Source organism: Mustelus asterias, chromosome 16 (assembly GCF_964213995.1).
Source record: "Mustelus asterias chromosome 16, sMusAst1.hap1.1, whole genome shotgun sequence".
NCBI lineage: Eukaryota > Metazoa > Chordata > Chondrichthyes > Carcharhiniformes > Triakidae > Mustelus > Mustelus asterias.
This window is the reverse complement of record NC_135816.1, coordinates 28,323,596-28,388,737: the sequence shown is the minus strand read 5'-3', so window position 1 is coordinate 28,388,737 and position 65,142 is coordinate 28,323,596. Positions and strand designations below refer to the sequence as shown.

Sequence of the window (65,142 nt, the reverse complement as noted above, 5' to 3'; positions counted from 1 at the left end):
GGTGTCACCAGATTTTTCCATTTTGTCAAGTCCCGTAACCTGCCCTTCTCCCTTGAGGAAGTCCGGACGATTACCAGGCAATGCAGGGTCTGCGCTGAGTGCAAACCGCAGTTCTACCGGCCAGGTAGGGCGCACCTTGTAAAGGCCACTCGCGCGTTCGAGCGCCTTAGCGTTGATTTTAAAGGCCCCCTCCCCTCCTCTAACCGCAATGTTTATTTCCTGAATATCATTGACGAATACTCACGTTTCCCTTTTGCCTTCCCCTGCTCGGACATGACCACGGCTACAGTGATTCGGACCCTGAACAAGCTCTTCACCCTGTTCGGCTTCCCAGCCTATATTCATAGCGACCGTGGGTCCTCTTTCATGAGTGACGAGCTGAGGCAGTACCTGCTCGCCAAAGGCGTTGCCTCCAGCCGCACCACTAGCTATAACCCCAGGGGCAATGGTCAAGTAGAGCGGGAGAACGCAACCATCTGGAAGGCCGTTCTATTAGCGTTACGGTCTAGGGGCCTTCCAGTCAGCCGTTGGCAAGACGTCCTTCCGGACGCATTACATTCCATTAGGTCACTCTTGTGCACAGCGACCAATACGACCCCTCACGAGCGGATGTTTTCATTTCCCAGGAAGTCCTCCTCGGGTACTTCGCTCCCGGATTGGCTGATGTCCCCGGGACCCGTCCTGCTTCGGAAGCATGTCCGGACCCATAAGGCAGATCCCTTGGTCGAGGAGGTCCAATTGCTCCACGCTAATCCCCAATATGCTTATGTAGCGTACCCTGATGGGCGGGAGGACACGGTTTCTGTCCGTGACTTGGCACCCGCGGGTGCCCCGGAGGTCACCACGTCCTTCCGCCCCACGGTCCCTGGTGTCGTCCATTCGGAGACTGCTACGCCTCTTCCTCCCTCAGTCCCTGTCCCCAATGTAGTGTGACCAGAGCCTGTTGCAGCCCCCCACCCCCCAGCTCCGGTTCCCACTGTTCCCCATACGCCACCAGGGCCACTGCTCATTCCTCTCGCCCCTATGTACAGCTCGCTTGAGTCGCCGGAGCCGTCGCCACGCAGTACCCGACGACTGGACGGGACGATGGATCGGTCCGCTTCACACCACCCAGCGCCTTCTCTCGACGCTCACTGTACGGAGCCTGGGCCGACATCGCTCCCTGCTCGGACGACTCTGCGACCTGAACTACGACGATCGCGACGACGGATCAAGCCACCGGTTCGTCTGGACTTGTGATATTGTTTCCGCTTCACCCCCGTGTTGTTTTTTTAAAAGGAAGGGGTGAATGTGGTGGACCTCAGTTGTGCCTTTGTCCTATATGGACCACCGTTGTGTGTGTTTGTCATACCTGGACACATCCCCTTCCAGTTTGGTTCCTCCCCTCAGCACCTAGTATAAAGGTGGCTGTCTCCTCCCCCTTGTTCAGTCCAGGTCGGTTAATTGTTGGGATCTGCTCCTGATTCTGTTGTGAATAAAAGCCTACACTTATATTGGCATATCGGTAGTCTTTCGCCTTATTGATAGCGCATCAGTGGTGAAGAAGGCGTTTGGCATACTTGCCTTCATGGATCAGAGCATAGAATCCCTACAGTGCAGAAGGAGGCCATTGTGGTAGGTGCATTGAGTCTGCACCTACCACAATCCCACCCAAGCCCTATCCCTGTAACCCTGCATATTTACCATGCTAATCCACTGGACACTAGGATCAATTTAACATGGCCAATCAACCTAACCCGCACATCTTTGGACTGTGGGAGGAAACCGGAGCACCCAGAGGAAACCCATGCAGACATGGGGAGAATGGTGAGCATTGAGTACAGAAGTTGGGACCCTATGTTGCAACATTGGTAAAGCCACATTTGCAGTACTGCGTACAATTCTGGTCACTCTGCGATAGAAAGGCTAGTATTAAACTGGAAAAGATGGAAAAATAGATTTACAAGGAGACTGGAAGGTTTGAATTATAAGGAGAGGTTGGGTGCATTGGAACTTTTTCTCCCTGGAGCGTAGGGGGATGATTTGATTTGATTTGATTTATTATTGTCACATGCATTTGCATACAGTGAAAAGTATTGATTCTTGCGCGCTATACAGACAAAGCATATTGTTCATAGAGAAGGTAATGAGAGTGCAGAATACAGTCATAGCTAGGGTGTCGAGAAAGATCAACTTAATGTGAGGTAAGTCCATTCAAACGTCTGACAGCAGCAGGGAAGAAGCTATTCTTGAGTTGGTTGGTACATGACCTCAGACTTTTGTATCTTTTTCCCAACGAAAGAAGGTGGAAGAGAATATGTCTGGGGTGCGTGAGGTTGTCAGTTCTGTTGGCTGCTTTGCCAAGGCAGCGGGAAGTGTAGACAGAGTCAATGGATGGGAGGCTGGTTTGCGTGATGGATTGGGCTACAATCTCAACCTTTTGTAGTTTCTTGCGATCTTGGGCAGAGCAGGAGCCATACCAAGCTGTGGTACAACCAGAAAGAATACTTTCTATGGTGCATCTGTAAAAGTTGGTGAGAATCATAGCTGACATGCCAAATTTCCTTTGTTTTCTGAGAAAGTAAAGGCGTTGTAGTAGTAGAGGTGGGTTTTCTCAACTATTGTGTCGACATGGGGGGACCAGGACCGATTGTTGGTGATCTAGACACATAAAAACTTGAAGCTTTCGACCATTTCTACTTCATCCCCATTGGTGTAGACAGGGATATGTTCTCCATTGCGCTTCTTGAAGTCGATGACAATCTCTTTCGTTTTGTTGACATTGAGGGAGAGATTATTGTTGTCGTACCAGTTCACCAGATTCTCTATCTCATTCCTGTACTTTGTCTCGTCATTGTTTGAGATCTGACCCACTACGGTGGTGCCATCAACAAACTTGAAAATCAAGTTGGAGGGGAATTTGGCCCCTCTTTGGGTGAGGGGTGACCTAATAGAGGTTTATAAAATCGTGAGGGGCATGGATAAGGCAAGTAGCCAACGTCTTTTCCCCAGGGTAGGGGAGTCCAAAACTAGAGGGCATAGGTTGAAGATGAGAGGAGAAAGGTCTAAAAGGGATCTGAGGTGCAACTTTTTCACACAGAGGGCGGTGCGTATATGGAATGAGTTGCCAGAGGAGGTATCAAGACTGATGAAAGATCATCCAAATTCGAAACATTAACTCTATGCTCACTACACAGGTGCTGTCAGACCTGTTGGGATTTTCCAGCATTTTCTGTTTTTGTTTCATATGGACTTGAAATGGTAAGTCTTTCTCTCCACAGATTCTGCCTGACCTGCTAAGTTTTTTCAACATTTTTTATTATTACCAAAGAAACAGATTATTCCTGTCTGAAAAAACAACCATTACTCTCTGTTTCTTTTCACTCAGCCAATTTTGTCACTGCGGTGCCACTTTCCCTTTTATTCCATGGGTTTTAACTTTCGTTAACGTACCACATAATGGGTCTGTCAGCAAATTCTACATAGAGCACATCTACCACATTACCCTCATCTACCCTCTCTATTACTACATCAAAATATTCCAGAAATTCACAGTGCACTTTTAAAAATTCCAAGCTGGCATTCTTAACTTAATCCACATTTTTTCAAGTTCTTTATCGCAGATTATTATTTCTGAAAGCTTTCACACCATCAAGACTAAAGTGACTGACTTATCGGATGAGTATGTCCTTACATTCTATTCTCCCCAAGGTGTGACATTTAATAATTCCATCTTCTTCTTGAAATACCCAGATAGTTCAGGAGGAATTGAAGATTGTGACAAGTACCCCTGCAACTTTCACCTTTCAGCCTTGTTCGGGATATATATTCTTATTTATCTTTGTGTCATTTGCAAATTTAGCTGCCATGCCATCTAAATCATTGCTATAAATTATACAAGTTGAGTTTCCAGCTCCTTGTGGGACTCCACTCATCACATCCTCCCCATCAGGAAACAACCCATTTATGCGTACTCTGTTTACTGCCAGCCAGTCAAACCTCTATCCATGCTAACATGCTACTCTTTGCACCATGAGCTCTTATCTTCCACAAAAACCTTTGATGTGACACCTTATCAAATGCCTTCTGGAAATGCAAATACAGTGCACCTACAGACTACCCTTTATCCACAGTACATGGTACTCCTTCAAAAGAACTCCAATAACTCCAGAACTCCAAGGGGCGGTACGGTGGCACAGTGATTAGCACTATTGCCTCACAGCACCAGGGATCTGGGTTCGATTCCCAGCGTGGGTCACTGTTTGTGTGGAGTTTGCACATTGTCTGTGTGGGTTTCCTTCGGGTGCTCTGGTTTCCTTCCACAGTCCAAGGATGTGTGGGTTACGTGGATTGGCCATGCTAAATTGCCCCTTTGTGTCTGGGGGACTAGCTAGGTAAAATGCATGGGGTTATGGGGATTGGGACTGTGGTCGGTGCAGACTCGATGGGTTGAATGGCCTCCTTCTGCACTGCAGTATTCTATGAACTGATTGAAAATGAATTCCCTTTTACAAAACAATGCTTCCCAATTACCTTGAGTTTCTCCAAGTGCCCAGCTCTTTAATAATCAATGCAAACACTTATCCCACAAGAGGAATCAAGTTTACTGCCAATAGCTTCCTGTTTTCAGCCTTTCTCCCCTCTTGAATAAAGGAGTTATATTTGCTACTTACCAATCTGATAGAACCTTTCCAGAACCTAAAGAATTTTGGAAAATTAAAACCAATGCATCTACCACCTCATTAGCCACCAATTTTAACACCTTTAAACAAAGTCCATCAGGACTCGGAGACTTGTCAACCCACAGCTCCGTCAGTTTTCTCAGTAAGGCTTCCCAAACGATTGTAATTTCACCCATGTCTCCTCTCCATTCCACCTCATGATTCTGTTGTAGGGAAATATCCCTTTACCAGTGCAGAATAGAAGTTGAGTCGCAAATCAAGGTTCAAAGCGTGTCTTTATTGTACAATTACTGGGATCCCAGGGAGACCCCCGTAGCCAGCTCAGAAACAGTGGCTTGGCCACGTTGATCTCAATCCTTTCACATCAGCTCTGGATCTTTATAGGGATCCAAATTCGAGCCGGAACATTTGATTATGCATTTTTACAATATGTATAAAGTGGTCTGTCAGTTTAAAAAGTCCCTAGGAAGTTTCATCGATTAGCATTTGTATGGTGTGTGTTCGTGTTAATGGGATTACTTGGTCCTGCCCCGGTGTCTAAATGCGTTTCCCATTATCTTCTCTATGTGTCCTCTTATCTGAATTGATCTTATTGTTTCGTGTCTGTGTTTCCTGCTTGTGAGATTGAGTGTTAATGTCATCCTGTCCTGTTGGATGTCTGGAGTATTTCATTCTAATCTTTTATTCTTATATCTTAGTTTATCAGATTTTTATGTCTGCCTTGGCCGAATTGGTAATATTTCAGTGATAGCTTGGTTTTGATAACCCACTCTATGTCTCGTTTCATAGGGATCTTGATCGTCCTTGGCCAGTTTAAAATGCAGCTGCGCGCTGTTGCTAGGCAGATTAGGGATCTTCCGTAGTCTTTGAAATTCGCGAGTCTCTCAGCTGTGCAAGGGGGGGACCCGATCGAATATCCATCCGGGGGTGCCCCTCTGCATTGTTGGCCCGTTATGAGTGGTGCCAATTAGTCCAATAAGTAAATATGTTTGATGATGCAAAATATGGTTTTCTGGAAAATTTCCTCCTTCAATTCACAGCTATTATTGGAACGTTTTTGTACCCTCAAGATGATACAAAGATGGAAGCAAAATATTTGCAGGATCTACAGGCATTTAGAGGAAGCAAAATATTTACAGGATCTACAGGCATTTAGAGATGCAAGGACTGATTAGGGACAGTCAGCATGGCCTTGTGAGTGGAAAATCATGTCTCACAAATTTGATTGAGTTTTTTGAAGGAGTAACCAAGAAGGTAGATGAGGGCAGTGCAGTTGATGTTGTCTGCATGGACTTTAGCAAGGCCTTTGACAAGGTACTGCATGGTAGGTTGATGCATAAGGTTAAATCTCACGGGATTCAGGGTGAGGTATCTAAATGGATACAAAATTGGCTTCTTGACAGAAGCCAGAGGGTGGTTGTAGAGGATTGTTTTGCAAACTGGAGGCCTGTGACCAGTGGTGTGCCTCAGGGGTCAGTGCTGGGTCCACTGTTATTTGTCATTTATATTAATGATTTGGATGAGAATATCGGAGGCATGGTTAGTAAGTTTGCAAATGACACCAAGATTGGTGGCATGGTGGACAGTGAAGGAAGTTACCTCCGATTGCAACGGGATCTTGATCAATTGGGCCAGTGGGCTGACAAATGGCAGATGGAGTTTAATTTAGATAAATGTGAGGTGATGCATTTTGGTAGATTGAACCAGGGCAGGACTTACTCAGTTAATGGTAGGACATTGGGGAGAGTTACAGAACAAAGAGATCTTGGGGTACATGAGCATAGCTCCTTGAAAGTGGAGTCACAGGTGGACAGAGTGGTGAAGAAGGCATTCGGCATGCTTGGTTTCATCGGTCAGAAGATTGAATACAGGAGTTGGGACGTCTTGTTGAAGTTGTACAAGACATTGGTAAGGCCACACTTGGAATACTGTGTACAGTTCTGGTCACCCTATTATAGAAAGGATATAGAAAGCTCAATTGTTGGCCAGCCCTGTGACCCTCGTAACCCCGGCCCTCCAACCCCCCCCCCCCACCCTCATGGCCAATTGCTGGTCTCCCGACCATTCCCGAGCCCAATCCCGACCCTCCCCCCCAACCCTGATCTCCACTTCCTCCCACCGATTCTCCCCCCTGAAAGACACCCCCCACCCCTACAGTAATGAGCCCACCCCCGCAGTATTGACCCCCCTCACAGTCCCAACCCCCCCCAGCAGGCTGAACCCTCCACCCCCTAGCCAGCCCCAATTACTGGCCTTCCATCTTCCCCCACCAATCCTGATGCAGAGTGGTAGCAGAATCCCCACCCCCACCGATCGTCCCTTTGACCCTGCCCCATCAGGCCCAGCTTCCAGACCACACCCCCATATGCCACACCCCTTGGCACTGCCCCATGAATGATGCGCAGTGCCAAGGTGCCTCCTGGGCATTGTCACTTTGCCCCTTGGGCACTGCCGGGGTGCCAATGCCCTGGAGGCACCATCCGCTGTCCTCTGGGGGCCCCCGATTGCCTCCCCTTCACCCCAGCGAGGTCAGGTCACTAGCTCCCCAAATGTGGTGAGCTACTGTAACCACCGCTGGAGTGAACCATTGTGGCAGGGGGAGATGCTAGCGAGCCCAGAGACTTCAGTCCCGGACCCGCTAATCACATTCAAATTGTATTAGAATGACCATGTTAATGGTCTTTGCACCTCCCCGCCGATTTCCAGCGTGGAGGAGACGACCCCGGAATCCTGGCACTGGGAGATGCTAGCAGGGCGCGAACACGCACGTGAACCCGATGAATCAGCCGACATGACAATCTCCTGGCCCGCTGCACTAACTGTCCAGTAACAGCAGAGAATAACTTGTTCATAGGGGCCCAGTGCTTCAGCGATGGTCTCTCCCATCAACACACAGCTCACCCCCACCTGATCCCTGGCCTGCAACCCTCTACACACATGTCTGACCACACTTACCCCTTCATCGCAGTATGACAGTCATAATCAAAGAGTGACTTGGAATAAAGGCATCCCAGCAACTTATACACGACATTCACAAACATGTTCTGCCCATGGTTTCTGAGTGCATCTCATGTGCTTTCTTCATTGGTTTCTGGGCACTCCAGAGTGGTGCTCCTTCTTTGCTGTGGTGGAGACAGGTTGTTGAGTTGGCTGCCTTGTTGCCTGGGGTGAGTTTGCCAACTGTCCTTTGGTAGCTTGAGGTCTTGAGGGCACCTGAATTCTGAGTGACTCAGGCCTGACCAATGGCAGGAGCCTCCTCAGTTGCCACGATGTCCTGAGGCACAGGTGTCCTTGGCAGCGAGGGTGGAGGAACCAGTCTCTGTGCCAGGAGCATCCTGAGAGGAACCTACAGAGAGCAACTGCTATTGTTCATTATGCCATCATGAGGCACACTTGAAAATGCTGGAAAATCTCATCTCTTTAGGGGCAGGTGCGACCTGTACAAAAAGGACGGGTTTCACTTAAATCCCAGGGGGACCAATATCCTGGCGGGAAGGTTTGCTAAGGCTACTGGGGAGTGTTTAAACTAGAATGGTTGGGGGGTGGGAATCAAAATGAGGTGACTGGGAGAGAGGAGGTTAGCTTAAAAATAAAAGGGGCTTTAGACAGTGTGAGAGGGAGGATACACAGATGACGGAGAAGGGGATCGCTCAGACCGAAGGGTTGAGATGTGTGTATTTTAATGCAAGGAGCGAAGTGAACAAAATGGATGAGCTTAGAGCGTGGATCACTACTTGGAAGTGTGACGGGGTGGCCGTTACAGAGACTTGGTTATCTCAGGGACAGGACTGGATACTTCAAGTGCCGGGTTTCAGATGTTTCAGAAGGGACAGGGAAGGAGGCAAAAGAGGTGGGGGAGTGGCACTGTTGATCAGGGATAGTGTCACGGCTGTAGAAAAGATGGATGCCACAGAGGGATTGTCTACGGAATCTCTGTGGGTGGAGGTTCGCAACAGGAAGGGGTCAATAACTTTACTGGGTGTTTTCTATAGGCCGCCCAATAGTAGCAGGGATGTGGAGGAGCAGATTGGGAAGCAGATCCTGGAGAGATGTGATAATAACAGAGTGGTCGTGATGGGAGATTTTAATTTCCCCAATATCGATTGGAATATCCCGAGGGGAAGGGGTTTAGATGGGGAGGAGTTTGTTAGGTGTGTTCAGGAGGGCTTCCTGACACAGTATGTGGATAAGCCTACAAGAGGAGAGGCTGTACTTGATTTGGTATTAGGGAATGAACCTGGGCAGGTGTCAGATCTCTCAGTGGGAGAGCTTTTTGGGGATAGTGATCATAACTCCTTTACATTAGCATTGGAGAGAGATAGGATCAGTCAAGCTAGGAAAGTGTTTATCTGGAGTAAGGGCAATTATGAGGCTATTAGGCAGGAAATTAGAGGCATAAACTGGAAGGAAGTTTTCTCAGGGAAATGTACAGAAGAAATGTGGCAAATTTTCAAGGAAAATTTGTCTGGAGCTCTGCACAGCAACGTTCCAATGAGACAGGGGAGTTATGGTAGGTCACAGGAACCATGGTGCATGAAAGCTGTAATGAATTTAGTCAAGAAGAAAAGAAAAGCCTACAAAAGGTTTAGGGAGCTAGGTAATGTTAGAAATCTAGAAGAGTATATGACTAGTAGGAAGGAACTCAAGAGGGAAATTAGAAGAGCAAGAAGGGGTCATGAGAAGGCCTTGGCAGACAGGATAAAGGAAAACCCCAAGGCATTCTACAAGTATGTTAAGAGCAAGAGGATAAGATGTGAAGGAGTAGGAGCTATCAAATGTGACGGTGGGAAAGTCTGTATAGAACCGATAGAAATGGCAGAGGTACTCAATGAATACTTTGCTTCAGTATTCACAGTGGAAAAGGATCTTGGTAGTTGCAGTGCAGACTTGCAGTGGACTGAGAAGATTGAGCATGTGGACATTAGGAAAGAGGATTTGTTGGAGCTTTTGAAAAGCATCAAGTTAGATAAATCGCCGGGATGTACCCTAGGTTACTGTGGGAGGCGAGGGAAAAGATTGCTGAGCCTCTGGCGATGGAGACGGGAGAGGTTCCGGAGGATTGGAGGATTGCGGATGTGGTTCTGTTATTCAAGAAAGGGAGAAGAGATAGCCCGGGAAATTATAGACCGGTGAGTCTAACCTCAGTGGTTGGTAAGTTGATGGAGAAGATCCTGAGAGGCAGGATTTATGAACATCTGGAGAGGAATAGTATGATCAGTAATAGCCAGCACGGCTTTGTCCAAAGCAGATCATGCCTTACGAGCCTAATTGAATTTTTTGAAGATGTAACTGGACACATAGATGAGGGAAGAGCGGTAGATGTAGTTTATATGGATTTCAGCAAGGCATTTGATGAGGTGCCCCATGCAAGGCTCATTGAGAAAGTGAAGGGGCCTGAGATACAAAGGGACATTGCTTTGTGGATTCAGAACTGGCTTGTCCACAGAAGGCAAAGAGTGGTTGTAGATGGGTCTTTTTCAGCATGGAGGTCGGTCACCAGTGGAGTGCCCCAGGGATCTGTTCTGGGACCCTTGCTCTTTGTGATTTTTATAAATGACCTGGATGAGGAAGTGGAAGGGTGGGTTGGCAAGTTTGCTGATGACACAAAGGTTGGAGGTGTTGCATCTTATCTATGTCTCGTTGCAACTGCTGACATCCCTCTAGAGACATAGATAAGATGCAAGACTGGGCGGAGAAGTGGCAGATGGACTTCAACCCAGATAAGTGTGTGGTGGTTCATTTTGGCAGGTTGAATGGGATGAAAGAATATAATATTAAGGGTAAGACGCTTGGCAGTGTGGAAGAACAGAGGGATCTTGGGGTCCGGGTTCATAGGAAGCTCAAAGCAGCGTCGCAAGTAGAGGCTGTGGTTAGGAAGGCGTATGGAATACTGGCCTTCATCAATAGCGGAATTGAGTTTAGAAATCGGGAGATAATGCTGCAGCTGTACAGGACCCTGGTCAGACCCCACCTGGAGTACTGTGCCTAGTACTGGCCGCCTCATTACAGAAAGGATGTGGAAGCCATAGAAAGGGTGCAGAGGAGATTTACAAGAATGCATCTCCTTTAAACCTTGCCCCTCTCACCTTAAACCTGTGCCCCCTAATAATTGACTCTTCCACCCTGAGAAAAAGCTTCTGACTATCCTCTCTTTCCATGCCTCTCATAATCTTGTAGACTTCTATCAGGACGTCCCTCAACCTCCGTTGTTCCAGTGGGAACAAACCAAGTTTCTCCAACCTCTCAGCATAGCTAATGCCCTCCAAACCATGCAACATCCTGGTAAATCTTTTCTGTACCCTCTTCAAAGCCTTCACATCTTTCTGGCAGTGTGGCGACTAGAATTGAACAGTATATTCCAAGTGTGTCCTAACTAAGGTTCTATAAAGCTGCAACATGACTTGCCAATTTTTAAATTCAATGCCCTGGCCAATGAAGGCAAGCATGCCGCATGCCTTCTTGACTATCTTCTCCACCTGTGTTGTCACTTTCAGTGACCTGTGTACCTGTACACCCAGATCCCTCTGCCTACCAATACTCTTAAGGGTTCTGCCATTTACTGTTTATTTCCTGTCTGTATTAGACCTTCCAAAATGCATTACCTCACATTTGTCTGGGTTAAACTCCATCTGCCATCTCTCTGCCCAAGTCTCCAACCGATCTATATTCTGCTGCATCCTCTGATGGTCCTCATCACTAACCTTTGTGTCGTCCGCAAACTTACAAATCAAACCAGTTACATTTTCCTCTAATTCATTTATATATATTACAAACAGCAAAGGTCCCAGCACTGACCCCTGAGGAACGCCACTGTAACAGCCCTCTGTTCGGAAATGCACCCTTCCACTGCTACCCTCTGTCTTCTATGACCAAGCCAGTTCTGTATCCACTTTGCCAGCTTACCTATGATCCAGTGGGACTTCACCTTCTGTACCAGTCTGCCATGAGGGACTGAGAGACATTATGCTGGAAAGTGCTGAGCAATTGGCTGAATTGTCTGACAGATTTATATTGATGTATTGACATTAAATGAAATTATTTTTATACTAATGTAAGGCGGAGAATTAGATTAAGAAAATGTATAACTGTTTTGATTTTTACTGGTAACGTCAGGACTTTTTTGAGGGGTCCAGGAACTCTGGGCCCGATTTTACTGTTTTGATTCTAAATGTTGAACCTGGAAGTGTTTCAGATCCGACTTTTAGACCCGTTCTTAGGCGCACCCACATGCCTGAAAAAAAAAGCGATTCTGAATGGTGCTGCAAAGGCCTGTGGGAGGGGCTTATCGTGCCCGAAACACTGCAGCTCTGAACTGAGCCTCCAACTGCGCAGTAAAAAAAAAAATGCTCCCCTGCCACATCGCTCCCAGGTCCGGTAATACCTCCCTTCTGGACTCCACTGCACCTCTCCCATAACATAACTGTCCCCCTTATTCCCCCCACCCCATCGCTACCCAGATCGATTGCGGCCCCTGCCCTCTTCCCCCCCATCAATCGCACGCAGAGTGGCAGTGGACCCCCACTGGGCCCCCACCAGAGAGCCATCTGACCCACCACCCTCCCCCCCGCCAGAGAGGGATCTGACTTGCCTCCCTCCCCACCACCAGAGAGCCATCTGACCTACCTCCCTCCCCCCAACCTGAGAGCTATCTGACCCACATCCCTCCTCCCCCCCACCAGAGAGCCATCTGACCCGCCTCCCTCCTCCCCCTACTGGAGAGTGATCTGATCAGCCTCCCTCCTTCCCCTACTGGAGAGTGATCTGACCCGCTTCCCTCCTCCCCCTACTGGAGAGTGATCTGGCCCGCCTCCCTCCTTCCCCTATTGGAGAGTGATCTGACCTGCCTCCCTCCCCCACCCCACCAGAGAGCCATCTGACCCGCCTCCCTCCTCCCTCCTCCCCCTACTAGAGAGTGATCTGACCCGCCTCCCTCCCCCACTCCACCAGAGAGCCATCTGACCCACCTCCCTCTCCTCCCCCACCAACGATCTGAGTCAGAGAGCCGCCAGAAGCTCTGAACTTATCTCCTCAGAAGTTGGAGCGCCCCAATCGGACCTTTGTGGGCCATGTCAGTTTCGCGTCAAATCTGGATGGGTGAACGCAATGATAAAGGGGGAATTGCTGGTAAGTTTGGGCATCCAGCCCATTAAGTCAATTTAAATGCATGCAAATACATTTAAATTGCCGTTGCGCTCGTTTCGGGTGCAATTTCCTGATCGCGGCCATTTTACGCGCTTGGTAAAGGGGGAATGGGTGCGGAGGCGGTATAGGATTGCACTACTCGCCTCACGCCCAACTTTACCAAGTTTCCACGCCTAAAAACGGGCGCAACTTGATGGTAAAATTGGGCCCTCTGTGCCTGAGACCATCATTAATAATTTCCCCCAATGATCACTGGTTTTTAATCAAGTTTTACCTTTTCCTGTGACATTGGTTTCCTGAGTATATTTGTCACCTCGTTGGAAAACCCCTTTGACAAAGGGTCATCTGGACTTGAAATGTCCGTTCCTTTCTTTCCTTACAGATGCTGCCAGACCTGTTGAGATTTTCCAGCATTTCTCTCTTTGGGTTTAGGATCGCAACTCATTTATTGTAGAGACATCAGCTAGGCCTGATCTCTTAGCCTTACACAAAGGTTCCACATAGTGCCGTCACCAATTTGTGCAAACCTCTGAAGCCTGAATGTGGAACTCCACAATAAAAGAACAAAGAACATTTCATACACAGTTTATTGACAAAACACTTCCCATTCTCTGCAAGTAACTTTAAATTCCGCACCGCCATACTTTCGGTACCCCCTCACCCTGCTCTTCCCAATGCCACACTCCCAAGTCCCAGTCCCAGGATTTTCTTGATCTTTTTCGGGTTCCTGTGGCACGCACAGTTTAAAACCTGCTCCAGGCTATGGCACACTCGCAAGCTTTCCACAGCACATCGATTGCGAACGACTGCCCTAGGTAGCATTGATGATAACATTCTTGAAGTTTACATTAAGTTTGAGGGAGAGAAGGATGGGTTCAAGACTAGTATTTAGAACTTAAATATGGGCAATTATGAGGACATGAAAGCACAGCTAAAATGAACTGACATATTAGGTTAAGGGATAGGTCATACAGATTCAGTGACAGACAGTTAAGGGATATTCAGAATACACAGAAATACACATTCCAATGTGAAATTAATTTTCCAAAATTCCTTAGATTTATGGATGGTTCCATTAAACTGGAAAATAGCGAATGCACTCCTTTATTCAAATAGGGTGGGAGACAAAAAGCAGAAAACTACAGGCCAGTTCGCTTAGTATCTGTCATAGAGAAAATGTCAGGAGCTGTGATGAAAGACATTTTCGCAAGGTACTTGCGCAAGGTACCTTTCGCAAGGTAATCAGGCAGAGTCAAATGGTTTTCCGAAAGGGAAATCATGCTTAACTAGTTTATGGAATTTTTTGAAGAACTAACACATGTTGTGAATAAAAGGATGTAACTCATTTTAATTTCCAAAAGGATTTGATAAATGACATATTGAGAATAATAAAATCCCATGGTGTCGGGGGTGATATATTGCCTTGGATAGACGATTGGCAAGCTAACAGGAAACAGATGGTAAACATAAATGTGTCCCTTTCTGGTTGGTAAGATGTAATAATTAGTGCTCCAAGGGTGCCACAGGAATCAGTATCTCAATGTTTTACAATTTATATCAATGACTTGGATGGAGGGTCTAAAGGTATGGTTGCTAAATTTGCTATTGAGACAGATAGGTTATCAAGAGGACACAAGAAAGCTAAAAGGATATATGTAGGTCAATTGAATGGAAAAAGAGCTGTCAAATTGAGTACAATGTGGGAAAGTGTGGAAAAAGTCCATTTTGGCAGGAAAAACAAACACAAAAACATCTTGTCCGGGATTCTCCCAGCCTGCTGCGCTGCTTGAGCAGTGCAGTGGGCTGGGAAACAAAAGCGGGGGGCCTTTAGTGATGACTCCGAAGCATTTTTTGGAGTGCAATCAGCTCCACACTGATTATCACATGGAAATTGATGATTTTCTGGACCTGCTAGCGTCTCCCCCTCACTGCCGGGGGTGGTTCCCTCCAGCAGGGTTTGCGACTGCTCCCCACTGATGGGGAACAGGCGTACTCACCCCACTGGTGGGGAAAATAGACCATTGAGGCCATCCCAGGAGGTCAGGGGCAAGGGGGTACCCCTTGGGCAGTGCCAGCCAGACAATGCCAGCCTGGCACCCTGGCACTGCCCAAGCGTCAAACTGGCACTGCCCACCAGGCACCTTGGCATTGTCCACTGACTATTGGACATTGCCAAAAAGGCAAGGTCAAAGGGGGTGGGGCATACTTGGAGCAAGGGTCTATGGGGGGCAATTGGTGGGGGAGACCTGCTGCCACTCTGCAAGTGGGACTGGTGGGGAGGGAGGAAGGCAATTGGGGCTGGCCAGAGGGCGGGTTTGGGCCTGATCATCCCGGTGGGGGTTGTCGGGTCTGGTCATCGGGGTGGGAGGATGGGTTGGGCTGGCTGGGGTGGGGAGATCGGAGCTGTCTGAGAGGGGGGAGATCTGGGCTGAGGGGGGTGGGGACGGAGATCTGGGCTGGCCCGGGGAGGTCTGGTAGGCCAAGATTGTGAGGCTGGCAATGGGGGGGGTGGGGAGGGGTGGGGGGTGCAGAGTCCATGTGCCGATCTCTGCATTGACAGTTTGGCACATGCGCAATGGCCCACTCAGCACCATGCTGTCGGTGTCTTGGACAGGAATAGGCCTCACCCCTTACTTATCAGAGTGAATCATGCTGTGGCTCTCTGCATTGCTCAAAGTGTTGGAGATTCATTCTGGTAAGTATGCTCAAAAAACAGGCGGGAAATACTCCCGTTTTCCCATCGGTTGGGCACTTCGTTTTTTTTGGGAGAATTGGGGCCACAGTGGCAAAGCCTTCAGGGATGGGGTGTGAAGAAACTGGGTGAGAACTGGGGAAGAGTTGGAGTCAAAAGGGGGAAGGCAGCCAAGTATTGCAATGATCGTTCCTGAGGCTGCCTTCTGCTCCTGGACCATGGCCTTCTTGGAGAACCCTTACACTGGGAAACATACCTGGGTTAGTGTGGTGGGTAGGTGACGAGTCATCATGAACTGCTGGTTTCACTCGTATGTTGTAGCGGGGTGGAAGGGGGGTTCAGACGAGGAACAGGGTGGGGGGTGGGGGGAGGCAGGGGGATTGTCTGCCGACATGGACAAATCTAATGCTGAGACATGTCAGTAATGAACATTCAATTGCAGCTGAGATCTTTCAGCTACAACTCAATGGATTTTACCACGAGCTCAGTCAACATGTCCTTCACTAACTCATTCCTTTCCAGTGAGTTAACCAAATCTGTGCAGTGTATTACTACGGGAACAGAAAGAATGGTTTGTGCTACCACATGGGATTCAACAATAGTGGATTGAAAATTTCCAAAAGCATATCTGTGGATAAACAAAGAATTGGAATGAAATGAATAAGAATAGCACTTACAGAGTTACCAACACTTCAGCAATAACTTAGCACATATGAAAGAAAGATAGATACATCTCTGTGCGGTGCTTAATTTAATTTGAGTCGGATTTCATTTATTGGTAAACCATATGTATTTGAATTGAATCTATTCATACACGAGGTGAATTCACTTATGAGTAGGTAAGTTGGAGCACACTATTATGGTTGCAGGAATCAGATAATTTTGCTTTAAAATAATATATTATTAGAAACAGACCATTAAGTCTCTTGAATTCTAGCCATTCAATCATATTATGACTGATCTATAGCTTAACTCTGTTTACCTATCTCGGTTCCACACGATTTTAATATTCTTGCCTGACAAAATTATATCAATCTTCATTTTAAAAATTTTCAATTGTCCTCGCTTCGACACCATTTTATTTTCTTTGGGGGCGGAGCTGTGGTGTAGTGGAAGAAGCTTTCAGTTTTCCTCCTCTTTTGTGTGAAGACATTACCCCTGGCTCTAATTTTGAAGCTATGCTCCCTTGTTCTGGATTTCCCTAACGTAAGAATGCATTTCCCTGGATGCACTATCAAATTCTTCAGTCATTTTAAGCACCTCAATTTGATCACTGTTTCATCTTCCGTTTGTGAGGGAATACAAGCCTAGGCTATACAACCTGTCCTTATACTTTAACACTTCGCTCTGGGTTCATCAATCTGCACTGCATGCCCTCGAAAGGCAATATATACTTCCTCACCTGCCTAGAAAACATAGAACAGTACAGCACAGAACAGGCCCTTCGGCCCATGATGTTGTGCCGAGCTTTAGCTGAAACCAAGATCAAGCTATCCCACTCCTTATCATCCTGGTGTGCTCCATGTGCCTATCCAATAACCGCTTAAATGTTCCTACAGTGTCTGACTCCACTATCACTGAAGGCAGTCCATTCCACACCCCAACCACTCTCTGTGTAAAGAACCTACCTCTGATATCCTTCCTATATCTCCCACCATGAACCCTATAGTTATGCCCCCTTGTAATAGCTCCATCCACCCGAGGAAATAGTCTTTGAACGTTCACTCTATCTATCCCCTTCATCATTTTATAAACCTCTATTAAGTCTCCCCTCAGCCTCCTCCGCTCCAGAGAGAACAGCCCTAGCTCCCTCAACCTTTCCTCATAAGACCTACCCTCCAAACCAGGCAGCATCCTGGTAAATCTCCTCTGCACTCTTTCCAGCACTTCCACATCCTTCTTATAGTGAGGTGACCAGAACTGCACACAATAGGACTTTCATCTTACAGATGGGATGCAACCATAGCTTTACGTAGCCATAGCCTATGTAATTCCAGCTCCTTTGAAATAAAAGCTAATATTCTAAAGAACAAAGAAAATTACAGCACAGGAACAGGCCCTTCGGCCCTCCAAGCCTGCACCGACCATGCTGCCCAACTGAACTAAAACTCCCTACCCTTCCGGGGACCATATCCCTCTATTCCCATCCTATTCATGTATTTGTCCAGACGCCCCTTAAAACTCACTATCGTATCTGCTTCATTACCTCCCCCGGCAGTGAGTTCCAGCACCCACCACTCTCTGTGTAAAAAACTTGCCTCGTACATCTCCTAAAATACAAAGAAAATTACTATTAGTAATTAGTAATTCCTTTTGTCCTGACTTTTTTGAACCGGTTTTTGATTTTTTGTATTTAAACCCCTATAATACTCTTCCACAGTTCTCATGGTATGACTGTCACTTAGATCTTTCTTGGACGTATCGTTGTTGGCTGCACACAACTTCACACCCAATTCCATTTGCCGCATTTTTCCCAATCACTTAATCTATCAAAGTGCCTTTGCAACTTGCCGTACTATTTAACTTAGTGTTGGTCAACACTGACTTATAGCTTTTGAGCCCAAACAACCTGTTCCATCATCCAAACCTGCATTTGAACCAACCCATGAATTGTGCAAGAATATTAATTTAATAATTCCCTGAGGCTTCCCATTAATATCATTTCAATTGTCATTAGCGCCATATTGACCCATGTTAATAAAGGAAGTTAAAAACCAAATAAAATTAGAAAGTTTCCAAAAATTCCATAAACTCACATCTAAATCCTACAATTTCAATTAACCCTAATTCTCCATTACAGCCTAATTACTCATACTCATCAATCCATAATTGCAATATTCACTATCCATGTTGATCTTGGACCTCAACTGGGTGCAATGCTGCCAACAGTGACCAACTGCTGGCTTCTGACTGGCTGGAAGCACTTGACAGTGGGACTTACGCCACTGGGGACCTCAAAGTTAGGCCCCATTTGGAGTACTGTGAGCAATTTTGGGCCCCACACCTCAGGAAGGACATACTGGCACTGGAGCGGGTCCAGCGGAGATTCACACGGATGATCCCAGGAATGGTAGGCCTGACATACGATGAACGTCTGAGGATCGTGGGATTATATTCATTGGAGTTTAGGAGGTTGAGGGGAGATCTGATAGAAACTTACAAGATAATGAACGGCTTAGATAGGATGGACGTAGGGAAGTTGTTTCCATTAACAGGGGAGACTAGGACGCGGGGGCACAGCCTTAGAATAAAAGGGAGTCACTTTAGAACAGAGATGAGGAGAAATTTCTTCAGCCAGAGAGTGGTGGGTCTGTGGAATTCATTGCCACAGAGGGCTGTGGAGGCCGAGACGTTGAGCGTCTTCAAGACAGAAATTGATAAATTCTTGATTTCTCGAGGAATTAAGGGCTATGGGGAGAGAGCGGGTAAATGGAGTTGAAATCAACCATGATTGAATGGTGGAGTGGACTCGATGGGCCGAATGGCCTTACTTCCGCTCCTATGTCTTATGGTCTTATGGTCTTAAATGTGGAGAAAGCCCAACAGTAGTCAATTAAGTGCCTGAAGGGTACTTCATTCCATCGGGCCTCCCCCACAACACTGACAGTGGATTTCCAAGGGATTCCAGTGTTCAACCAGACCCCCATCAGCCTGATAAAAACCTAGCAATGACTGCATTCACAATTGATAATAAAACTATGATGGTAGACATATTTCAAGATCTTGTTCTAGAGTATGACTTATGTTCAAAAAGGCAACATAAATACATGTTCATAATTTGGACCACGTATAAAATAATTACTAATTATTAAATAGTCACCTGATAGTGCAGAACTTCAGTCTTGCTGAAGTTTTTTATCTTACACTCATCAGGACAAACACAAGAATGCTAATTTTCAAACAATTGCAACAATTTATACCTCAAGAGAAAAACGCGCTGATTAGTTGACAAGTTGATTTTAATTGGCTGAGGCATTGATGTGGAGATATCAATGGGAAACTATAGGCTCCCCAAGAAAATCAAAAAAGTGCAAGGCTTGAAAAAAATCCTTTTGTTTTCAGAGAATGGGTTCTCCAAAAATAAAAATGTGTTGCTTTAGCCACAGTTTGACCTTGACTGATTATCTTAAATTGGTTGGTAGTGTAGCTACTTGCACACTCAGGATTAGTCAGCCAGTGCTGCCCAATTGTGGAATCACATCCACATATGTTTTGTTTTGGATTATGCAAGTGCGGGTTGAAGAAACAGCAAAAGAAAGATGTTAAAAATCTTATTTATTTTTTAAGTTATCCAGGACTAGATAAGCATTTAGTTCCCAGTAGATTTTTCCAATGCAAGCCTCAGCCAAGTAGAGTTGACTTACCAACCAATCAGCAATCTTTTCTCCAGTAGTGTGCATTGTGTGGTTGTTTGAAGTTTGGCATTCTTGTGCTTGTCCTGACGAGCGAAAGATGAAAACTTCAGTTGAATTAAACTATTTCTTCTCCACCTGGTATTTCACCTACATATCTTCGGCCTCAAATGCAATCTTTTATATTTTTTATCATTTCAGTCAGAATATTTTTCCACTACTTCATTTCTTCAAGATTGTGTTATTTAAAGGATAAATTTCTCTCTCAATGCTAGCTGCTCCTCTCACTGCTGAACTTAAATCTCTTTTCCCTAACTTGATGAATTATTTTCCATACTACACCAGCAGAGAGAGCTTGGGTACAAGTTGGAGCAATGGAGCAGGAATACAGCAATGGCTCTCAGAATCAGATTGAAAGGAAAGGGCTGGCTTGATGCTACTGTTTGGTTCATGGTCTTTGGCAGAATTGCTTCTTTGGGAGAGAAACCAGAGGCAGGTGATGATCCATTTGGGGTCAATTTTCACTTCTATTGGCTGGTGCCAACAGGTTAGTGATGTACGCGAAAGAGGATTGGTATTCTTACTGCCTTGCTAGCAACAGTGAAGAGATTGGTGACATTTGGACAAGAGCCGAGTATTGGGTGCCCAAATCTTGCTCTTGTTTTAGGCAGTATGCTCCACTTATACGAAAATCGGGTTTCCTCGGACCATGATTGCCATTTTAGATTGCAACTGGCCACAGCATGTGCTGTGCACATACAGTTCAGTGCAGACCGGAACCAATGAGTTCCAGCCAAGGTAAGTCTGTTATTATTTTTGTTGGATACAGAGGAGTAGGAAAACTCCTCCCGGTTCTACAAAAATATTCTGAGCTGATGTTGCCCTGGGACCCCATACTATGTGATTGTGGCCCAACTCCCAGAATCTTGCTAGTGGACAGGGAAGCCCATTATTAACACCCTTCTGTATTCCACAACGTCGCTACCGGATGTTAATGAGGTGAACACTTCAAATCTGCGGTCTCTTCCTCACTGCTGATGTGGGTGATCAGTCATCCTGCCTGCTCCATTGATTGTTGTCCAAATGTACATCCACCCCATAATACACCTGTTGTCCAAACTGTGGCACCGTTTTCCATGAGAATATATTCCTGATTCTGAATGAAAGTGAGAAAATGTAGGAAACTAAAATAGTGCAGCATCCCATTTATCTTGCACCTGACAGCAATCCCTGAGTATCTCGGTGGCCAAGTATATTTCAATAGGACATGCTGCTCGTCTGCTACGTAAATTGGAAAGAAACTACGGCTTGTCCATTTCTCCATTGCTGCTGATCCGGGGTCAACGCTGGGTTAAATTTCCTCCTTTTTACAGACCACCATGTTCTCTTCTCTACTTGTTCCATTGACGTAAAATTGAATGTGATTTTTGTCCTTATTTCTCCATTTGAACCTGCAATCGAATCAAATCATTATTATCATTTCCTGTCATGTTTCACAGGGTGGATACATTTGTTTATTTCATACCAGATTGTTTTCATTTCCATAATTCAAAAAGGTTTGGTATGAGCTGATATGATAACAGCTTTTGCTCATGTACCAATGCAACAGATTGCTGTGTGCTGGGATGTCCCTGAAGATGGTGATGTAAACTTTGTATCTGTGGGATTGACATCTTTCAATCAAGCTCAGGTCAATCAGAAAAGGCAATCTCAACTCAGTGGACAGGGGGAACAAGCCAAACTATTTGCATTCAATAATAAATGGACAAATGAAGTGGAAAGTGGGTTAGGCAGGTAGTGTAATCATATGGTTAGTAATAATCACAGTGGTGATATTGTCAGGGGATTAGCAATCCAGAAATCCAAGGCCATGCTCTGTGGACCTGGGTTCAAATCCTACCAGCTGGTGCAATTTGAATTCAATAAATAAAATCTAGAATTAAAAAGTCTACTGATGACCATGAAACCATTGTCAATTGTCATAAAAACCCCATCTGGTTCACTCATGTCCTTTAGGGAAGGAGACCTGCCATCCTTACCCGGTTCTGGCCTACATGTGACTCCAGATCCACAGCAATGTGACTGATTGTTTAAAAAAAATGCCCTCTGAAGTGGCTTAGCAAGCCACTCAGTTCAAGGGCAATTAGGGATAGGCAATAATTGCTGGTCCAGCCATCGATACCTATGAAAGAATTTTTAAACAGTCTGTACTGGTTCTGTGAAAGAACATTCTACCTAGTGCCACTGTCCTGTCTTATCGTGTACACTCGTTCATTTCAGATAGCAAAACCTTTTGAGTATCTCAACAGAAACCACTTCCATCACCCTCACAGGAAGTTCATTCCTAACTCCAAGCGCCCTCTGGGTGAAAACATTCTTCCTCACATAATTTCTGTGTGGAGTTTGCACATTCTCCTCGTGTCTGTGTGGGTTTCCTCCGGGTGCTCCGGTTTCCTCCCACAGTCCAAAGATGTGCGGGTTAGGTTGATTGGCCATGCTAAAATTTCCCCTTAGTGTCCTGGGATATGTAGATTAGAGGGATTAGTGGGTAAAATATGTAGGGATATGGGGGTAGGGCCTGGGTTGGATTGTGGTCGGTGCAGACTCGATGGGCCGAATGGCCTCTTTCTGTACTGTAGGGTTTCTATGAATCTGTGATTCTGTTCCTTTTGCCCATTATTTTAAATCATTCAATATTCTTGCCATGACAATTTCCTGTGGTACTGGAGCAGCTGTAACACTGTCTTGTAAAGGTAGGCGGCTAAGTGATTCTACATTCACTATGTGAGTTCCAGGTTGGTGCTTGAATGTATATTCGTAGGTGGACAGAATTAATGCCCAACATTGAATTCTTGCCAATACGATTGGTGGAATAGCCTTGTCTTCTTTAAAAAGACTCAAGAGCAATTTGTGGTCAGAAACAATGGTAAAGTGCCTGCCATATAAACACCGGTGGAATTTCTTGGCACCAAAACCTATTGAAATTCCTTCTTTCTCAGTTTGTGAGTAGCCTTTTTCAGTCTCTGAGAGGGTTCTTGACATATAGCCTATTGGCCTTTCAGATCAGTCGTCCATCTCATGGGACAAAACCGCACCAATGCCACATGGAGAGGCATCGCAGGGCTACACCAGTTCCTTGGAAATGTTGAAATGTACTAATAAGTTTGAAGAATTTGACAAAAGTTTTACTCTGCTGAAAGCTTCTATCTGGGGAGTATTCCAAGATCAACATTGGTGTTCCTTTAGCAGAATATGCAAGGGGACCAATAACATTGATAAGTTTGGTAAAAAAAACACCCAAAGTAATTAATAATTCCTAAAAATGACTTGAGCTCAGACGTGTTCGAGGGAGCTGGCACCTCCTTTCTGCCCTTGACCTTGTCTTCTATTGGGATGTAATCCTTGTGCATCTACACATAAGTTACCTCAGTGGCTTGAAAAGTACATTTCTCTTTGTGGCAAATACAAGCTTCTTGAAATCTCTTCAGGGGGACACAAGCCCAAGGCCTTTTGATGCTATTTTATGTTCAATCAGGTCGAATGGGTGTCCGACCTCAGAATGTAAAATTCAGGCCCAAGTTTCAGATACTATAAACTGCCCATTATTACTGCAGGGGAACCCTTTTTACTCAAAGAGTGGTAAGAATGTGGAACTCACTACCACATGGAGTAGCTGAAGCAAACAGCACTAATGCATTCAAGAGGTTGTGAGAGAGGTACATGAAGGAGAGTGGAACAGAAGAATATGCTGAGAGGATTAGAGGAAGATGGGTGCGAGGGTTAGCAGTATAAATGCTGGCTTTAGGCTGGAAATTCTCTTTCCATGCTGTAGACTGCATTTAATTCCATACATGTTTCAACTTCCACAGCATTGCTTGCTTTCACCTATATTTCACCAATATCATCTTACCTTCGGTACATGCATCTTTTCCAATGCCCATCTCCCATAAACTTCAAATCATCTTAAGCTCTTCCATTTTCATCCAATGTTTCATTAAGTTCCAACTATCCAGCACCTCTCATCCCGGCTGAGTTCTTACCCCTCACTGAATTTAAATTAAAACTCTCATTCTCGCTACAAAATGCTTCATAACCTAATTTCACCTCACCTCTACAGCCTTCTGCAAACAACTTTCCCTAATCCCTGATCCTCTGAATCTGGCCTCATCGCCATTTCCCCTGATCTATCTTCCATGTCAGTGCCTCCAGCTACTGTAGCAGTGCTCTTTGGAAATATCCAAAGATCTCCAGCTCTCTGCCTCCCTCCCTCTATTTCAAACACACATCTTCAGTCAGGCGTTTGACAACCTCTTCTCACTCTCTCACCAAGGATTGGAGTTTGTTTTTTTTTGCCTCAGTGAAGCATTTTGGGACAAGTTCTACATTAATCATGTAAATGATGGTTTCAGTTCAGAGCAAAATTTTTTTCTGAGAAGATTTAATCGAAAAGACAATTCACATTTACCCCTTCATTGTCTGCATCTGGTCAATGGTGTCTGGGAGAGGAACGTTGATAGTTTCAGGCAGAAACAAGACCAGGATTGCTGATGACACAGCCAAACTTCCCATCAGAATAAAAGGCAGAAATTCATGATAAGAACCTGTGAAAATAATAATATGTGAAAAATAAATTGCCTGTAAGAACTTCAAAGTAAAGCCATAGACAGCACAAGGATCACAGGGCCATTGGGCAATAACCACCTGACATGACTCAATAAGTATTTATTGCATGAGCAATGACAAAACTGTGACCTTTCATTCCATGTTGCAGTCCATATTGCAATCCTGGGTCTGGTATGGTGGGTCCTGACGTGACTGATGCGGCAGGCCAGCCAAAATTCTAACATTCTCTCCAACTTTTATAGATGTACCATAGAAAGCATTATTTCCAGTTGTGTCACAGCTTGGTATGGCTCCTGCTCTGCCCAAGACCGCAAGGAACTACAAAGGATGGTGAATGAAGCCCAGTCCATCATGCAAACCAGCCTCCCATTCATTGACTCTGTCTACAATTTCCACTGCCTTGGAAAAGCAGCCAGCATAATTAAGGACCCCTTTCACCCCGGACATTCTCTCTTCCACCTTCTTCCGTCGGGAAAAAGATATAAAAATCTGAGGTCACGTGCCAACCGATTCAAGAACAGCTTCTTCCCTGCTGCCATCAGTCTTTTGAGTGGGCCTACCTTGCACTAAATTGATCTTTCTCTACACCCTAACTATGACTGTAACACGACATTCTGCACTCCCTCCTTCCTTCTCTATGAACGGTATGCTTTGTCTGTATAGCATACAAGAAACAATACTTTTCACTGTATGCTAATATACGTGACAATAACAAATCAAATCAAATCAAAAAACTCTGTTGACTTCAATAGGACCAGAAAATCTCACTGGCAAGAGGGGCTTAGTAAATCATGCCCAATGTTTCAGATATTTTACAGAATGTTCTGTACACCAGGACAATGGCAACCCAAACTCTGTTACCTGCATGTTAGCTCACAACAAGTCCCATTTTTGATTTCACTACTGGACCAGAGCGAGTATCATCCTGAGGGACAAGGTCAGTCCCACGTGTACATTGATGCCACCCTGGTTGTGAGGTAGAGTCAACAATCGGCAAAAATCCATCTGACCTTGTCCTCACCAATATACATTTCACACGTACATAGAATCCATTGAATTGCTACAGTGTAGAAGGAGGCAATTTGGCCCATCAAGCCTGCACCTACTCTTACCATCAAGCCAGGGGTCAGCCCTGTTCAGTTAGGAGTATAGGAGACCATGCTTGAGGCATCACTAGGAAAACCTAAAATGAGGTGACATGGAAATAGAGGAGACCTCCTTGGGGGATGAAGATGAGGAGGTGCAGAAAGCCCAGAGGGCAGCAGAAGGACAACATGAGTGCGCTGATGACATGGAGGAGGGGAGATGTGGGAGGTGAGCCTGTGATACTCTCATAGCTGACAGGTTCCAGGAGGAGTAAAACTGAGTCTGATCATCAGGAGACATCTCCTCTAGCCCTCCAAGCCATTTTGTGACTTCTGAGGGAATAGCTGAACTATTGCTGAGAGGGTGGGTCCTGCATTCACACTTGGGCCTTGAGAGCTCATGACTCACTAAGGTCAGATCTTAGCTACGGTCATTGATGTCCTACTAATATACTCATTCTGTCAACTTAACTTCCAGCAAGAAGAACAGCGATGGGAGTCAAGGCTCGATGATGCAAACACTCCCCAAAGGAATTGAGGACGAGTGTAGGGCTCTTTTTCTAATGCGCATGTCTTGATTTGGGATACTATCAGTTAGGAAACCCAGATGTGCAGAGAGTCACATTGCTGATGCGCCTCAGCCATTGCTATCCCTTGAGCACTATGAGTTGAGGATTCACCCATACATTGAATAAAGAATTACACACATTTCACTGACAACATACAAGGAAACAAGTTGCACTGAGGTTGACATCGAATGAATGTTTATCTTAAAAGGGAACAGTGTGTGTGGAAGGCTGAACATTGGGATAAGTGGGTTGCAAAGACTCAAACCAAAATGCTTTTATTTGATCTGATATTTTCTACAAATATATAAAACGAAAAAGAGTGGCTAAGGCAAACATTGGGTCCTTTGGAGGATGAGAAGAGGAATTTAATGACAGGAAATGAGGAAATGGTCGAGGCATTGAACAGGTATTTTGTGTCGGCCTTCACAGTAGAAGACATAAATAATATGCCAAAAATTGATGACAAGAAGAAATTTCTCCTCACCTCAGTTCTAAAGGTATCCTCAAACTATGACCCCTAGTTCTGGATTCCCCCACCATTGGGAACATTCTTTTTGAATCTACCCTGTCTAACCCTGTTAGAATTTTATATGTTTCTATGAGATCTCCTCTCACTCTTCTGAACTCATGTGAATATAATCCTAACCAACTTAATCTCTCTTCATATGACAGATCTGCCATCCGAGGGATCAGCCTGGTAACCCTTCGCTGTCCTCCCTCTATAACAAGGACATCCTTCTTCAGATAAGGATGCACATTTATCCACATTATACTGCATCTGCCATGCATATGCCCACACACTCAGCCTGTCCAAATCATGCTGAAGCATCTCTGCATCACCTCACAGCTCACCCTCCCACTCAATTTGGACATAATACATTCAGTTCCCTCTTCCAAATCATTAATATATAATATGAACAGTTGGGGTCCTAGCACAGAACCCTGCAGAACCACATTAGTCACAGACTGCCAATCAGGGAAAGATTGCCAACTGTTTGCTTCCTATTTCCTAACCAGCTTTCTATCCATCTCAAGACATTACCTGCAATCCCATGTGCTTTAACTTTACATAGTAATCTGTGATGTGAGACTTTGTCGAAAACCTTCTGAAAGACTAAATAAACCACATCCACTGGTTCTCCTTGGCCAACTCTACTAGTTACATCCTCAAAGAATTTCAATAGATTCGTCAAGCATGATTCCCCTTTTGTAAATCCATGCTGACTTTGTCTGATTATACCACTGCCTTCCAAATGCTGAGTCATGAAAAGAAAAAATACTTTTCACCGTACCCAAACACTAAATCAAATCAAATCAAAGCATGAATGGTGTGGATTTAAGAATGGTCTGTGGGTATCAGGTCAGTGCAAGAATTCTATCTCCTTGTAGAACTTAAACCAATAACTTACCAAGATAAAAAATGTAAGGTGAGAGGATGCTGCCCAGCCTGGAGGCTGTTGTGCTAATTCCGACACCCATGTTTCTTACTGTGGTCGCATACAGCTCAGCACAATAGATATAAATGATGGAGTAGGCACTTGAAATCCCAAATTTTCCAATCATCACCAGCACAGTGGAAAGTACTGAAAGGGCTAGAAAAAATACATGTACCAGTAAACATGGTGGAAGGTCCATTGGTTTACAAGTGCCTGGCTGTATAATCCTGTCACACACGCAACATCTCAGCTGATTTTTCAAATGCGTCCATCTAACAGGAACCCCCCATCAACTAGTAGTACATATTGTAAATTGATAATGATGCTCCCCATCAATCAAAATTAATGGACAGAAACACATAATCCGCATTTTCCAATGATGTATTACTCATGGATGGGATTCAACACTGAAGGCAGACATTGATTAAGCAGAATGTTGGTGTTAAAATAATTGGGCTGATACAAGTGATGTGCATTGAATACAGGCATCTCATCCATTTTGGTCACTGTTTCAAAAACAACAAAAAACAACTTACATTGATAAACACTTTCTAAGGAGAAAGCCTCAAGCTCCTTGACCGAGACATTTTTAAAAATTGACACGGAGCTGAGGAAAAAGTGATTCAGAAGCGTGACATTACAGCGGGTCAAAGATGCAGGTTTTAAGGAGGGTATTAGCAAAGGATTCAGAGAGGAATTGTCGGAATGTTAGGCCTCAGTTGCTGAATACGTAGCCATCATTGGTAGACTGAAGAGGTTGTGGTAAGGTGAAAGGTGATCTTTTGGAGCAGGGGATGGTCATAGCATTAGGGAAGGATGAACGATAGAGGGATTCAATGTCAAAGATGAAATTTTTAATTGTGAGACATTGGAGACCGCAGGCTGAGTGAGGTGATAGATGAATGAGCACTGGTTTGGAATAGCATTTAAACAGTAAAGTTCTGGATGAGCTCAAGCTCAAAGTGAGGAGGGGACTGAACAAAGAACAAAGAACAAAGAACAATACAGCACAGGAACAGGCCCTTCGGCCCTCCAAGCCCGCGCCGCTCCCCGGTCCAGGATTGAATCCTGAATCCAGGATCCCCGCCCAATTTTCCAGCCTATCTACATACCAATATCCTATCCACCGAGCTGTCCCTCACAGCTACGATGCTTTGTTCATTACAACCTATTAACTTACCCCCACCCCCCCATTCCAGACCATGTGATCTCCAGGGAGAGGCGAAAACCCAGAGTGAAAAACCCCAGGGCCAATATGGGGAAAAAAAATCTGGGAAATTCCTCTCCGACCCCCTGAGGCGATCGAAACGAGTCCAGGAGATCACAATGGCCCAGATCGGAAAATGCTTCCCAACCCTAGTCATTTCCACTTCCACGAACACCATATGAATTCCCTGCCCCCGAGACAGGTTCCCAACTATCCGCAGTCTCACTCTGTACTGGCACCAGCAAGATGATCGTAGAATGAAGCCTTGAAACGAGAAACCAGGAACAATTAGCCCGCGCCGCTCCCTGGTCCAAACTAGACCACTCTTTTGTATCCCTCCATTCCCACTCCGTTCATATAGCTGTCTAGATAAGTCTTAAACGTTCCCAGTGTGTCCGCCTCCACCACCTTGCCCGGCAACACATTCCAGGCCCCCACGACCCTCTGTGTGAAATATGTCCTTCTGATATCTGTGTTAAACCTCCCCCCCTTCACCTTGAACCTATGACCCCTCGTGAACGTCACCACCGACCCGGGGAAAAGCTTCCCACCGTTCACCCTATCTATGCCTTTCATAATTTTATACACCTCTATTAAGTCTCCCCTCATCCTCCGTCTTTCCAAGGAGAACAACCCCAATTTCCCCAATCTCTCCTCATAACCAAGCCCCTCCATACCAGGCAACATCCTGGTAAACCTCCTCTGTACTCTCTCCAAAGCCTCCACGTCCTTCTGGTAGTGTGGCGACCAGAACTGGACGCAGTATTCCAAATGCGGCCGAACCAACGTTCTATACATCTGCAACATCAGACCCCAACTTTTATACTCTATGCCCCGTCCTATAAAGGCAAGCATGCCATATGCCTTCTTCACCACCTTCTCCACCTGTGACGTCACCTTCAAAGATCTGTGGACTTGCACACCCAATGTGTGGGCTGGACTGGATAATAGTGCAGTAATCATGTTTGAATGAAGGTTTCAGCAACAAAAGAACTGAGATTGGGACAGAGATGGGCTCAGTCATCATGGTGAAAGGAACTGAACCTTTATGATGAAGAGATTATGCGAGTAGATATTCACCTCAAAGCTAAAAATAGGAAATAAAAGTGTTGAGAACCGGTTGGAAGTTTGACCAAAAAGGGTAATCTGGACTCGAAATGCCAGCTCTTTCCTCTCCTTACAGATGCTGTCAGACCTGCTGAGATTTTCCAGCATTTTCTCTTTTGGTTTCAGATTCCAGCATCTGCAGTAATTTGTTTTTCTCCCCAGAACATTCGCTGAGTTTCTGGGTTAAATGTCTAGGGATAATACCATGAGGGATCCTGTGCATGCATAGCCCTGTTTGCTTCAGTCTATGCAAAGACTTCATTTTAAGATATATCTGTCTATGCACAATTACATTTAAGTTCGGTTCAATAAAAGAAAACCATTTTAAAACTCATACTAGTGCTGTCCCCTTGTCTATTCAAACGAATGAATGGACCCAACGTGCCACTGGGTCATCGCCTCCCAGAGTTCTGTATAACTCTGGGTGAGAAGATGGTTAGACATGTCAGCTCATCTGCAAATATACGTATTGAGTGTAGTATGAGGTTACACAACTGGACTAGGCTTTCACATTCACCAGTTTCCCTCCCTCACTCTTCTCCTCCCAGCATCTCATCCTTACAACACAGCTAAGATCAGTGAAACTGCGCTGGGTTTTCACAGTGTGAAGAACAGCGTGCTAGAACGCTAAAATCTCTGAAATGCAGCATGCAGATAAAATATTCAACCAAACCAGATTATGATCATTTTAGTTGCACTGTAAAAACTTACTTGAAGGTATGAGCTGGGTGAAGAAAAGGACAATTCCAGCAAGGGAAATTGAACCTGAGAGGCTGAACCTTCGGGAAAGCCTCTGCAGGAAAAACCATGTTACTACGTAAGCTGGGACTTCAATGGCAGCAGAGAAGAAGCAGTTCAGATAATCATCGCCATAGAGGTTGGGTGTGTTCAAAGACAAGCCAAAATATACGCTTGATAGAATCATCCTGTTAACAAATAAGTAAAACCCTCTCATAAAGTGTTTTTAAACTTTCCTCCCCCAATACCTCTTCCATATAGTTCTATTCGGACTTTCTTGCTCTCTCACTTGATCTACCTAGCATTTTCCCCCAAAGGGTGTTGGGAGGTAGCGGGGGGTAGTTTGCAGACAGCAGATCTGCTTTCCATACTTTGCATTAATGCAAATGTTAAAATGTGGACATTCCCTACAACTAACTTGCCCTTTAAATGTACTGATTGAAAGACTAAATAATAGCTGGTTGGGGAGGGCATGGAGCCAACATGCTCCACGTGGACCTGCTCTGCAGCCATAAAGCACTGTGGGCAGACTAACAGGGGCCACATGGGACTTTCACCCTTCATTGGGGAGGAGATCTTGACCTCGACCAGTCCCAGAGCACCAGGAAAGCATCAGTGCCAGGACTGCAGAAGAAGAGGAAAACCAAGGCCCAATTCTCCCCAGAGCAGGTAAGTCCAGGGTCTTGGGCTGGGAGGGTTTCTCACAGTGGAGGAATTTCACAGTAACTTTATTGCAGTGTTAATGTAAGCCGTACTTGTGACGAATATATAAACTTTAAACTTTAACATTTTTATCATTGCTGAATCTGCCACTATCAACATCCTGGGGGGTGACCATTGACCAGAAATTGAACTGGACTAGCCAAATAAATATTGTGGCTACAGGAACTGGTCAAAGGCTTGCAATAATGCAGCAAGTAACTCGCCTCCTGACTCCCCAAAGCCTGTCCACCAGGCACAAGTTAGGAGTGTAATGAAACGCACTCCACTTGCCAAAATGGCTGCAGCTCCAACAACACTCAAGAAGCTTGACACCATCCAGGGCAAAGCAGCTCGCCTGAAGGAGAACATTTTTGCAGGGCACGGGGAAAGAGCAGGGGAGTGGGACTAATTGGACTGGAATTCTACCACCTCGCCAACCACAGGATTGGAGCGGACAAGGAGCAGACAACGGAGATGTCTGTTGAGCAAGGCCATAAAATCCCACCCATGGTGCAGAGTCGATGGGATGAATGGCCAACTTCTGTGATATATTATCCTATGATTCGAGGAAGTACTCACCACACTAGAAAATTTGTGATAGTGATGGCTCGGATTTTACTGGCTTTAACCAAGTGAATAATGGAATGAGATTGTTTACTTTTAGCCTTCATATCTTCAAGCTGGAAGGAAAACAGAGAGGAGTCAGTGTTATCACGGATTATTATCCATTTTATTATCGATTATAATGAGTTCAAGTTGGGGATGGTTGATGCAAAAAACCTATTTGAAAAAAATGCAGAATAAGCTCTCACATTTGAAGTAGCCTTTCTTTCCTCCCCTTGTCACCTATTATTCAGATTCTGCAAATCCTGTGGATGAGAAAAGTGGGGCTCAGTAGAAACATAATAAAACCCACATTTTATTTATTACCATTCATGATACTGGCTCAATTCTCAAAGATAATTATTATTCACATTGTATCATTCGAAATCTATATCGGATGAGATGAAATGTTTTTCTGGTTTAGAAACATAGAAACATAGAAAAACTACAGCACAATACAGGCCCTTCAGCCCACAAAGTTGTGCCGAACATGTCCCTACCTTAGCGATTACTAGGCTTACCTGTAACCCTCTATCTTACTAAGTTCCATGTACTTATCTAAAAGTCTCTTGAAAGACTCTATCGAATCCGCCTCCACCACCGTTGCTGGCAGCCCATTCCACGCACCCACCACCCTCTGAGTGAAAAGCTTACCCCTGACATCTCCTCTGTACCTACTCCCCAGCACCTCAAACCTGTGTCCTCTTGTGGCAACCATTTCAGCCCTGGGAAAAAGCCTCTGACTATCCACTTGATCAATACCTCTCAACATCTTATACACCTCCATCAGGTCACCCCTCATCCTTCGTCTCTCCAAAGAGAAAAAGCCGAGCTCACTCAACCTATCCTCATAAGGCATGCTCCCCAACCCAGGCAACATCCTTGTAAATCTCCTCTGTACCCTTTCTATGGCTTCCACATCCTTCCGGTAATGAGGCGACCAGAACTGAGCACAGTACTCCAAGTGTTAGGGTTATACCGACCTGGAAGCAGTACCAACAAGAAGGAAGTTAAGACCAGATGCAGTGTGGTCAGATGAAAGAGGCTGCAGAGGTACACGCTATAAGATTGGCCTTATCAACAATCTTGTAAATAGGGCTTGAGCCATTTGCTCACCACGCAAGCTTGGTGGTGAAATGGGGCATATCAAAGGGATTCTACGAGATAGATCATTTTTGCGCTGTACACAAGCTCATGAATGCACCTGAGGCTATCACATTTGGCTCTGAAAAGTGTTGCCATCAAGCCAAAGAATGTTCTGCCTGTTGCACAAATGAATAATGTAATATGAATTTCAGTACCAGTGTGATGCTATGTAGGTAATCTACCTATATAAATTACATATAAGCGAGCCCTCGAATGCCACACAAGTTTTCACTATCGCCCACCTTAACTATCTTTTCATCAGCATGTACATTATTCTTTTAAAGTAAAAATAAAGTTTATTTATTAGTCACAAGTAGGCCTACATTCACACTGCAGTGAATTTACTGGGAAAATCCCCGAGTCGCCACACTCCGGCGCCTGTTCAGGTACACTGAGGGAGAATTTAGCATGGCCAGTTCACCAAACCTTTGGACTGTGGGAGGAAACCGGAGCACCCGGAGGAAACCCACACAGACACAGGGAGAATGTGCAAACTCCACCCAGTCACCCAAGCCGGGAACTGAACCCGGGTCCCTGGCACTGTGAGGCAGCAGTGCTAACCATTGTGTTACCATGCCACCCTTCTGTGTGCTCTTCTGTTATCTGCCTGAATTTACAGTGGAACAATGCGAGAATCCCATGGAATTTCAGGGCCCCTACATAGAAACGTATGGAATACCACTCATCGCATTTGTCCAATACTGTTATCCCTTCCCCCTCTCTTGTTTTAGGTTTTAACCATTTCATTATTCACACGCTCAAATTCCCTTTAACTCCTTGGGCAGAATTTTCCCGTCAAGCCCACCCGCCACAGGAATCGTAGTGGGAAAGACACAGACCACGCAAAGGTCTGTTGATCTTGGGTGGGATTTTCCAACCTTTGGGTGAACACAGCCGGAAAAACCAGCCCCCATGTCCTTTTTTTGCCAGAAGCATCTCACATAGCACTTGCTACCATAATAAATATTTTTAGGAAATGACATAAGCTGCATCTGCAGTATTTCATTCAGCCAAGTATAACTGATCTTTTAGCAATCCACTCAAACTGATGATTGTGATTCCAAAAGAGGAAATGCTGGAAAATCTCAGCAGGTCTGGCAGTATCTGTAAGGAGAGAAAAGAGCTGCCGTTTCGAGTCCAGATGACCCTTTGTCAAAAGGGACCCTTTGTCAATCTAGACTCGAAATGTCAGCTCTTTTCTCTCCTTACAGATGCTGCCAGACCCGCTGAGATTATCCAGCATTTTCTCTTTTGGTTTCAGATTCCAGCATCCGCAGTAATTTGCTTTTATTGTGGTTCATCGAATGTTGTTGTGTTTTCCAGTGCTTATATTTCATCCTGCACCAGTGACTGTAGGGCCTGAGTTTTTAGAATGGAGGTGACTCATCCCCATCAGCTTCAGCAGCCCCAATGTCATATACTGCTCTAACGAGCATTGATTGACTATAGTCAGGACCTCCATCCCTCACTCAGTATAGAACAGCAACAGCAATGCAGTGGCCAGAAGAAGGGGACAAGGGAACTGGAGGACTGCAGGGGTCCCTGCAGGAAAGTTTAATTTTGATACTTATTTATAATTAGTTTATAGCGGTTGTTAGTCAAATAATCAAAGTACATCAATGAAACATGATTTTGTGCTGAATTCTGAGACACTAGCTCATCACATGACTTGGTCTGTGTCAGCATGACACTCAGACTTGGGAGGGGGAAGAAACATATGCTGATACAAAGAACAAAGAACAATACAGCACAGGAACAGGCCCTTTGGCCCTCCAAGCCCGCGCCGCTCCCTGGTCCAAACTAGACCATTCTTTTGTATCCCTCCATTCCCACTCCGTTCATGCGGCTATCTAGATAAGTCTTAAATGTTCCCAGTGTGTCCGCCTCCACCACCTTGCCCGGCAGCGCATTCCAGGCCCCCACCACCCTCTGTGTAAAATACGTCCTTCTGATATCCGTGTTAAACCTCCCCCCCCTCACCTTGAACCTATGACCCCTCGTGAACGTCACCACTGACCTGGGAAAAAGCTTCCCACAGTTCACCCTATCTATGCCTTTCATAATTTTATACACCTCTATTAGGTCACCCCTCTTCCTCCGTCTTTCCAGTGAGAACAACCCCAGTTTACCCAATCTCTCCTCATAACTAAGCCCTTCCATACCAGGCAACATCCTGGTAAACCTCCTCTGCACTCTCTCTAAAGCCTCCACGTCCTTCTGGTAGTGTGGCGACCAGAACTGGGCGCGGTATTCCAAATGCGGCCGAACCAACGTTCTATACAACTGCAACATCAGACCCCAATGATGCAAGACATCAAGGTTGAACAACTGCAGATGGAGAACCAACCACCTCCCTAGCAATTAAAATTTAGCAGCTTCATTCTCTAACTTCAAAGACCTACTGTGCAAAAAAACAAGTGTTAAAACATTCAGCCTTGTGCATTTAAGGCTGAAATGCCCAGTTTAACTCTGGGCCAGAATTTTCTGGCCATTCACACCCCACTGCCTTTTGGCTAAGATCAAGTGTATGATCAAAGCCAAGGGCTCGGATTTCGCAAGGAGCTATCGAGTTTCGATGGGGATTGTGGATTGAAGAAGCAGGCGTCAGACGACCGGCAGACGACCGTCCGCAACACTTGAGCTCTGCTGCTACTGGTGGATCTTTATGCTGGTTTCAAGCCTCTGGCTTGGACCTAACTCCAGTACAGTAAGACTCAGTGTTTTCGAGCTATGGCTGCAGCTGCTCTGAAAGCTACAGGCCAAAGGCAGCCCAACACCATCCCAAACTGTCATCCTACTGCCAGCCTAAAAATTGAGGCCCAGTGGGAAATGTCCCAGGCAATGGAAAGGGCCATGGACAAGTTTCCCAATGGAACTCTGTCTGGCCCATCAAAACATCTCTGTGATCTTGGGTTGGAGGGAACCCAGAGGGAATCTGATCCATGCAATTTTACGCGTCCCATCTCCCCCACCTCTCAGAACCCACCAGTGGGGGTGGGAATTGGAGAGGGGTGGTGGGGGTCGGGGGAGGGGGGGGCGGGGATGGGTAATGTGGTGGGGGTGGGGGGGTGGGGGGCGATCCTATGAGGCGATCAGGTAAAATTCTGGCCTATTAGTTCACTAACAACTGAACTGACTGGCCTAAAATAACCTGTATTGCCTCTGACGTCCTTTTGAAAGAGGTAACAAATTTGCAATTTTATTCTGAATTATGTAGAACTATAAAGGGTGACCTTTTAATACTCTCCACCAACAGGAATGGGAAGGGCAGATAGTTATATTTATAGAATCCCTACACTACAGAAGAGGCCATTTGGCCCATCAAGTCTACACTGACTCTCTGACAGAGTATCTTACCCAGCCCCTCTCCCCTGCCCTATCCCTGTAACCCCACATATTTACTGTGGCGAATCCACCTAACCTGCACATCTTTGGACAAAGAGGCAATTTAGCATGGCCAGTCCACCTAATCTAAACATCTGCGGGAGGAAACTGGAGCAAACCCACGCAGACACGGGGAGAATGTGCAAATTCCGCACAGACAGTGACCCAAGGCCGGAATTGAACCTGGTCCCTGGTGCTGTGAGGAAGCAGTACTATCCACACTGTGCCACCGTGCCATTCCATTAATATTGGATGTTATTTTGGGGTAGAACAATTACTCGAGACTCCCCGAAGAATAATCCTGGCCTCAACACCATCTTACTCATCTTTCTTACTGAGATAAGATTTCCTTTCTTCAGAAGGTTGTTCCTTGGAATCCCCTGTGCAGGATGACATGTCTTATTTTAGATAAGGTTGGATCTTTTGGAGCCCAGACTTTGATCTGCCTTGTTGACAATGGCAAAGTCTCCAAGATATTCAGGGTCGTCCTGACCTCATCCAATGCAGGTAAGGAGCCCGGCTTGTGGGCAATGGGTGGTGACTCAGTGCATCATTAGCTATCTGGGTTTCAAGGTGGTGTCCTAGAAGATACTCATAGGCCGTCAATAACAAGGCCCAGCTCTGGGTCTAAATGGAGGCGATAGGCGGGATCATCTTGTCTTCTTGTCAATGTAGATCTTGGCCTTGGCTCTGAATATTTTCCCAATCCTTCATGGAAATTGCCAGGATATCTGCTAACAATGTCATACAGTCCCCCCACTTCTAGCCTGAAGATCTCCAAACAGTTCAGCCGGATCTGCTGGACACAATCTCTCCCCATAAGACTTGGTCTGCAGACTCAGACAAACATGAGTGGGAGACAAACTGATTGCCGACTGTAAGTTATTGGGACCATTGCCTTTTATGCATAAAGGTTTCCCCATGTAGATGGCTAGCCTGGCCTTCGTATCTTCCAGCCTCAGGAGTTCGGTGCCAGATTGGAGATGCTCATATATTTGTTGTCAATAACAGAGGCTGCAACTCCCATGTCCACCTCCATCTTCAAGGGATAGTCATTCAGTAATTCTACCATTATTGGGGCAACTTTTATTGTAATGATATGATTCAGTTGTCATATCTCTGACTATGAAGAACAGGATACCTGTATGGTATGGAAGGTATGGCCTCAGCCTTTTTTACCAGGCAGTACGTATTTTGTCTGTTCCTGAAACGTCGCCTCGGCTGTGTCCTTTGACAGTGCTTGCAATAATCCATTACCTGGCAATTTCACATTTCAGGAGTATGTTCTCTAATATTCTTGAGGGCTACAATCCTCTCCTTGACTGACAGGTCTCTTTTAGGGCTCCTTTGTTGCCCTTTAACACCTGGTTTATACAAGCACTCTCCATTGGGGACTGATTACATGGGGTCCCTCCCCCTAGTTGGAAGACATTGCTGCCTGATTCTCCTTATAGTTCCTGAGCCCCTTTTTCTGCATTCTCAAGTGATAAATGTACTTCAATGCCTTATTTTAAATCCAAATTGGGTTCTGTCAACAGCTTCTTTTGGGTGGTTCGGTCATTTGTGCCACATACTAATCTGTTTCGCAATGTTTCATTAAGAGGTCGTCCAAAATCGCAATATTCGACCAATTTCTGCAACTTAGCCAAGAACTCAGTGACACGTTTCCCAGGAGTTCTCCCAACCATGTTGAAGCGGGATCTCTGGAGGATTAAAGGAAGCGTTGGGTCGTAGTGTTTTTTAAAATCAGATCTACCAGATCATGAAACGTTTTTGAGTCTAGGGCATTCAGATAGGTTAGACTTTTTATCACACTGAATGTTGGGCCCCTTATACTGTCAACAATATCATCTTTTGTTTTTCGTCTCCTTCAATGTTGTTAGCATGGAAGTAATGCATGCATTCAACTGGGCTCAGTCTTCACTCCGGTGTTACAGGGTTCAATTTCCCAAAAAGAGGCATAATGGTTTTTTTCTGACCGGAGAAGATCCTTGACTTATGGAGGTTCTTTTTGGAGGAGGAAGATGACAAAAAACATTTTCCTCATCGCCAATGTAATAATTCAGCTGAACATTACCAAGCACCGTTTATTGTGTATCAAGAAAGAGACCACTCCTGTGGTCAACAAAACTGGTCCAGATGAAGGATGGGAAAATTGGTAATTAAATAGCAGACCTATATTAAAGGGCTGAAAGATCACATGGGAAATAAATACAATATTGTGTGCCAGTACCTCACAATCATTGAATAGCACCGCTGGTGGAGTGACACCATTTTTCTTTGCAATGTGTCGGAGTATTGCTTCAGCCTCCTGTACCCTTCCCTTTAACATCAGCCAGCGTGGAGATTCAGGAATAAACCTGGGATTTAAAGTATTTTATTTTAAATAATGAGGACTGAAGACACAAAAAGTAACTAATAATATTTAAATACTTCTTAATGGCAAATCTTGACATCTAATTAATTCAAAGAAGTGGTTTCGGAAATGGCAATTAATGGAATAAAAATTCAGTGTGTTGTGTAAGAAATCTTTCTCTCCAGATTTTTCATTCAACTGATGCTTCATAGAGTGTGGTGATGAAGACAAAGATCTATCCCAATTTATTACTTTTCTTTAGGTCTCCATTCACTAAACACCATAGGTGGGATTTTATGGCCTTGCTCTCCTGAAACTGTAAAATCCCGCCCAAGGTCAACGGACCTTTCCATGGTCTGCCCCTTGCCTGCTACAATTCCCGTGGCAGTTGGGATGGTAAAATTCCAGCCTATATCAGGGTAAGTCCAAAATGGAGTCCAAAATGAGTCCATTTACTGATGGCAAGACGGTGCAGGCATTTCTGTCAAATTCCATTAGTTTAGTGGAAGGAAAATTAGGTACATTCTGTTACAAACATGCAACCCTCCCTGGCAGATTTCCCTTTCTGCACCCTGTATAGGCAATGTCCAATATCCATGCAGTAATGATGAAAATCTATCCCACTGGTTTTAAAACAAGCTCGTGAGGGCAATAAACATTATAGCTAACTGGGAGGAGAGCCGCACATTTCTTTTTGTTTGAACTGGTCTAGTTAATACTTTCAAACCATGTTAAAAGTCAGTGCAGTTTTAAAAAAAAGATTGCCTCATGGGATCTGGGCATAGCTGGCATGGCCAAAAATTATTGCCCATCCTTAATTGACCTTGAAAAGAAAGCAGTGAGCCACCTTCTTCAACTGCTGCATTCCATGTGGTGTAGGTATATGTACATGTTGTTAGGGGAGAGGAGTTTCAGGGTTGTGACCCAGTGATGGTGAAGACATTTTGTGTAATGTATCGTAAACCAATGTATCTCTGCAGTGTGTCACGTGATTATGTGGTGACATCACCTGAAGCATTTTGGAGATTTTCTCTTGTTTCCATCTTGGACTGCAAGCAAGCAAGGCCTATCTAATGAAGTTCTACTAACTGGCTAAGTAACCCACTGTGTAGCAACCTTTTCATTACTGTTAAAGTGAGCTGACCACTTTAGTACACCACAGTAAAAGATAAAATTGACAATGAGGATGTTTTTCCAGCAAAAAACAGTCAGAAGAAACAATTCAGACTTGGACCTTGGGTCAAGGAGACCATTCCAGCATTGGTTGAAGTGCGATAAATCTGACTGTTGTAAAAAGGGTTTTCAGCCTTTCCCAAAGGTGAACTTTAATTCTTAATTTTTTTCACCCTGGGAATACTGCAACTTAATAACTGGTGACTGCAATGGTGGGAAAAAGTGGCCATGATGTGGAGATGCTGGCGTTGGACTGGGGCAAACACCAGGTTAAAGTCCAACAGGTTTATTTCATAGAAATCATAGAAATCATAGAAACCCTACAGTACAGAAAGAGGTCATTCGGCCCATCGAGTCTGCACCGACCACAATCCCGCCCAGGCCCTACCCCCATATCCCTACATATTTACCCACTAATCCCTCTAACCTACACATTTCAGGACACTAAGGGCAATTTTTAGCATGGCCAATCAACCTAACCCGCACATCTTTGGACTTGGCATGTCTTTATATGCCCTGTTTGCTGTTTATGAGCAGATCTCCCACTCACCTGACGAAGGAGCAGCGCTCCGAAAGCTAGTGGCGTTTGCTACCAAATAAACCTGTTGGACTTTAACCTGGTGTTGTTAGACTCCTTACTGTGGAAAAAGTGGCACCATGGAACTATTTGATGAGAATGCAAACTCATGGCGTACCTATGAAGAGAGATTTCAATATTAACTTGCTGCAAACAGGATATCAGACAAAATTAAGGAGCAACTCTCTTGAGTGTAATAGGGCATAAAACCTTCACTCTATTACAAAGTCTTGTCAATCCTGCCAATGCCTTTTACAGAAATGTACGAGGAATTGACTGAGACCCTTGAAGAATACTTCTTGCCCAAGCATTTAATCGTAGCGGAGAGATTCAGATTTCATTTACGGAGCCAAGCAGAAGGTGAAAATATTCCACAATTTGTAGCTGTACAATGGAAACTAGTGAAAAGTTGTGAGTTTGGCGCAACCTGAAGATACTCTACCAGACAGACATGTTTGTGGATTTCCGAAATGAAGCAATTCAAAGACACCAAAGTTCTTTAACACTAAAACTTGCTGTTGAGATTGCAGTGTCCATGGAACTGGCCATTAAAGAAGCTTCTTAAATTAAGGCTGATGGCAAAATACACAAGTTGAATGCTGAGAAACGAACATCTCTCCACATAGAAACATGCCATAGGTGTGCCCAAGTCGGGAATTCTCCAAAGGACTGTTGGTATCGAGAAAACAAACGTCATCATTGTGGCAAGAAAGGACATGTAACAAAGGTGTGTTTGACCAAACAGAATTCTCAAACCTCGAGGAAGGGTTAATGCAAGGATGCACCCAAATCGGCACAAGAATTCTATAGAATAACCAAAGATAATGAAGATTCCAAGGAAGACACAATGTCTACGGAGATTGAAGAACTTAAACCCAGGTGTATTATCGATACAAGGCAAGACACAAGGATTTTGAGTCTATCTGAAACTGAAAGGGATTGAAATTTAAATGGAAGTAGATACGAGAACTGCTGAATCTCTTATCTCTGAGAATTTACATCAACAAAAGTTCAAGAACATATCATTAAAGCCATCTAACATAATCCTGAGAATTTACATGGAAGAAGTGGTTCCAGTGAAGGGTTCTATCATGGTGCAAGTTGAAACAAATGGTCAATCTCTAAGATTGCCATTACATGTTGAGAAAGGAAATTTTGCAGCATTTTTCGAAAGAGCATGGTGAAACAAAATCAAACTAAATTGGCAAACAATTAACCAACTGGTTGATGGAAAGAACACATTACAGAAATTCTTAGAAAAATACAAGAAGGTATTTGAAAATACATCAGGGGAAATGACCAGGGTCAAAGCACAACTTAAGATAAAACCTGTCAGCAACCCAAAATGCTTAAAGGCCTTATGTTATCAAGACAAAGGTTGAAACAGAACTTGAAAAATTAATCAAAGATGGAGTGGTTGAGTCGATAATCACATCAGCGAGATACGAACATTTAGTGAAGGGGGAATATCTGGAGAGGGGGGATTGAATAATATTGAAATGTATTTAAATGGATGTAAATCAAGTTCTCACCCATTATGGGCCTGAACCTGATTAAGTCACTGGCGAGGGGTGGTGTAAGTCGGAAATTGCAATCTCACCAGCGAGGTTTGCAGTTTCTGGGCTTCGCCAGATCTTGAGGCCCCGTTGCCAATCTTGTGGACAGAGAGTGCAGGCTCAAGATCACTCCCATGGTATCTCTCCATTTGTGACTGCTTCGCTCTTCCGTGTTCATGAATTCTGCTTAATTACTTTCCTTTTCACTTAACTCTGTTTCTCTTTATCCGCATTCATTTCATAAACATGGTCTAATATTGGGTCAACATATGTAGGAAGAGCTTTTCCGTTACCATTGATCTGTAATTCATTCAACTTGGGACTGTGAAGATTATACAGCCAGATGTTTCTCTCTCCTCCTCCATCGTTATTCCCCTCTCTTTTTACACCTCTGCTATTCTTCCTCTCTACACTAACTTCGCCTCTTTTTCTCTGTCCTCCATTTTGTCTCTCTTTTTTTCTGTGTTTCACTTCTCCATTTCTAATTCTACTTCCTTTACGTTTTCTTAAATCCAATCCTGACTTCTTTTTTTCACTCCTTCACACCTGTTTCTTGTTTTACTCCTTTCATTTATCTTTTTCATTTTCCCTTTCTTCTTTGCTCATTTTGGTCTTGGATCTTTTCACTTCTGATTTTGTTTCTCCATTTCTTCTCCGATGTTTTGAAAATGTATTTTCTCTGCAACAGTTCTAACTTTCATTTTCTGCCACATTTCCACAGCTACGTAGAGAAAATGTTGCAAAGCTGCAAAAAATCTTATCGACTATTTGTGAGTTTCGTTTTAATTTTATGATATTAATACTGTCTTAAAATTACTTTGATTAAAACATTTCACAACAAACATGACAGAAAAAGACATTGAATACAAGCTTGCCAAACATATTTCTGCTTGTTTTGGATACTAGAATCCCTACAGTGCAGAAGGAGGCCATTCGGCCCATTATGTCTGCACCAACTCTTACCCAGGCCCTATCATAATAACCCTACACATTTTACCCTGCTTATTCTCCTAACCTATAAATTTTGAGACACTAAAGGACAATTTGGCATGGCCAATCCACCAAACCTGCACATCTTTGGACTGTGGGAGTAAATCAGAGCACCCAGAGGAAACCCATGCAGACATGGGGAGAATGTGCAAACCCCACATAGACAGTCACCCAAGGCCGAAATTGAATCCAGGTCCCTGGTACTGTGAGGCAGCAGTGTTAATCACTGTGCCACATCTTTGAATGAGAATAATGGCAGGAACGACCACTGCCCAATTCTTGTGGAGACAAAGTCCCTTCCTCACACTGAGGATGCCGTTCATTGTGTTTTGTTGTAACACCACAGTGCTTTTACTTCTTGAGACGACCCATTGAAAGGGAGGTACTTTAATACATTGATCATCCAGAGTCAACCACAGGTCGATGAACTGAATGGATATTGCTGTAACATGCTGACAATCCAAATATCTCTACATGAGTTGCAACTCACTTGAGGTAATGATCACCATCAACATCTGGGCAGGAATCCCATTGTGGAAGCCACCTAGTTTTCAATCCTTTAGTTTAATCTAGAAAAATTGGGCAATTTAAAATGGGCTGGATATCCACTCAATTAGCCTCTAGGAAGTGCAATGAAAATGATCTCTACCCAACTTTAAACCTCTTGTCACAATTAAGGAGATGTCACTCCACATTTTGAATACATTTTCAATGCTGAACTCCATCCTTGCTCTCATTTGTTTTCATCTTCATCGGAATCAGTGGCAGGAGTTAACAGCAATCAAAATTATTACCCACTGAGGTTCTAGATCCTACCTACCACCACAAAGGAATGTACAGCACGCCAATGAGAGACAGGGCCAAAAGCAACATCTGCCAGTTTCGTATGAAATACGCAACCAAAGGGAGGAACATGTATCCAAATGCATAAGAAATGCAAACTCCCAATGTGGAGAAACTAATTCGAATGGATTTCCCAAGAAGTTCTGATCCTGTAAGGAGAGAATAACTAGGTTAAGGCAATTTCCTCATCTATTTCATTGCCAAATCATAGAATCCCTACAGTGCAGAATGAGGCCATTCAGCCCATCGACCCTGCACCAACAACAATTCCACCCAGGCCCTAATCCCCTTAATCACACATATTTACCCTCCTAATCCCCCTGACACTCAGGGGCAATTTTGCATGGTCAATCAACCTAACCCATACATCTTTGGACGGTGGGAATAAATCAGAGCACCCAGAGGAAACTCACGCAGACATGAGGAGAAGATGCAAACTCCACACATATCGTGACCCGAGGCCAGAATTGAACCCGGGTCCCTGGTGCTGTGAGGAAGCAGTGCTAACAACTGTGCTACCATGCCTGCTCTGATGAAGAGGCTCCATCTCTTAATCAGACAGTCACAGCCATCAGATTAGAGATTGACACTGCACCTACTTTGGAGGGGAGAACAGTATTGCAGCAGAGGACTCAGATGTAAACATCGATGGGCTGGCATACCACACAGTGCTGAATGGACATGAACGCCAAATTGCTGGGTGCATTGGCTGGCTATCTAGATAACCTCCTATCACTGACATGAACATTGGAAAATGCAAAGATATGTAAAATGATAGATTAGCGCCTCCAAAAGAGATCCACAGAAATAGTTGGTACCTGTGCCTAAGGATAACAAGAGTAAAATGTTCCAGGGCAAAACAGCCCTGTCAGATAATACATGTGAGATAAAGGCGAAACAATTAAATCGAATCATAGAATCCTACAGTGCAAAAGGAGGCCATTTGGCCCATCAAGTCTTCACCAACCACAATCCCACCCAGGCCCTATCCCCATGCATTTACCCTAGCCAGTCTCCCTGACACTAAGGGGCAATTGAGCATGGCCAATCCACCTAACCTGCACATCTTTGGACTGTGGGAGGAAACCAGAGCATCTGGAGGAAACCCACACAGACACGGGGAGAAAGTGCAAACTCCACACAGACAGTGACCCAAGCCAGGAATTGAACCCGTGTCTCTGGCGCTGTGAGGCAGCAGTGCGAACCACTGTACCCACCGTGCTGCCCTAAATTGAAGGAAAGGTGCAAACAGTAAATATTTGTGATAACTCCAGGTATTTACAAGACAGGGTCAAAGACAGGACCCAGTATGTCTATGTTTCAAGGATTTCCAGGTGTCTGATTTGTAATATTAGGATTCTCCCCATACGCTTGTTCTGTCAAACTGAATTTTCTGAATCTTAGCTGATGCTTTATTTTTTCTGATGTTTTCTGCCATTCAACAATCCTCTGGTTTACACTCCCAGCAGGAACATTCTTGCTGTCTGTCACATTTCAGAACCATTTTGACCAATTTTGCACAGAAATAAATTGGGAAGAGAAAGCTAGCTTTCAAAATTCCCTGGGTCTCCTCCCAGATTTCTGGGCTCCACATGCAATGACCAGAACTAAGTGTCACACTGAGTGACAGAATCAGCAAAGATAGCAAGAAAAGCATTAATAAAAGTATGGAATGGTGTTGATACTTACCAAGAACAAAGGCAGCCACAAAGTTTGAGATCTGTCCAAGACCCATAAGGAAATTCAGAATGCAGAATATTTCCCAGTTTGGAGAGAACACTTGGAGTAGGCCAAATCCAGTCTCTATAGCCATAGTTCCAAACAGAATGATTTTCCTCCCAAACCTGCAAACCAGAAGCAAATAATACTTCACCTAAATCCATTGCACGCCGACTAACATAACTGGAAACTCATGCATCTGGTCATGCACATGCTAAATCATATTTGTACAAAAATGTACATGCAAACTGGTGTACATGCCATACCTATCCTCTGTCAGTTACATAGCAATCAAATATTAAGACAGACGTATCCACTTATGTCTAGATTTACATCGAACCACATAGGAATCAAGAATCTATGATCCCGCTGGCACTCAACTGCCGTGAATTCGAAAATGTGGTCCAAAAGAGTTAGAAATTAGGATACAGAATATGCAAGAGCACGGTCTTATATCTGGGACTGTGCAATGCCTTGTTAGGAGTGTAACCTCTGATTGCTTCGAAACAAAACTATTAGAATAAGGAGGACGTGGGGTTAGGAGTTTCCACAGCTCTAGTCCTGAAAGCAAGAGACCGAAAGCAACAGCATAGCGCCAATGAAGAGGTCCCATTTCTTAATCAGACAGTCACGGCCACCAGGTTAGAGACTGACACTGCACCTACCTTGGAGGGGAGCACAGAACTGGGATCCGACCATGGTGAGTCACTAAGGTAAAAGGATGGTTTGATTGCCAGCTCACCAGTGGGCATGTGGGAAGACATGTATTTCAGCAGAGGATTCAGATGTAAACATTAATGGGCTGGCATACAAGAAAGTGCTGAATAGACATGCACACCAAAGTGCTGGGTGCATTGGCTGATCAGCCAGCTCATCTCCTATCACTGGAATGAATATCGGAAAATGTAGTGATATGTAAAAATGATTAATCAGAGGTTCAAACAGAGACCTGGAAAAAGGTTTGGCATCTTTTTCACCAGAATAAGATCAGCAAAGGTGCATTTGGTGAGATCCTACCGAACAGTGAAGGTGAGAATTACCTGAGAGAGGGAGCTCTAGCTTGCAACCTGAGGGAAAGGATTTGCACGAAACAAAATGCTCAGCATCCCCTTACAAAGCGGTCTGTAACAACTACTGTTTGCATCGACCCAATCCATTGCCAGTCACTTCTTCGATGGGTCTTTCAGCCACTCAGGCAGGCAGGTGTCCTTGGTGTGTCCCAAAGGTTGTTTGTAAAAATTGCATTGTCCCGGATATTGCCATTATTTATTATCTATTCCTAGTTATCCTGAATTACAACTTAACACAACTGAGTGGCTTATTACACCACTTAAGAAGAAAAACTGGTGTCAGTGGAAAACCATACTAGGTAGGAATGGCAGTGTTCCTTCCCTAAAGGGTATTAATGGGGTGGCATGGTGGCACAGTGGTTAGCACTGCTGCCTCACAGCGCCAGGGACCTGGGTTCAATACCCGGCTTGGGTCACCGTCTCTGTGGAGTTTGCATGTTCTCCCCGCGTCTGCATGGGTTTCCTCTGGGTGCTCCGATTTTCTCCCACAGTCTGAAAGATGTGCATTGACTCAAACAGGTGCCAGAGTGTGGTGACTCGGGGAATTTCACAGTAACTTCATTGCAGTGTTAATCTAAGCCTTACTTGTGACTAAAAGACAAACTTTCTTTACTTTAATGCATTAGGCATGTTTTAACAGTAATTTAACAGTTCCATGTTCACTGATACCAGCTTTTTATTCCCATATTTTAAAATCTTATCTCAAACTCCAGCTTGGTGGAATTTGACCTCATGTTCAGTTGAATGATGTCTCCAGAGCCCCTTCGGAGGTTTTGCTGCAAGTTATTGGGCCATTGTAATCAGCATTGCTGAGAACATCAGGATGATGATATATTCCTGCCTTATTCATGTTCTCAACTCCCACCTGAATCTCATTCTACAATCCAGCATGAACTCAAGCAGCAGATGGCGTGACCGTGGACCCTCTCGTTTTCCAACCCAAGAGGAAAAAAACTGTAAGAATGGAAAGATAAGAACACTGGCCCGAACTGCTTTCTCCATCTGGGAACCAATCCACTTGTTGTCACTCCGATCTTGCCCTTTCTGATTTCCTGCTTTCAGAACTCCAGAAACAGTCTCATATGCAACCACTGCATCCTCAGCATGAAAGATGTGAGCAAGAGCAGACATGAAGCATAGAAATTAGGAGTTGGCCATTTGGCCCTTCGAGCCTGCACCGCCATTCATTCTGATCATGGCTGATCATTGAATTCAACATCCTGATCCCCTCTTCCTCCCATACCCCAAATGAAATGAAGAAGCATCATCACTTATCTAACGCTCAGTCACCTGCTCAAACATTGATACTCTGCGTGCTTTCAAGGGTAACGTAGAGGTTCCCCATAACTATCTCTCCAGATTCATTTTCAGTGTTCCTCTGGGAGCGGACCTGCGGGGTGGAGACTGTGAGCGGTGAGAGAGAGAGCGCGGACTGTGAGTAAATTCTGGGTTTTTTTTTTGTCTAATTTTCGGGAGGTTTTTTGTAATTAACGGAAAGCGGTAGGCCGCATCGCGAAGCCTGCCGGTAGCTGTAGTTTTTTTTTTCTCTCACTTACCTTATAAGTACTCGCCTCGGGGTATCGGCCTCAGTGTTCCTCTGGGAGCGGACCTGCGGGGTGGAGACTGTGAGCGGTGAGAGAGAGAGCGCGGACTGTGAGTAAATTCTGGGGGTTTTTTTTGTCTAATTTTCGGGAGGTTTTTTGTAATTAACGGAAACCGGAAGGCCGCATCGCGAAGCCTGCCGGTAGCTGTAGTTTTTTTTTTCTCTCGGGCCCCTAGCCCTATAAATTGGTGCAGAGGAGATACCCGATCCTCTACACTGGTAGAGGATCCCACCCTTCCATCCTCCTCTAACCTAATTATAAGTGTGGGGAAGTTTTTTGTTTTCTTTTTTTCTTGCTGGTAATGGCTTCAGGGATGGCAGTTCAGGCAGTATGCTGCATCTCCTGTGGGATGTATGTGGTGAGGAAATCCAGTAGTGTTTCAGGAGATTTTAGTTGTAAGAAGTGCATTAGATTGCAGCTTCTGGAGGAGCGTGTAAAGGAGCTGGAGGGGGAGTTAGAGGAACTCCGCATAATTCGTGAGGCGGAGGTGGAAGTTGATAGGAGTTATAGAGAAATAGTAACTCCTAGAAATGAGGCTTGGGTCAATGCCAGGAGGAGGGGTAAGAAGCAATCGGGAAGACAATCCCCTGGGGCGGTTCCCCTCCATAATAGGTTTTCGGTGCTGGAGGCTACAGTTGAGGAGGAATCAACTGAGCATAGAGAGCAGATCTCTGGGGGTGAGCCGAGTGTGAAAGCTCAGGTGGTTAGGGGCTGTAAAAGACTGGGCCTGGTGATTGGGGACTCCACAATTAAGGGGACAGATAGGAGGGTCGGAACTAAAGGTAGGGACTCAGGGTTGGTGTGTTGCCTACCAGGGGCTGGGGTCCGGGATGTGTCTGACAGGGTATTCAGGACTCTTAGGGGGGAGGGAGATAAACCACAAGTTATTGTACATGTGGGGACACACGACATAGGGAGGATAGGGGAAGGGGATATTAGGCAGGGATTTATGGAGTTGGGGTGGAAACTAAAGGCCAAGACTGACAGAGTGGTTATCTCTGGACTCTTGCCTGTACCACGGGATAGTTTAGAGAGGAATAGGGAGAGGGAAGGTTTGAATTCATGGCTGAGGGGATGGTGCAGGAGGGAGGGGTTCAGGTACTTAAGCAATTGGGGCTCGTACTGGGGAAGGTGTGACCTCTATGAGAAGGATGGTCTACACCTTAATCAGAAGGGGACCAATATCTTGGGGGGTAAATTTGCTAAGGCCATGCAGGGAGGTTTAAACTGATTCGGGGGGGGGGAGGGATCCTGAGTAGTGGGGCTGAAAGTGAGGGATGCATGGATGGGGACTGCAATGCACGGCATTGCAGAGGTGGGGTGGAGCAGGGTTTGAAATGTGTATACTTCAATGCCAGGAGTATTCGCAATAAAGTGGGTGAACTTGCAGCGTGGATCAGTACCTGGGACTTCGATGTTGTGGCTATTTCAGAGACATGGATAGAGCAGGGGCAGGAATGGATGCTGCAGGTCCCGGGGTTCAAATGTTTTAGTCGAAGTAGGGAAGGAGGTAGAAGAGGGGGAGGGGTAGCATTATTGGTCAGAGATTGTATCACAGTGTCAGAGAGGAGGTTTGATGAGGACTTATCTGTTGAGGTAGTATGGGCGGAGATTAGAAATAGGAGAGGAGAGGTCACCCTGTTGGGAGTCTTTTATAGACCTCCTAAAAGTTCTAGAGAGGTTGAGGAAAGGATTGCGGAGTCAATCCTGCTTAGGAGTGAAAGTAATAGGGCAATTGTTATGGGGGATTTTAACTTGACTAATATTGACTGGAATTGTTATAGCTCTAGCTCGTTAGAGGGGTCAGTTTTTGTTCAAAGCGTGCAGGAAGGTTTTTTGACTCAGTATGTAGACAGGCCAACTAGAGGTGAGGCTATATTGGATCTGGTGCTGGGAAATGAGCCAGACCAGGTGCTAGACTTGGAAGTTGGTGTGCATTTTGGTGATAGTGACCACAATTCGGTTACGTTCACCTTAGTGATGGAAAGGGATAGGCATGAACCTCGGGCCAGTGGTTTTAGCTGGGGGAAGGGTAATTATGAGGCTATTAGGAGAGAATTAGGAAACATAGGTTGGACTAGGAGATTACAGGGACTGGGAACGTCCGACATGTGGAGTTTTTTCAAGGAGCAGCTACTGCGAGTCTGTGATAGGTATGTCCCTGTCAGGCAAGGAGGAATTGGTAGGGCTAGGGAACCGTGGTGCACCAAAAAAGTTTCTTTGTTGGTTAAAAAGAAAAAGGAGGCTTATGTTCGGATGAGACGTGAGCACTCGGGTAGTGCACTAGAAAGCTTTAGATTGGCTAAGAGGGAGTTGAAGAGCGAGCTTAGAAGGGCTAAAAGGGGACATGAGAAGACTTTGGCGGATAGGGTTAAAGAGAATCCTAAGGCGTTCTATAGGTATGTCAAGAACAGAAGGTTGGTTAGGGCAAGTTTAGGGCCAGTTATAGATGGCAGAGGGAAGTTATGTGTGGAACCGGAGGAGATTGGTGAAGCATTGAACCAATATTTCTCTTCGGTGTTCACGCAAGGGGACATGAATATAGCTGAGGAGGACACTGGGTTGCAGGGGAGTAGAATAGACAGTATTACAGTTGATAAGGAGGATGTGCAGGATATTCTGGAGGGTCTGAAAATAGATAAATCCCCTGGTCCGGATGGGATTTATCCAAGGATTCTCTGGGAGGCAAGAGAAGTGATTGCAGAGCCTCTGGCTCTGATCTTCAGGTCGTCGTTGGCCTCTGGTATAGTACCAGAAGATTGGAGGTTAGCGAATGTTGTCCCATTGTTTAAGAAGGGGAACAGAGACTTCCCCGGGAATTATAGACCGGTGAGTCTCACTTCTGTTGTCGGCAAGATGTTGGAAAAAATTATAAGGGATAGGATTTATAGTTATTTGGAGAGTAATGAATTGATAGGTGATAGTCAGCATGGTTTTGTGGCAGGTAGGTCATGCCTTACTAACCTTATTGAGTTTTTTGAGAAAGTGACCAAGGAGGTGGATGGGGGCAAGGCAGTGGACGTGGTATATATGGATTTTAGTAAGGCGTTTGATAAGGTTCACCATGGTAGGCTTCTGCAGAAAATGCAGATGTATGGGATTGGGGGTGATCTAGGAAATTGGATCAGGAATTGGCTAGCGGATAGGAAACAGAGGGTGGTGGTTGATAGTAAATATTCATCATGGAGTGCGGTTACAAGTGGTGTACCTCAGGGATCTGTTTTGGGGCCACTGCTGTTTGTAATATTTATTAATGATCTGGATGAGGGTATAGTTGGGTGGATTAGCAAATTTGCTGATGACACCAAAGTCGGTGGTGTGGTAGACAGTGAGGAAGGGTGTCGTAGTTTGCAGGAAGACTTAGACAGGTTGCAAAGTTGGGCCGAGAGGTGGCGGATGGAGTTTAATGCGGAGAAGTGTGAGGTAATTCACTTTGGTAGGAATAACAGATGTGTTGAGTATAGGGCTAACGGGAGGACTTTGAATAGTGTGGAGGAGCAGAGGGATCTAGGTGTATGTGTGCATAGATCCCTGAAAGTTGGGAATCAAGTAGATAAGGTTGTTAAGAAGGCATATGGTGTCTTGGCGTTTATTGGTAGGGGGATTGAATTTAGGAGTCGTAGCGTTATGTTGCAACTGTACACAACTCTGGTGCGGCCGCACTTGGAGTACTGTGTGCAGTTCTGGTCCCCACATTACAGGAAGGATGTGGAGGCTTTGGAGAGGGTGCAGAGGAGGTTTACCAGGATGTTGCCTGGTATGGAGGGGAGATCCTATGAGGAGAGGCTGAGGGATTTGGGATTGTTTTCGCTGGAAAGGCGGCGGCTAAGAGGGGATCTTATTGAAACATATAAGATGATTAGAGGTTTAGATAGGGTGGATAGTGATAGCCTTTTTCCTCTGATGGAGAAATCCAGCACGAGGGGGCATGGCTTTAAATTGAGGGGGGGTAGTTATAGAACCGATGTCAGGGGTAGGTTCTTTACCCAGAGGGTGGTGAGGGATTGGAATGCCCTGCCAGCATCAGTTGTAAATGCGCCTAGTTTGGGGGCGTTTAAGAGATCCGTAGATAGGTTCATGGACGAAAAGAAATTGGTTTAGGTTGGAGGGTCACAGTTTTTTTTTTAACTGGTCGGTGCAACATCGTGGGCCGAAGGGCCTGTTCTGCGCTGTAATGTTCTATGTTCTATGTTCTAAGAGGCCTATGTTCACTTTGACCTCTCTGTCTCCCTTTTTTTATATTTAAAGAAGCTCTTATTGTTTTTATGTTCCTCGCTACTTTGCCATTGTAACTTATTTACTCTTTATTATCTTTTTAGTCCTCCCTTGCTGGATTCTGAATTTATCCCAGTCTCCGGAGCTATCACTGACTTTTGCCTCATTAAGTGCTTTTTCTTTCAACTTACTTAATTTCTTTGGTTAGCCTTAGTTGGTTTAACCCTCTCTTAGAACCTCAGTGCACCCCTCCTATCCTGGTCCGAACAAAAGCATGATGATTTGTATGGGTAATACCAGAAGTGGATCGACTGCCCATTTACAGCTTCTCCAAGCTCCCACAGCACCAACACCAGGGGCGCCAGAGAGCTCAGATTTGTGCCCTTGACATAGAACCAGTCACTTTTTTCACCTTTGCCTCTCAATTCATTATACCTTCCCTCTATATGTATCCAGCATAAAATCAATTGGAAAATGTGAAATAATTTAAAAATACGTAACAATAATAGCCCTAATAAAATTAGGGTATATACTTGATGTGGTGGGGTAAGAAGTCAGTGGCGAGGAGGACAATTTTTTTCTTTTATTAATCGTGGGGCATGGGTGTTGCTGGCTGGCCGACATTTATTGCCCAACCCTAGTTGCCCCTGAGAAGGTGGTGGTGAGCTGCCTTCTTGAAATGCTACAGTCCATGTGCTGTGGGTTGACCCACAATGCCATTAGGAGGAAATTCCAGGATTTTGATCCAGTGACTGCGAAGGAACGACGATATATTTCCAAGTTGGGCCACTGACAAGCTTGCATGATCACTTAATGACACATGCACCATTTTAACCAGCCTGCCTCATCATTGCATTCCAAGATTGACTCCTGCATGAATTGAGGGGACAGACGAAGAGGCCAGCTGGTGGAAGCGATGCTGCAGGCAGCTGTCAGAGGTCATTAGCCATAACCCAAGAGAATGATCCTCAGAATTAAAGTGGGGCTGTGGGAAGGAGAGGAGGAAACAATTCTAGGACTAAAATTAGAAAATTCTTTCTGACAGAATTTGATAAAGATAACAGCTCACCTGTCTGATAACTGTCCAGAAATAATGGAACCAACCAACGCTCCTATGAAGAATATTGACATGGGAAATGGCCCTTTCCAGCCATTATCACACACCAAGTCCCACTGAAATGCAAAGAGAAATGAAAAGCTCTATACATGCGATATGGGAACAATTACAGACAAGTCATTTTATTGCACTGGATCCAAGAATAAGCAAAATGGGACATGAGGAAAAACCTATTTGGTTCATCATGCCTGCAAGCACATTAGCCTCCACTCATTGGCTATGTTTATACTTCTAACTTAGAAGACAGTGGTTCAAATTCTATTCAGGTGCTTGAGTGCTTAATCTGAGCTGAAATGTGCCGTTCAACACTGAGGGAATGCTGTGCTTGAGATGAGATCTTCAACTGTGATATTGTCTGCCCTTGAATAGACAGAAAACATTTATCACACTATCTGGGGATGCACAGAATGACTTTTCAATCAATTTATTTTCCTCGACAAACATTACGAAAGATAATCTGGTTGTTCATTTTATTGTTGTCTGTGGGATGTTGCCCTCACATTTATCTATGTTACAACAATGTTTACATTCCAGAGGTAATTCATTGGCAGGGAAGTGCTTCAGGGCAAACTAAAGGCATAAAAAGATATGCTTACTCACATTACTTCTAATAGTAACAGACAGCACACAATCCATATTGTTGTAAGATCTCCTAAATATATTTGGTCTGTTGAGAGAAATGTTGAATTCCCAAGATAGAATAGCGACATTTTTTTCATATTGCCTGAATCTAATTGAACAAAAGTTAACACTGTTAAATTGGCTTTCTTAGATAGAATTTATACAGCTCCAGGAAGATTGGGGGAGTCAGAATCCCCAGGTCATCTATATTTATCCTATATATTATCCAGATGTGGCTCAGCAAGTATTTTAGAAAGCTTCATCATAATTCCCTTACTTTTGCATTCTACTCTTCTATTTATAAAGCCCAGGACCCCATATACTTTATTATCTTTATTATCTTCTTTCTCAACCTGCGCTGCCTATGATTTCTATACATTTATCCCTCCCCCCCCCACCCCCCACCCCCACCACCCCAACATTCCTCAGTTCCTGCGTGCTATTTAAAACTGAACTCTTCAGCTCATATTGCCTCCCCTCCTCCTACCAAAATATATTAGCCTGGAGTTTCTGCCATTAAATGTCAATTCCACGTGTCTGTCCATTCCACCATCCTGTGTTTGTCCTCTCTCCACCTCTCACTATCCTCTTCCCTGTTCATTGCACTTCCAGGTTCTGTGTCCTGAATATCAAAGTCCAAGGTATTATTATACATCATGTAATGCAGTGGTCCTTGGACTAACCCCATGGGGAAAGGCACTCTATATCTTCCTCCAGGGTAAATGCCAGCTGTTCTCCCCTGTTCTCATTCAGCCAGTTCAGTTTCCATGCTGCATCTGCCATTCCCATTCCTTTTAACTTTGGTGACAAACTTATTATGTGGCAAAAATCTCAAAGAGAAATGAAAAGAGCATACATTTTTAAGCACAGATTCTCCCTCCATTTCTCCATAACTTTAACCTGTGAGTAAAGTAGGTGAGCTGTATAGGTTTTGAAACACCAATACCTGTTCCACAGCCTCTATTCAATCATTTTTACCTTAGATACTACAAAGGTTTAATCATAATAGATCTCAATTCCATGGGGAGAAGAAAATAAATTCTGCTGACCAGTCTGGATCATTACACTTCACAGTTGCTAAAATTAAAACTAGCTTCAGTTGTGACACCTCTCATCTTAAAAAAAATAATTAAAGGGAGGTGGGCAATGCTAGGTAGAACAGCATTAATTGCCTTAAAAAGTTGAGCAATCTTCTTGAACCACTGCAGTCCCTGTGGTGTAGGTACACCCACAGTGCTGTTAGGGAGGGAGTTCCAGGATTTTAACCCAGCGATAGTGAAGTAACAATGATATATTTCCAAGTCAGGATAATTAGTAACTTGGAGGGAAACTTCCAGGCAGTGGTGTTCCAATGTGTCTGATACCCTTGTCCTTCTAGATGGTATTGGCTGTGAGTTTCGAAGGTGCTGTCTAAGGAGTCTTGGTGAGCTCCTGCCATTCATCTTGTAGATGATAGACACGGCTGCCACTGTTCGTCGGTGGTGGAGGGATTGAATGTTTGTAGAAGAGATGCCAATAAAGCGGGTGCTTTGTCCTGGGTGGTGACGAGTTTCTTGAGTGTTGTTGGAGCAGCATTCATCCAGGCAAGTGGAGAGTATTCCAATGCACTCCTGACTTGTGCTTTGTAGATTGTGGATAGTCTTTGGGAGTCAAAAGGTGAGTTACTCACCACAGGATTCCTAGCCTCTGACCTGCTCTTGCAGCCACAACATTTATATGGCTAGTCCAGTTCTGTTTCTGGTCAATGGTAACCGTTAATCATGATCAAGCCCTACAGATGAATAATGGTTACTTGAAATATTGTCAGGTGACCAAAGTTCTTTGAATTGTAAAATTGTCACCTTCAGGGGAGGATGGATAGGTAGGTGGGAGGGAGGGAAAGACATAATGGGTGATAAGCAAACTTCTCACAAGAAAAGGAAATCCTTAGTCCAATAAGTGACAGTAAGGAAATGTCCCTTTCTGCTTCAGAATGTTCAAGCTGCTTTTTTTTCTAGCCTGAATGTTTTCTGGATCTGCAAACCAATATTTTCCAACTGGATTTCTGAGTATTTGTAACTATGCCAACCTATTGCAAGTTATAAAAATGACTGTTCGCCACTGCTCTGTTTCCAGTACTTTATGATGTGGAGATACCGGCGTTGGACTGGGGTAAACACAGTAAGAAGTCTCACAACACCAGGTTAAAGTCCAACAGGTTTATTTTGCTATCAAATAAGCCTGTTGGACTTTAACCTGGTGTTGTGAGACTTCTTACTGTCCAGTACTCTAGCCACTGTCCATTTTATTCCATGGGCTTTAACTCGGTTGACAAACCAAGAGTAAGTGATCTATAAACAATATCCCTTTTGAAAACCTGGTTCAGTGTTTACTGTATATATGCTTAATATATCCTGCCATTGTACATATTGAGGTGTGCTAGTGCAGTGGTTAGATTGCTAGAAACATAGAACCCCTACAGTACAGAAAAAGGCCATTCAGCCCATCGAGTCTGCACCGACCACAATCCCACCCAGGCCCTACCCCCATATCCCTACATATTTTACCCGCTAATCCCTCTAATCTACGCATCCCAGGACACTAAGGGGCAATTTTAGTATGGCCAATCAACCTAACCCGCACATCTTTGGACTGGACTATTAATCCAAAATGCTCAGAGACTCATGCGGGCAACAGGAATTCAAAGGAAAATTTGACATTAACTTTTAATAATCTGGAAATAAAGAGTTGGTATCAGTAAACACGATGTCTTACAAAACCAAATTGATTCAATAATGTCCTTTAGGGAAGGAAACTGCTTATTTAGTCTGGCCTATACATGATATCAGTCCCGTGTCAACTTCTTTCTGAAGTTGCTTAACCAGCTGCTCAGAATCATTAGTTGGTTCTGCAGCAGTTCAAGAAGGGCCACAACCTTCTCATGACAACTGGGAGTGGGTAATAAATGTAGCCATTCCAGTGACACCTACTTCCCAAGAATGGTTCAGAACTTTTTAAAAAACATTTTTCTCACTGGGCTAAAGACACAAAGCACTCTGCATTCTGACGACTAATATTACTATTCATCAGGAACAAGCTGAGGCCAAGTGTCAATAGGGAAGGGAGTGCAAGTGGATTAACGGTACGGGATATGGCCTGGGTAGGATGTTCTGTCAGAGAATCGATGGGCCAAATGGCCTCTTTCTGCACTGTAGGGATTCGATGATTCAAAGTGCATGCCAACCCGGGCACTCCGCCCACCCGCTCCTCCACCAACTGTGATAGAGAACACACGTTGGGCTCCTCAGTCACCTGAGAACTCATTTTAAGCGTGGAAGCAAGTCATCCTCGACTCTGAAGGACTGTCTAAGAAGGATTACTATTCAGCAAGTCTGCAAGAAGTGTGTACATTACCATATTGTCCAGCTCAATTTGCACAGGTTAGCACAGTTACCAACAGGGCAGGATTTTCCAGCCGCACTCACCCCAAGGCCGGAAATTTCTGTCTGAGGTCAATGGACCTTTGCATGATCTGACCCCGCCCGCTACGATTCCTGTGGCCGGTGAGACAGGAAAATTCCACCCTGAACCATCCAAGCCATTTCATTCTAAAACAGTTTATTCATTATTATATTTATTTCATTGTGGTGGGAAACTGTTCTACATGTCTATGAGGAGAAATCTACCTTATTGTTGCTGAAAATTAGAAGCTTGCCTCAAAGTCAGACCCCAGCTTGTAATTCTTTTCACCATTGAAAACAAGGTTGGCGCTTGAAGAACCACGATATAACTTAAATTGTAAACATTGATAACTTAATGTTTTGCCTCCATTATACACAACTCCCTTGCATAACAGAGACCAATAATTTAGGAAAGAGATTAATCTGATTTATTGAAAGCAAAGATTGACCAATTATCTTAGAGAGCACTTGCAAGGAAAAATATGTGAAAGATATTTTCTAAACATGTGAAATATGGCATCCCACAAATCTAAAATTAGTTCTCAGAGATAGTGCAGCTATCCTGCAGTAATTAGGAACTGATTGCATTGTTATAAGTATAACCCAGTTACACCTCATTCAACAAAATGTAACTTTTGCAAGGGTTTTGACAGTGAATCAGTTCAGGGATTTTTACATGATTCAAATCTAAGAGCCTGCAATGTACTCCCATGAGGAAATATGGAATTACTGACAGCAACTTCTGGACTTTTGCATTAGACACGGGACAGCAGACACTGCTGTCAGTGTTGCTGTAGTTAGCACCACAACATCAGCTCCATTCTCTCCTTCAGCTGCTTGGCCATTTAATCTGATTAAGCTTCACAGTGTATTTGCCATTGAGCGCATGCTACAAATGCACGTTGCTGACAGAAAAAGTGAGGCAAGGGAGACCAAGAAAATGGAATAACGTTTTGTGATGATGAGGGGAAAGAAAGTTGATAAGAATATAAAAAATATACTGGATTGGAAAAGGCATTCCAGCCAATGTAAACCCAAAATATTGTGGATGCTGGAATCTGACACAAAAACAGAAAATGCTGGATAAACACAGCAGCTCTGCTCTGACAGACGTCATCCAGACTCGAAACGTTGGCTCTATTGTCTCTCCACAGATGCTGTCAGACCTGCAGAGATTTTCCAGTATTTTCTGCTTTTGTTCCATCTAGCCAATGTAATTGATCCCAAAATCTATAAAAGATCTTTCCAAACTATTTCTCTCATATCCCTGGACCAAATGTTTGTCCAAGCCACTTTTACAGCACTTTCTTAAATTTGTTGAGTTCCCATTTCCCTACCTCCTCCCCCCCCCCCCCCCGCCCCACCTCCCACTTCTCGTGGCAGATCTTTCTACACATCCACCACGCTCTGAATCAAGTAGCTAAATCTAAACTGTCTAGTCATATTGAAACTTAAAGGCTTTGTAAACTCTGCCGATGTTAACCATTCGAGGCTAGGGTTGGAACACTTTAGTAGAGGGTATTAGACCAATCTTTTAGGACTGTAGAGGCACTAAGATTGATGACAGAGGGGAAAGCAGTTAGAGGCTGAGTTAAAATTAAAATCCCTAATGCTCAGGAAACCCCAAAACACCAACGTAAAATATTCAAGTGTATCTGATTCCAGGCCATAAAGAGATCCAACTCTCTTCATCTGGTCACTTTGGACTGAAATACATCTGCATCTTTTATTTTAAATCGACATATAGTTACAATCTAATCTCAGAGTCCCTACTGCCAGTGTAATGACTGTGTTCCTTCAGCCACTTACCTCGCTGACGATGGTGGAGATGTACTGATCCTTACTGTACTCCCAACCATCCAAACAGGGCTCCTGTTCTAGCTCAGACATATTGAAGGAATCTGGGTCTGGAAATGTCTGCGAAAGATTCACGATCACATCCAGCCGGTACCGTCTACATTTGCTGTGCTGGAGTTTGCCTTTTTCCAGCTCCAGAGGGATAGTCCTATTGATCCACGCTTCACTCAGATTGAGATTCCCGGGAATTAAACAGCGATGCTCTGGAATATCCCCGACAAAAACTATGGACATTCCGCAGAAACCCGTTGGGAAGACGACCAGGCTCAGAATGAAGAAGATAGCTTTCTGGTAGGGTCCCCATTCTCCGAGGAAAGCGGTGATTTCATCGTAGTCCCGCATGCTGGTGACAGCGAGGGGAAGAGACTGGCAGTGATTTACTTCTAATGAATTGCACCAATTTACCTTTGGACGTCGGAACGGAATAAACAGCCTTGTGTCATTTCAAAATCAGCGATTAACTTTCAATCATTTCCATTTGTAAATATGAATCCGTTGTCATTGTTAACTCCGCCCTTTCAGTCCTCAAAAGTGCCCAGTCCATCTCAAATTACCTTTGAATACAGCACCAACACTAAAGGGATTCCTTTAATAAACAACTCTTTCACCAGCACTGACGTTTTCTCATTCATTTGTGGCAGGGAAAACTTTGGAGTCACAAACGAATACGTTTTGCCAAGTCAAACTACCAACTGATTTTCGATACAAGACGACAAGTTGTCTTTTTAAAAATATTTTTTAGGGATATGGAGGTGACCCAGTCATTCTAATAATAAAAAGTAAAGTTTATTTATTAGTCACAAGTAGGCTTACATTAACACTGCAATGAAGCTACTGTGAAAATCCCCCAGTCGCCACACTCCAGCGGCTGTTTGGGTACACTTAGGGAGAATTTTAGCATGGCCAATCAACCTAAGCCACACATCTTTGGACTGTGGGAGGAAACCTGAGCACCGGGAGGAAACCCACGCAGACACGGGGAGAATGTGCAAACTCCACACAGACAGTGACCCAAGTCAGGAATCGAATCCGGGTCCCTGGTGCTGTGAGGCAGCAGTGCTAGCCACTGTGCCACCGTGCCACCCTCTGCAATGCCCAATATATTTTGTTCTGAAATTTAAATGAGAGACCAAATCAACTTCCTTCAACAATCATCCCGTTGTGTCTGCTTTAAGCACCCTTATAGGCATTAATTGTCAGCTCATTGCCCATTTAGAACCATAGAATCCCGACAAAGAACAAAGAACAAAGAACAGTACAGCACAGGAAACAGGCCCTTCGGCCCTCCAAGCCTGTGCCGCTCCTTGGTCCAACTAGACCAATCGTTTGTATCCCTCCATTCCCAGGCTGCTCATGTGACTATCCAGGTAAGTCTTAAACGATGTCAGCGTGCCTGCCTCCACCACCCTACTTGGCAGCGCATTCCAGGCCCCCACCACCCTCTGTGTAAAAAACGTCCCTCTGATGTCTGAGTTATACTTCGCCCCTCTCAGCTTGAGCCCGTGACCCCTCGTGACCGTCACCTCCGACCTGGGAAAAAGCTTCCCACTGTTCACCCTATCTATACCCTTCATAACCTTGTATACCTCTATTAGATCTCCCCTCATTCTCCGTCTTTCCAAGGAGAACAACCCCAATCTACCCAATCTCTCCTCATAGCTAAGACCCTCCATACCAGGCAACATCCTGGTAAACCTTCTCTTCACTCTCTCCAATGCCTCCACGTCCTTCTGGTAGTGCGGCGACCAAAGCTGGACGCAGTACTCCAAATGTGGCCTAACCAGCGTTCTATACAGCTGCATCATCAGACTCCAGCTTTTATACTCTATACCCCGTCCTATAAAGGCAAGCATACCATGTGCCTTCTTCACCACCTTCTCCACCTGTGTTGCCACCTTCAAGGATTTGTGGACTTGCACACCTAGGTCCCTCTGTGTTTCTGTACTCCTGATGACTCTGCCATTTATTGTATAACTCCTCCCTACATTATTTCTTCCAAAATGCATCACTTCGCATTTATCCGGATTAAACTCCATCTGCCACCTCTCCGCCCAATTTTCCAGCCTATCTATATCCTGCTGTATTGCCCGACAATGCTCTTCGCTATCCGCAATTCCAGCCATCTTCGTGTCATCCGCAAACTTGCTGATTACACCAGTTACACCTTCTTCCAAATCATTTATATATATCACAAATTGCAGAGGTCCCAGTACAGAGCCCTGCGGAACACCACTGGTCACAGACCTCCAGCCGGAAAAAGACCCTTCGACCACTACCCTCTGTCTCCTATGGCCAAGCCAGTTCTCCACCCATCTAGCCACTTCTCCTTGTATCCCATGAGCCTTAACCTTCTTAACCAACCTGCCATGTGGGACTTTGTCAAATGCCTTACTGAAATCCATATAGACGACATCCACGGCTCTTCCTTCATCGACCCCGTTTTTGTCACTTCCTCAAAAAACTCCACCAAATTTGTAAGGCACGACCTCCCTCTTACAAAACCATGCTGCCTGTCACTAATGAGATTGTTTCATTCTAAATGCACATACATCCTGTCTCTAAGAATCCTCTCCAACAACTTCCCTACCACGGACGTCAAGCTCACCGGCCTATAATTTCCTGGGTTATCCCTGCTACCCTTCTTAAACAACGGGACCACATTCGCTATCCTCCAATCCTCAGGGACCTCACCCGTGTCCAAAGAAGCGACAAAGATTTCCGTCAGAGGCCCAGCAATTTCATCTCTCGTCTCCCTGAGCAGTCGAGGATAGATGCCATCAGGCCCTGGGGCTTTGTCAGTTTTAATGTTCCCTAAAAAACCTAACACTTCCTCTCTACAGTGCAGAAAGTATTTATTAGTCACAAGTAGGCTTACATTAACATTGCAATGAAGTTACTGTGAAAATCCCCTAGTTGCCACACTCTGGCACCTGTTTGGGTACACTTTCCATAAAGCTCCACACAAAAGGAAGCCATTCGGCCCATCCACTCTTTGAAAGAGCATCCCACCCAGGCCCACCTCTCTGCCCTATCCCTATAATCCCCAACATTTAACATGGCTAATCCATTTAACCTACACATCTTTGGGTACGAAGGGACAATTTAGCATGCATGGCCAATCCACCTGACTTGCACATCTTTGGAGTGTGGGAGTAAACCAGAGCAGCTAGAAGAAACCCCCACAGACATATGAGACGAGAGTGGCAGCTAACATAAGAGTTGAAAAGGGAATCTGAAAACTTTCTCCAGGCATATAAATAATAAAATAATAAAAATGGTGAAACAAGGAATGGGACTTTTAGGGTGTGACGTTAAAAAAATCATGCTCACAGCCTGTAGACGGGGGTTTCCTCTGGAGGCTATGTATTTCTACTTAATACAGAGACTCAAAATGCAGTGTACTGATTTTTAAGATGTGACTTTATTTAATTAAATGATCCAATGGGAGAATGATATAAAGTAGCCCTGCACTCAAGGCATAGAATGCGGGTAGCCCAATATCACTCTGAAGAAAAATTCCCCCCGTGAAGGCAATTATACATTTACCAAATTATATGGCCCACCTTTCCGGTGGACATAATCCAATAGTCATTAATAGAAATCAGTCAAGAATCATCCTGTCATTAACTCCAGCCAATAACATCATGACCTAATGGGATTTCATTTGTTATTTAATTATGGACAATACCGTCCTCCTGTTGCCTCATAACATGAGATGAAACGGGAGGGTGATTCCCTCCAAATTGAACCCAAGTGACTCTCGTCCGATCCTGAGAAATCCTTTATGTCTACTCACCACCTGCGTTATCAACTCGAAGTTGTTCCCCTATTCATAAAGCTAGCATTGGGGCCATCTTGTTTCCGACCACTGCTGATAAAATTACTGCTTTTCAGCGGACCTATTGTTTCTTACCTCTTGCCTCTTCCCTCTTATCTCTTCCAGGGCCAGCTGTATTTTGTCATTGACTGAAGTTTCACGAAATGTCACTAAAAGCAAAATACATCCATTTTATAAATTCAAAATACATGTTTTAAATGAGAAATATTTGTTAATCATACAGAGCTGTCTTCTATGACAGCAGGCCTGGCTTACGTTCCCATAGTCCAAGATCATTCATTCTAAAGTTAGTGTTGCGTTTGTGCTCCTAAATCTATGGTTATGTGTTTTATTAGCCTATTCTAGCCCCCTACATCACAGCCTTATCTGATGTCATTGTTGCTGAGCTGTGTATGCGGAATCCTTTTATTACTCCTTAATGGTTTTAAATGGAGGTTATTTATTTTTACTTTGGGATCTTTTGTGGCTCTGCATTGTTAGGAGGAAGAATGTTTGCAGGTCAGGTGACAGGAGCTCTAAGCTGCAGGTTTTAGTTTTTAGAAGGGAGTGGGCATCAGACAGAAGGCAGTCTTTCTCTCTCTCTCTCTTCCTGATTTTGAGAAATTCTGCTGTTTAGCTGAAAGCCTTCCTGGAGTAGAAAATCTGCTGTTGGTGGCTTGACCAGAATCTCTCCCTAGTGTTCTAGGAAGCTATTCTGACTTCAAACTGTTCTGAGTGTATCAAGAGAACTGCAGCATTCATCCAAAGGACTCAGTTCCAGTATCACGCCAGCATTGGTCTTTTCTGTGTTAAACCTGAGAAAAGAGTTTTGTCTAAAATAAGTTTTGGTTTGATTGGGAACATCCTAGATATATTTGTTAAGGGTTATACATTATTGTGGTTGTTTTGTTTTTGTTTGTAATTGGTAAAAGTTACTGATAATTTTCTTTCCATACACGTTACCTATATTCTTAAATAAACTTTGTTTGCTAAAAGCTCCCTAGTGGGTCATTTGAATCATACCTGAAGTGAAACACATCATGCTTATCCTAGCTAAATTCAAGGTGCAAAACGTATGATCCAGGCGGGCTCCATAAAACACTTCGGAGTTTCTGACCTGAACCGTAACAAGGGACCAAAAATGAGATTTATGCATTGAGGCAGCAAGCATGGCTGAGGTACTAAATGAGGTACTAGACATTAAAATGCAGGGAGACTATTCTCGAGCTTGGAGCTGAGGCAACTAAAGGCATGACTAATGGTGGAGCAATTAAAATTAGAGGTCAGAATTAGAGGAGCACGGATATCTTAATGGATGGTCGTACTGGAGGAGACTGCAGAGATAGGGGAAGTGATGGCCTCGTGATATAATCACTAGATTATTAACCCAGAAACTCAGCTAAATGTTCTGGGGACCCGGGTTTGAATCCCATCATGGTAGTTGGTGGAATTTGAATTCAATAAAATAAATATCTGAAATTAAGAATCCATTGATGACCATGAAACCATTGCCGATTGTCAGAAAAACCCATCTGGTTCACTAATGTCCTTTAGGGAAGGAAATCTACCTTCCTTACCTGGTTTAACCCACATGTGACTCCAGAGCCACAGCAATGTGGCTGACTCTCAACTGCCCGCCAAGGGCAACTATGGATAAGCAATAAATGTTAGGCAAGCCAGTGACTCCCATGTCCCACGAATGAATGAAAAAAAATACCATTGAGGGATTTGAAAGCAAAG

At 44.5% G+C, this 65,142-nt stretch overlaps 1 protein-coding gene across 1 annotated transcript; it reads right to left on the bottom strand.

The window, feature by feature from the left end:
* Positions 1-21,198: 21,198 nt before the first annotated feature.
* Positions 21,199-59,936, bottom strand: LOC144505068 (organic cation/carnitine transporter 2-like). The gene is made up of 10 exons (XM_078230816.1): positions 59,538-59,936; positions 53,620-53,723; positions 45,632-45,786; positions 43,920-44,091; positions 38,681-38,807; positions 31,894-31,994; positions 30,586-30,800; positions 27,534-27,716; positions 24,313-24,448; positions 21,199-21,298 (listed from the first exon to the last, which is right to left on the bottom strand). Exons 1-10 carry the CDS (start codon positions 59,925-59,927, stop codon positions 21,199-21,201), a joined length of 1,683 nt encoding a protein of 560 aa, XP_078086942.1. The 5' UTR covers positions 59,928-59,936.
* Between the last annotated feature and the right edge of the window lie 5,206 nt (positions 59,937-65,142).

Excerpts from the sequence above, each read along its gene's own strand:
- LOC144505068 (XM_078230816.1), bottom strand. The coding sequence starts at position 59,927 with ATGCGGGACTACGATGAAATCACCGCTTTCCTCGGAGAATGGGGACCC. Across the intron at positions 30,801-31,893 it reads ATCACAAATTTTCTAGTGTG|GATGATTCTATCAAGCGTAT; the intron begins GTGAGTACTTCC and ends ATTTGTTAACAG. Across the intron at positions 21,299-24,312 it reads CAGATGCAGACAATGAAGGG|GTTCAAATGGAGAAATAAGG; the intron begins GTAAATGTGAAT and ends ATTCGATTGCAG.